Raw genomic sequence first — 68,780 nt, 5'->3', positions numbered from 1 at the left:
TCCATGCATTTATTGTATAGAAGATGGCGGTCCGTTCAGGAATCTACAAGTTTTTACTCTTTAACAACAAGACCTCCACCTAAAGGAAATATTGTCGGAAAGAGATTTAACAAAATGCCGGACAGATTAATTATCAAAATATCTCTAGTAATTTATATATTTTTTTATTTAACATTAAAAACAGTTTCGTAGCGATCTAGTTGGATTCGGCTTTAATCACACCAGCCAATGTGCAATCTTGTTGGTGTGATTCAAGCCAAATGTAACTGGATTACATCTTTTCATGTGTGATTCAAATGGAATTACATTTTTAAAAAAAATGTAATTTCGTGATTGAAATTGTAACTAAGGTAAAATCAATGAGATTCGCTTAAATTTCACTTGTAAAACTGCAACTCTAACCACCACAAATGGAGTGATTTTGGCAAACAAAATCATGTCATGCAAAATTTGATTTGACCAAATCTTATTAGATCGAACGTGATTTAACTTTAATCGCATTTAAAGAAGTATAATCTTGTAGATCATACTTCGCCCTTACTCAGTCCGATCAGACAATCTTAAGACCAACCATTTTTTTTTTTGTTAACTTACTGACAGCTATGAATGGAACTTTCAGATTATGAACTTATGGTTAGCGACAAGCAAACAGAAAAGCCATGGCCATTGGAATTTAATAATGTCGAAGACAATATTTGCGTAATGGACCCAATGTGGCAGTCTCATCATGTTTCACGTGCCTAAATTGGACCCACCCCATCAAATTTGGTTAACAAATAGGCTCAGTTTTGGACCCAAAACTTTGATAGGCTGGATGAGGATCACTCTGGATAAGATAATAAAGATAGAGTAAATTCCATTTTCCCATCCAAGGATTTCGGAAGCCATAATTCTCGTTTCTCACTGCAAATTTTCAGATAAAAACTTGAAGTGTCCTCGTTTACCATATTATTTCTCTAAATAGATTAATCAATGTATGGTTTGATCCGATAACTAAAATTATAGAATCTCTAATAATAGAATTTAAGCATAAATAATTTTAATTTGAGTTCGATTTAATTTGATTATTTAATCTCTAATAATCTCTTTTATTTTTCTCGGACAATCTCATAATCAGTCAAAATAAGTTAAATTATTATAAGGGATAACTACCAATTTGACAAGAGACTCATTCTGGTTTAAAAATGGAACATTCCTGTCCTAGATGTTACAGTCATTGCTCTAAACAATCAACGTCAAAGTGAATCGCCGTACCGAACAAAACGAATCATGTGCAATTCAGGAACTCCAAGTAATCGCCGCCCAATCGTCATCACTTGCTTAGACTTAGCTTGAGCATTAATAAATCGGCAAAGAAAGGGAAAAGTCCTGGCAGCGTTGTGCAGTTGAACATGAAGAGATAGAAGAAAGGTATATTCTGTGGAATATTCTTTGTTCTCAGTTTTATACCTTTATAAGAAATGGGAACTGCCTCCATTTGACTCGCAAGTTCGACTCTGTCACGTAACAAACTCTGAGTTTTTCTCAAGCTCGTTTTTATTATTTACAATAATTTTCACTAATACTTGATTACATAACAGTAAATATTAGAGTTGAAACTGTAGGTCATGTCATTTTAAATTGTTTCTTTTGTTGTTTAGACTTAATCACAGTGTTGATTCTAACCATTTTCTGTCATTACGTAAACTTAATGGTTATGCAAATTTCTTCATCAATAATAATCATTACAATTTCTATGATTATATTTGAAAAAAAAAAATAAGAAAAGTGGGTCATAGAAATTTTTGTGATAGAAACATCTATGAGAAAAATACAAAAAAATGTTTACCATTAAAATCCCAACTCATGGGCAACGGGAGACATTGAACATGGGCACTCATAAACAATTGGTGAGACTGTTTGTGAAGAAGTAACAGACAAACAACCAACTATTGAAAAAGGAATTTGAGAAATTATATTTATATTTATTCTATATTTTAATAATAAAAACTGCAACTTTGGTTATTTTTATTTTTAAAAAAAAGAAAATTCGGTTTTTTATAGGGAAAAAATGATTTAAGCCACTTCAAAGAAAGAAAAAAAAAATTCTTTCAATAAAAAAAAAACAAAATTGATCAATTTGGGGATGATATGCTAATTAAAATCCAAGTTAGATTAGAATACGTGAAACGTTGCAAATAATTAATCTGTTATTAAAAAATAATAAAAAAAGATTATAAGATGAAATGGTGTCCCCATGGAACAAGAAATGAAGGAGGCATCAGCTGACCCTGAGGCCCAGCGGGGACTGGCATATGCTGAACCTCCGTTAATTTGATACCCTTTCAGACTGACGGGGTCCCGCCTTTCAAAGAATATCCCTTCCTTCTGTGCTCTTCAACTTCTTTGGATTCCTTCTAAGCCTTTAACAAGTTACTAGTCATTCAAGAATTTCTGTGTACTATATTATTCCCGCTTATCTATTATCATGACGACTCCTTCTTCTCTCTCTATAAATCCCTCTTTCTCTCCTCCTTACTTGTGCCCTGTCTCTATCTCTTCTTTTTCTTTTGAAGTTTCTTCTTTTACTTCTTCAAGAACAAAACACGTTTCTTTAACTTGTAAAAGATTTGATTTTGTTAGAGCTAGCAGTCTCACGATTTGGAGAAGGAAACAGATTGTTCTCGTTAAAGCTGATAATAATAATAATAGTGATACTAACAACGATATGACTATTACAGAGGTCAGAGAAGAAGAGGATGAGAGTCAACCTCTGATTGAATCAGAGAACAATGCTAGACCTCGTCGTATTGCTCTCTTTGTTGAACCCTCTCCATTTGCGTGAGTTTTTTTTTTTTTCTTTTTTTTCTGGGCTTCGTTTGTTATTTTTCCTTGCAAGTTTTGAGATACCTACCCTTTTGTTTAATTGTTGGAATATAAGTTATGCGTTAGTTTGCTTTCATGATTTCAGTTCTTGTTTCTGCTGTTTTTTATTTTGTTATTAATTATTTTCATTTGTCAATGATACTCGGCAATAACAAGGAGTTACTCTTAGTTGCTGTTGGTCTTGTACCAATTATCTTGGGTGCTATGCCGGCTGCCACTGGTTTCAAGTTTAACTGGTGATCAATCCCATGTTGCTTGATATACTTTTTGGTTGGTTTTTAATGTATTCTAACTCTGAAAATGTTGGTTTACTGGTAGTTGGGTTAGCTTTGACATCTAGGCTGCTTTATCATGTAGGTGTTTTGGTGATCAACTGACTATTTGTTGGTAAATCTGTACAGTAAATGGATAATTATCTAGTATTTTAATATGTATGTTGCTCGGGTGTACTCTTTTTGGGTTTTGTATGAAGGACTTGTAGTATATGTAACTGGTTTTAGATCTCAATCCTTTAGCCAGATGAGTGCTACTGATACTTATTCTAGGGTTCTAGTCATTCTGAAAATCACTGACTGCTGAGTATTAACTCTGCTATGCTGCTTGATTTCAAGACCATTGCTTGCTGCAGATGATAACTGCGCTTCCCAGAAACTTTCCCCTGTGCATCAGAGTGGGAAGTTCCCACATAAATGTTGAGATTCTACATTGATTGCTAGTCTATGAATTAGTGTCATGCCAAGAAAGGGATAGAGATCTTTTAGAAATCTAAAGTATCTGCAGATTGGGAAAAATGCTTTATGTTTGGAGCTGTGTGTTTTTTATGTGTCCTATGGATTATAGATGACATAACACTGTCAATGTAAAAAAATTAGACTAGAAATTAAACCTAAGATGTCTTATGCATACCATATCTTCGAAATTGTCTAGACAAAATGTTAATCATTTCTAAATAACTATGGTTTAGTGAAAAGAGATGTAGCATTTTGTGCATTGCTAAAATTAGGTTATATACTTATTCATTCACGTTATTATTCAAGTTCACATCAACAACTGTTGATCCTGTTATCTATTTCAATTTCTATCTGATGGTAAATTTCTCTCAATTTTCTGTGTATTTTCTTAACTAAACATGAAATGTGACATTTTCTGAAAGTTTTCTGTGTACCTCTTGATTTTGCAGATATGTTTCAGGATATAAGAACCGATTCCAGAATTTTATTAGATATTTACGTGAAATGGGGGATGAGGTACATTTTTTAACAAACTTGCATCTGGTTATCTTTTAACTTTCATGTTTATGAGAGTAGTTTCTAAGGATGCATAACACAAGACTTTCTTGATCCCTATTGGAAGTTTATGCAGATCAAATTATCTGGGGTGTGATCATATTGTTTGTTGACCCTTAATTTTCTCAGCTGTCACCTTAATTAAAATTGCAATAATAACCTTTGGAAAAATAATGATTCAAACTGCAAAAAGCCTAACTGAGCTCTGTGTGGCTCAAACTCCTCATTCCATTGCCATTCCAAGCCAAGTTGGCAGCTGGCTTTTTCAAACCCTGCATCAAATTTTCATATAGCTTGTAGAAATTTCTTCTCATGATAAACTAAAAATCTGCTGATTGCTTGCATGCATAGGTAATGGTTGTGACAACACATGAAGGAGTGCCCCAGGAGTTTTATGGAGCAAAATTGATTGGCTCACGGAGGTAATTTTAAATCAAATGTTATTTTTCCTCATTCAAAACATTTTCTTTTGTGTCCCTTCAGAGGCAAAAGACTTATCCTTAATAAATAAAGTATTGAAAATGCTGACCTAGAGACTCAAACCTTAGATATTTCAAAGTAGGAAGGAGAGATGTTTCTCCTACCTGCTTCATTAACTGCCTGAGAAAGTTAATTTCATAAGCATCATAAGACAGCAGGAACAACTAAACAAAATTAAAGATCATTATTGTTCTCCTAAATTATGAAAAAGACGTGATCTCATTGTTTGGAGAATCGCCTTAATCTATTTGTGATGATTTTATCTTTTATGATCTTTTTTTACCTTCTGTTTCCAGCAGGCTGATAGAATTGCCCATTCTTTTTTATTCTCAATTCTTCTGTCTCCTCTTTGCAGCTTCCCTTGCCCTTGGTACCAGAAAGTGCCTCTTTCGCTAGCACTTAGTCCCAGAATAATTTCAGAGGTTGCACGGTTTAAACCTGACATTATACATGCATCTTCACCGGGGATTATGGTAAGTTTGTAATGGCTGATGGTTTCTCTTAAGTGCTGATTCTTATCATCTCTTCTCAACAAGAATAAATTACAGAACTAGAATATTTGGCACATGGCTGACATTTTCTAACTTTTGCAGGTTTTTGGTGCTCTTATCATTGCAAAACTACTGTGTGTACCAATTGTCATGTCATATCACACTCACGTTCCAGTGTGAGTTTAATTCTCTTCTGATTTTCCTGAAAAATAATTTCCTTACCTGCGCATGCTGTTAGGAATGAATTTAATACAATTAAATGACTAGAGAACTTATTGATTTCTTAAATTAGCGGTGATACTCACCTGATTTTTCTATGTATGAAATTGTTCAGGAGTGGGGTTAAAACTTTTTTTCTTTTATGAAATCTGCAGATATATCCCAAGATACACTTTTAGTTGGCTGGTGACACCTATGTGGTTGGTTATAAGTAAGCTGTTCTTTTTTCCTCTTAGGTTTATGATGACCTTTATTATTATTATTTTTATTTATATGCATTTTCTAACAACTGGGTCTTCATTTTCAGAATTTCTTCATAGAGCAGCTGATCTTACTTTGGTTCCATCAGCTGCCATTGCAAAGGATCTTGAAGCAGCTAGGGTGACAGCAGGTGAATTCAATTGACCTGTTCCTTAGTAAAATACTGCCTTATAGGAACTGTATCTAGAATTCTCCATCAAATACATTTGCTGAATTTCTTTCGGAGTTTTTCCCTGAATGTTTATCATATGTCGACTGGACAGATATAATGCATGTCAATTCAACAGTATTCATAACTAACTTGCTATTTTGCTTTTATTTCAGCTAATAAGATTCGTCTCTGGAATAAGGGTGTAGATTCTGAAAGCTTCCACCCACGTTACCGTTCTCATGAAATGAGATTGAGACTAAGGTATGACCCTCTTAATCTTTAATGTCCCATTCTAAATCTTTCTCAAGGAACTTTTCTTATAGCTATATGTTTTGATCTAAACAGCAATGGTGAACCTGAGAAACCATTAATAGTTCATGTTGGCCGACTTGGTGTGGAGAAGAGTTTGGATTTTCTCAAAAGGTATCCTCAGTCATGCAAACTTGTATTATTGCTAATTTTCTCCTCCAAATTAGTCTCTTTTACCAATTATTTGTTTGAGATAAAGATTAGTTACCAAGTTTTTGCCCCCGATAACATGAACTGGTGTGACTAACTTGGTAAGCAGCAACTCATTTGTTTGCTTTACACCTCATCCACCAAAACTATATCTGACCTTGAAGATTTGATGTCCACTCACATTTGTGTAGCTATTTTATAGTATCCTTTCTTTCGAATGGATCAAGTCTCAGCTGGAAATTTCTTTGGTTAACGACATCAATCATGATAGCTCTTTGTTCTTTGTAAATGTTGTGTGCGAATATTATATTACCACCTCTGATTTGGTGTACATGATTCAACAGGGTCATGGATAGACTTCCAGAAGCCCGGATTGCTTTTATTGGAGATGGTCCATATAGGTAATAAATTCATACATGCTCACTCTCTTTTTTTTTTTGGTTTTTGTGAAGGCCTTCTCTATGACAATATTTGCATACAAGATTATGTGAATATTATGATCCTAAGAACCGAACTGGTGAGTTGACAGCTTTAACTTGACCTTGCCTGTCTCAACATAGCATTTCAGGAACTAGCTTGGGTAACCCAAAGAATGATGAATATAGTTTACATTGTTCTTAAGTGGTACTGATTAAATCATAAGTCTGAAATTAAGAATGTTTGAAATCCTAAGCATGTCCAAGTTACAAATCATGGCTTCTTTTTCCACAGGGAGGAACTGGAAAAAATGTTCACTGGCATGCCTGCAGTGTTTACTGGGATGCTACAAGGTGAAGAGCTATCCCAGGCATATGCCAGTGGGGATGTTTTTGTGATGCCTTCAGAATCTGAGACACTTGGACTAGTTGTTTTGGAGGCCATGTCTTCAGGAATTCCTGTGGTGGGAGCTCGTGCAGGGGGAATCCCTGATATAATTCCTGACGATCAGGAGGGCAAAACGGGCTATCTCTTTAATCCAGGCAATCTTGAAGACTGCTTGAGTAAATTGGAGCCTCTGTTATGCAACAAAGAACTGAGAGAAACTATGGGGAAGGCTGCACGACTGGAAATGGAGAAGTATGACTGGAAGGCAGCCACCAGAAAGATACGCAACGAACAATACAATGCTGCCATATGGTTCTGGCGAAAGAAGAGAGCGCAGCTATTGAGACCTATACAATGGCTGGCAAAACGTATCTTCCCATCGGCAGAGGTTAACTACAGTTGATGCAGAAACATCCCAAAGAATTTTGCAGCAAAAACTCAGAAAGAACAGAAAAGAAGTGCAAAAATCTCAGGAATCAATTGTCATTGTAAACTTTCTTTGGGCCTGAAGGGAAGTCCTTTAGGGGTGTACTTATGATTGATTGGTTGTGATGTTATTGATTGGATATTATTTTTTTAGGCTGTGAAATATGGTCAATTCTGCTATGCCCAATTAACATTTTATGCAGTTGAATGTCAGCTCTGTTTAATAAACATCCTGGTTAATTTCTACGGCATTTCTTACCTTTTAGTCCCTTTATATTAGGGTTGGATTTGAGCCGAATCGAGCTTGAGCTTGAGCTCGGCTTGGTTCACATATAGTTGAGCTCGAGTTTGTGAAAGTTAAGCTATAATTCGGTTTGAATTTGGTTCGGTTCGTTTTTTGTTATTAAGACGACATCGTTTTAATGCATATTGATCAAAACGACGTTATTGTGTATTAAAATTTTTAATTAGAAAATCTGGTGAGTAACTCTAACTCGATCGAGCTCGGTTAGGATTGACTCGTTTCTACTCATTCAAATTGAACTTGAATTCGAGCTCGAATAGGTTTGATTCGAATCTAGCCTTACTTTATATTATGCAGAACAAGAAGTTTGCAAGTAGCAAATTTAAATCTTTACAGATAAGTCAATGTGCCAAACAACTTCTTCTCTGTTTTAGCTACATGGATACCTTCTAGGGTTTTGAATTTTGATAACATTTAAAACCTCGACGACAGTTGGTTTGATTGAAAGCTTGGTGTCAAATCCGGTTTGGGCTGTGCTTAAAAATTTATTTCAATCATTCGATGGAATTGATTTGGGATTGAACTAAATTAATAGGATTGAATCACAGTTCAATTGATTTGATATCATAATGATTCTAAGATCCTTATAAGAAAGACCATTTGAAGTGAAACAGAGTATTTTGAGATGTAAGAAGGGTTGGTTTTAAACCAAACTTGAGTTTAACTTGTTTTGCAGGAGTCGAGCTCAAACCTAGATTGAAGTACGTGCAGTTTCTTTCAAACTAAGCTCGAGTTTAATTATAATATACACTAAGATTGAACTTAACTTGCTTTGGTATTATAGTTGGTTATAACAGAGATGATAATTTCGGTTTGATTTTAGGGGCTTTAACCCTAATAGGGAAAAGATTCTCCGCTAGAAATAGGAAAGAGAACGAGGACAAGGATGGGGATGAAAAAAATCTTCTTAATAAGGGACGGGCCAGGGACAAGGATACATGTGTCCCTTCCCGCCCCGTCTCACCCACGTTTTTATCTCTTTATATTAATATATTTACTTAAAATATTAACATATCTTTATAGTTTTAGAGTATTTATGTTTTTCAAATTTATTTAGACTTTTATTATGCATATTAAAGTGGTTACTATATTATATTTGTGACATTTGAAATAGTAGATTGAATTTAATTTTATTTAATTTTGTTAGTTAATATATTTATATTGTGTTTAGAAAGTATAAGAAAAAATTTTTTCTTTACAAGTATGGAGAGAGATTTTTTCCCATGGAGATGAGAAGGGAATGGGGATAGGGTTTTTCTTTGTGAAGAGAGGATGAGAAATCATTTTTATCTCCGTAACAAAGATAAGTCAGGGACAAAGATTGATATTTCTTATAGAAACGAGAGCGAAAACAAGAATAAAGATTGAGATCCTCTCCCCTCCCTTCCCCTCCGCGTTGTCATTCCTAAATTATAATGATATTGTTTTTGTATGTATTATACAAAATAATATCATTTTTGCAGTTTCAAATCAAACTCTTCAAAACTCAAGAGAGTTTTATTATCTAGACACCTTAGACTTGAGTTCAAGTATAATATCCTTTAGACTTGAAGACGAGTTAATTTAAAGAGAGCTTCTTTTCAACTTGATTGAGTTGAGCCGAATATCAAACTCTAGGTATAGATATAGGTTCTTGGTCAGCCTTTGCTTAAGTCTGACATCACTATGACATTGGAGAGTCCAAATTCAAACTTGGTGCAAAGGGTGAACGACAGAGCCATTGCCAAGTTCAGAATTTAACAATCAAAGTGCCATCACCTCTCAAATTATAAATCATAGAAGATAAGAAAACACACAAAGCAAGACCCAGGCCCCAGGCTTGAAAATTGCTTTCAGAAAACTATAAAATCCCATTATGAAACATACTGCATGAATTCCAAATCTTTCTCAAGCCCTGCCATAGTTTCAGGTGCCAACACAACCTCAAGATCAACACTCCCGTTTCCTTCCCTTCCAGGAAACGCCGAGATTTTCCCGTCAAACTTGTTAGCCCTGCCACTCCTAACCGCCAAAGGTCGGCCCCACCCGAAATCATTATCATACATTGGGAATCTGGGTGAGCTTCCCATCGTGATTGATGCGCCGTCGAAGTTTCCTAGCGGAAACAGCCTCGGCTGCCTCTCCCAATCCACCACCCCTCGCCGCACCGTGGCGTCGTCGTGGGCTATCACGTTCTTGTGTAGAATATCGGCTCCCCACGACAAGTCACGTGACAAGAGCTCCCCGGCTGCAGCGACGGTTGGGATGCTCTGTATCGCGTTGCCGAAGTAGTGCGCGTCCAGTCTCGGCTCCAGTCTGTGTCGACAGTTCACAGCCATGCGAAACGTCGTCGTTTTACTTGGCGCCAGTTTCCTCGCGCGTGTCACGGACCTCCACAGCTGCGCGCATAATGACTGAAACGAGGAAATCTCCGCTGTACGGTTTGAATTGGTTTTCAACAGACTCGCCAGAGCCGACGTTATTTCCCCGTTAACGGTTTTCCAACTGTCGCTGCTTTGCTTCCCTAAAATCTCCGAATTTGTCAGTTGGGTTTTGAGAATTCCGTTATTGGCTCTGAATTTCATTTTCAAAATGGCTTCTCTGCTGAAGCTAAAAACTCTCTCACGCAACGGCTCGTCGCCGGAGAAAGTAGCTTTGGGGCCACCGGCGGGAAATTTAAGCACGGCGAGTGAGTCAAACACGGTGTCACGGGAAAAGTCAGGAGATTTCGAGATTTTCTTCACTCCTTTACAAATTTCAGCAAATGTATTAAAGAAATGCCAGAACGAAGTGCCGTCAGTGACGGCGTGATTAACGCTGCAGCCAATGAAAACACCGTCAGCCAACTCGGTCGCTTGAACAGCCGCTAACGGCTTGTTGTGGCCGGCGTAACTGACTGTTTCGTCAAAAGAAAAAAACTCCTTATAGCAATCGGGAACATCCAGCGGCGACAAAAGACTACGAATATTAACAAAACAAGCTTTTGCTTCAACGAAGTCGATTCCTGCGTCGTTACAGACAATGCTGACATGGCCTTCCGAGTCAGTGACGAGACGGCCAGCCAAAGCGGGGAAGTGGGAAAGAGCGGTGGAGAGAGACTGTTTGAGTAAATTTATAAACTGGGTTACTGAGTAAGGAGGAGTTGAAAGAAGAACACCTTTCTGAATGTATTGACAAGAGAGCATTGGAAGATCAGAAACGGAAAGCCTTAATGTTCTGAGTCTTGATTTTTGATATGGGTAAATGGTGCATTTGGAGACGACGCAAATTGAAGAAGGCATTGTGTTCAGTGTCGTTTCTTCAATGAGTGATTTGAGAAGTATGATGGGCAGGGTTTATATAGGAGAAGAAGGAGAAGTTGTATTCATGAACTTAACAGGTCAGGTGGTAGTTGTTGTCGCCATCGCCATGTCCATTAGTTTATTATGAATACAAAATTCTGAAACAAAAGATGCATGAGAGAGAAAGGCTGTTCTTGACTGAATCTGCATAATGCCAACACGTGAGTTTGGGTTTTTCAAATATTACCATAAAATAATTTATTTTATTTTATTATAATTATATTTTTAATTAATTTTTTAAGATAAAAATAGTTTTATTTTTAATTAATATAATAAATAATATAAAAAATATTTCAAAATAATTATACTTAAAAGATATTAAAATAAATTAATTTATTAATATTATTTTATTATCTCTAACCAAATATAATAATTATTTATATTTATTCATTTTTATCAAATTTTATATATATTTTCTAAATAATCAATTTTTAAGGTGATTTTTAATTTTAATAATAAAACATTATTCAAACTAAACATCTTAATTGTAATAAACAAAACTATGATTTTTAGAGGCTAAATCATGAATTGGCCAATTCATTTGAATTCCATGCTCGTGACTTGTTATCTCCTTGTTCTCAACATCTTCTCTTGTCATGTGCTAACATTTTATAGAGTTCTAATTTGAGTTTGATCTATTATTGATAATAGTATTGGAGTTCATCTTTATCGGTAATTTTTTATCTCTACTCTAAAAACTCTTCTTCATCTTTGTTGTTACTCTTTAATAAATCGAACTGACTTTTATAAAGATACTTGAATTTACTTCTATTATCTTGTATAAGTCTTTCATTGGCAATAGATTTTTTGGAGGGATGTTAACATTATTTAATTTCTTTTTATAAACTAAGGTAAAAATATCTAATTGAATAATTTTGAAATAAAATAAAGAGTAAGTAATCGTATTATCACAAGTTATCATTTTTGTTTGTATAGATAAGTTTGTACATATAATTTTATTTATTAATTATTAAAACAGAGTAGGTAAAGATATTCTATATTAACCCACTTTTTGTTATTCAAATAATAATTTTCATTTAATCAGATTTTTCTCAGTTAAACATACAATAATAATATTGTAAAAACGACCTATTATACGATTAAAACTAAACGTATTATTTATATGTAAGTTGACCCAAAGTACAAATAGAATGATACGTTTATATTATCATCATTTACTTTTATTTTATAAATGCAAAATTATTCTCATAAATGCAAGATTATTTTATAAATACAAGATTATATAGAAATTAAAGAGAGTGTAATTTGTAATCACCTACTATCAACCTACCAAATTGACATTAGAGAAATTAATTAATAATGTAGCATAAGCATTCCAAGAACATATGATACATGTGCTGTAATTTTCATTTCTGCTTCCAGGAAAGACAGTTTATCATATCCAGACTTCTGCACTAGACAAGGCTCACCTAGGGGAACCACTTTCCCTGGCATTTCCCTTGACCAAACTCATATGAAAATCATTTTAAACATGGAAGATTGTAGCTTTCATTCTTCCAATTTGGGCCATGCATACAACTGCTAGCTTTAGCTTTAATATTATTCTTTCTTTCTTTATGGGTTTGGGAGATTATTATAAGCAACAAAAGGCAGGAGGTAGGAAGATGCCTCACACTTGTATGTATCTATGCCTAATTCCAATTCTTATTTTATGGAGGCGACGTATTTAATTATGGGTTAGGCTAGCTCTGACTCTAACTGCAGCCTTGCTTTGGCTCTTTTGGCACTATTAATTCACACTTTGAGTAGAGAGTAGTGCGTAGTAGCTCACTTATTTAAGAGCTTCTAACATGTGCCAATTAAGGGGTATATTCGAGTCAAACTTAAATTAAAAAATGATTAGTTTGTCAAATTGAAATTTAGTTTCATATCAACACAAGTATTAAAGTTTATCTCATCAGTAATTTTTTTTTTCTTTTTCAATAATTTTTTTCGATGATTTTTTATCTTTTTCGTATTATTATTTACCAAATTGAGTAAACCAATTCAATTTCAGATTGGATCAAATGGTGCCATGGGGAGTTTCCGGGTATTAAGTGTTAGAGAATAATATCGTGCATAACTGTAATGATACTTTAATATTTGCTATAGCCCAAGTACAACTAGTACTCTATATCTTCGTGGCACGATCAGTAGTCAAGAATTTGGTAGGGACTGAAGAATAACATAAAAAAAATTTTGTGCCAAACTGACATGGATTTCCACTCTAAACCTTGTTATTCAAAGTCATGCAGGTTCTTCATTTCTTAAAATATATAGAGACGTCCTTTATTTTCAAACATAGATCATTGCCAACCTTCCTTGAACAACTTTATATGATTAAGAGGAGGCCGGCCACCCAATTTTCTAGACTTAACCCTAGATGTTGCAATTCAATAGTAGATGCCACCTAACTTTAGAGTAAATGGGTAGATATAGAGGCCAAAAATCTTACGTAGAACAAAAGTTGAAGGTTTTAGGTTAATATAAACTATCATCTTTCTCGTTTTTAAGATTTTTCTTTTAAAATTATAACTATAAAACTTATAAATATTAAAGACAAATAATACCTCACAGTTTTACATAATTTATTATGTTGATTGAGATAAGAGTGATATTACACTTTTCAATCGAAAATTGTGTTGATATCAAAATTCTTATATCAAACTAAAACCGAGAGTCTTGAGTTAGTAGATCCCCTTGTTGTCTCTCTCTCCCTCACAAGAGGAGGGTCTGCTGTTGAGACCCTCCTCTTGAGATTTTTCTTTTAAAATTACAATCGTGAGACCCATAAATATTAAAGATGAATAATACCTCACAATTTTACATAATTTATTATGCGGATTGAGATAGGAGTGATATCACACCTGTCAACCGAGGGTTGCGTTGATACCAAAATTCTTATATCAAACTAGAACCTCGAGTCTTGAGTCAATATGTCTTCCTGTCTCTCTCTCCCTCACAAGAGGAGGGTCTGTATAACATTCCTCTCTAGAAATACTATCCACCAAAGGAGAATGTTACGAATTAATATCCGGAGCGTCTATTTTTTTTTATCTTTTAAAATACTTTAACATGAACGCATCAGTAAAAGTGTTTAAAAATTATTTTAAGAAAACTGAAAATCTGGAAGTGAACAAAAGATGTATATACTCATATGAAAACTCATCTGAAAACATCTGAAAATATAAAGTAATCATATACAACTATACCATCATCTCAAAAAGTCAAAAATCAACAAGAACATGCGACTATATGCATATAATATAAACCAGAGATAACCTACTCCAGTCGGATCTACCTACGCTGACATGACCTTGTCTCACAGCTATCTCGATCACTTGTACCTACAATCATGAAAGAAAAGGAAGTGAGAGATAAAAACACTCAGTAAGGGGAAAGAATCAAGTAAACTATCTCCTTCCCTGTTCTAACTCACTCTTGAGACTCAATCTCACATCATAACCTTTATAAGAGATTGAGGGGGTAATCTAGTTTATTTTTTATTATTTGGGTCATATTTTGTCTCATCTGGTGTCTATTTGATACTTTTTGAAAGCTAACTATAGAGATTTTACACTTTTCTAAGCTCGAGCTCTCTTTCTTTCTCTCACTACACTATTTTTGAATTTGAATTGAACTATACTACGAGCATGCTTTACTGCGAGCAAACCCTACTAGAGGTCTATGTCCTACTATGGACGTGTCTTACTATAGGCAATATAGTGTAAAGTGCCCTCTCATAGTTCATAGCATGCATGCGGGTCTTATATCTTACTAATTTTACTTCCATCTAAATCTATTCATAACTCACCAAACTATACTCTTGGGACGACCCCTGAATCTTGAGTCCCAAATTCTTTTTCTTGCTTTTCTTTCTTTTCTTCTTCTTTTGTTTTTCTCTCATTTCCTTTCTTTTCTTTTCTTTTCTTTCTTTTCCTTTTCAAAACTGTGAAATATTGTTCATAACCATGTTCATTTGACAGAGCAGCTTTCTTTTTCATACAATTTTATAATCCAAACGGTTTCTAATTCATACAAGCTATATATCGTTGAAAAGAGAATTCAAAGAGCTTTCCAACAAGCTATAATAGCACTCATAAGTCGTTAGATAAGACAGTCAAAATGTGAGATGAATTCAGTGGTAAAAACTACCTCCTCTCTTTATTTGGTAAAGCAGTTCTTGTGGTTCATACAATATTTAATAGTCCAAATGATCCACAATTCATACAATCTATATATAACTGAAAAGAGAATTCAAAGAGCTTTACAAAAAGATAAAATAACACTCATAAATCATTAGATAAGATAGTCAAAAGATGAAATCAGTGGCAAAAACTGTCTCCTCTGTTTATTTGGTAAAATAGTTCTTGTGGTTTATACAATATTTATCAGTCCAAAGGATCTCTAATTCATACAAGCTATATATTATTGGAAAGAGGATTCAAATATCTTTCCAAAAAACTATAATTGCACTCATGATTCATCAAATAAGACAGTCAAAACGTGAGACGAAATCAGTGGTAAAATTGTAAATATCATACAACTTTCTGTCATAAACAAAATCACACACATAGACATCCCAAATGGCAAAACAACATTTCTCAACTTCAAAATCATCATTTATAACATAGATCCAAGGAACCAAAAACCTAAAATATGTAACATATCAAAAATGATACCATTTACCTTGTTTCAAGTCAATCTTTGCAAGTTGGCTCACTCTTCTTTGTTTTATTTCCTTTCTCATCAAAATCATCCTTAAATCAACACCAAAACATACTAACATATTCATATAACATGCATCCAATATATATAAACATAGAAAGAGGGAAAAAGAAAGAGATTTTTTTGTTACCGAGCTTCCGAAGTGTTTCTTTGTTTCCTTTTCTTATTTTGTCTTCCAAAATCCTCTCAAGTTCTTCCTTTATCTTCACAAAACAAAAGCAATTATCATGGAGAATGGTGGTTGCTGGGATGGACAGAAAGATGAGAGAAAAATCTTGAAGTTTATTTGTTTTGTCTTTTCTTTCCTCTTTATATACATATTTATCTCTTTCTCTTTATCTCTTTTTCTTTTTCTTTTTCTTTTTTTGTATTTCTATATGTATAGTTATTTATACATATATATATTTAAAATGAAAAATATCTCAAAACAAGGTCAAAAGACATAAATACCCCTAGAACATACCTGAGGGTATTACAGTCTGTTGTGCGTATCAAGCAATAATAGGAATTGCAATTAGGGTTGTACTCGAACCGAACCAGTTAGAGCTCGGCTCGGTTGAGCCCGAAACGAGCCGGCCCTAGCCGAGCTCGAGCTTGAGTTACTCATCAGATTTTTTAATTAAAAATTTTGATATAAAACGACGTCATTTTGACCAATATGTATTAAAACGATATCGTTTTAATAACGAAAAAATAGTCGAGCCGAGTTTGAGTTTGGCTTTCACGAGCTCGAACTCGAGCTCAACTATATATGAACCGAGCCGAGCTTAAGCTCAAGCGAGCTCGAGTTGGGCTCGGCTCGAATCCAGCCCTAATTGCAATAATAAAAACTTAGTGAACCCTGTAATTAAGAACTCTAAGATGTTGGCAGTGCATTTGCTAAAATAAATGAGTTATTCAAATTTTGCAAAGAGGAATCACTTCACCGTCCATTAAAATTAAGCATAAGAGGAATAAAAGGGACCACTTGTTCTCTACCATATATCAAATGATGAACAACCTGTTTCCCTTTCATAATGTATAATTTTTCCTATATTGTTTTAATGTTTATTTAGTCTGCACTTACTCTAAAATCGTAATACCTTCCTCTGATGAAAGAAAGTTACTTCTTTTCAAAAGCACTTCCACTACATATATTATACAGAAATGTCGAAGCATACCGTGTGGCAAAACTTGGAAAGTGATATAAACCTACTGTTCATGATTCTAATTAGGCTGAGCCGCAGAACCCAAAAGAAACTCTCTAATTCCACGATCAATACCATATCCATCCCCAGATTTTTCCACACTGCCAATTCTAGGGTTCAGCATCAAACAGCAACCTAGTTCAAGTATTGTTGAAATAGTTCATTCTTTGGTGCATTGTCATAGCCTACTGTAAAATCATGGTGACATGAGTAGCAATAGGAGAATAACGTAAAAAATTACTGGTTGCATAATGAGATCAAGGATGAAAAGTCGCCCTAGGAGTGAAGTCATGTGTGACCTTGTAGAAAAGGATTAAGTTATCCTCGTACAAATTAATTAGTCGCCGAAACAATTTCCTTAATAAGCTACGAAACTGGTGACCTAAGTTTATAGTAAGTATACACTAAATTGGCCCTCGAGAAAAGGGTTATTGGAGGTGCCGCACAGGGAGTTCTACTGCCCACCGGCCAACTTTAGATTAGATTCCTTCCACATATTTTTCCTGCATGACTTTTTTTTTTCTCTCCTGCCTGCAGACAGATGAAAAGGGCAGGAGGAGTCGAGCGAAATATTAAGTTTACATTCATGAATCTTCCGACCAATTAATGGTTGACGAGGTTTTTAAAAGCAAACCTGGGCCACCTCCATTAGGTCCACTGCCTTCTGATAAAGACCGCCCACGGTGACAGAAGGAACCTCTTCAATTGAATTTTGTTGAATTATTTCATTGTTTTCTGTAATTAATCATTTACATGCTTAAGATCATGTATTAGAGTTTCTGATGTGTAGGATCATCGTTAAGAGGCAAGCGGCGAGCATGCACCCCGAAAAATAAATAATTACTCAAGATCGATACAATACAAAGTATTGACTGAGATGATCGAATATAAACAAAAATTTTCTGTGGCCAATAAGCCCACGTACAAGTGTGCAGATTAGGACCTGGGGCTCTTAATTATAGCACACTAGGCCATTTTTTATCACTGAGAAGAAGTAGACCTGTACACTGCATGTGGGATTAAAGACAAATAATTATATGATTTTCTTCTCTCTTGAGCATACTATTTGTATAAAGACTTTGCTCATAGTCATGAAACTAGGTATACTATTACAGGTTTTTTTTTTTTAAATAGTTAGTCACTCAGATATATAGTTAATTAAAATGTTGAACTTTTGTGCTGATGTTTTGTGTGTAACATTTCTGTGTAGCAGGAGGTCTTAAAATCTAATCTAGAGTCCAGACTTCCTCAGTTGTGACGTTAACTAGATAATGCATGCAAATAAATCAATCCATGATGACCACTTCTTCTTCTGAGTAACGGTTTTGGACATTGAAATGTTACTTTAATTCTATATATATATACAAGTAGGATGAGTCGTGTTGGCTCAAATGTACCTATAACACTCGGGTGAATCATATATAGTTAAATTATGTGAGAAGTATTAGACATGCATGAATATTCTCTTAAATTGTCAAGATATATTTGGAATTATAAACAACTCAAAAGAAAAATCGTAACGAATTTTATGTTCAAAACATGTTATATATTAATAGTAGATTAGATTATTGTACTAAATATGATATAAAACCCTGCCTGAGTTGAATAAATTAGGATATCCTCCAAAATTAAGTACTGTAACTAAAATTCAAGACTGTTCATTTTCTTCGGAATCTGGAATCAAAGGGGAGAAAAAAAAAAAAAAAAAAGTCGGTTTAGTCGTATGGCTACTTTGGGTGTCAAGGGGCTGATTTTCTATAGAGAATTGGCATGGGCCTCGACTCCTGGGCCTGTTTGCTGAAGATTAATGAATTTGTCTATGAAGCTTCAGACGTAACTAATCTAATCAATGAACAAGTTAATGACTCAGTGGTAATATGTGGCTTCCAACCAGGAGTGGATTCTATCCGAGCTATGTAAATTCAGATCATGGTTCGGCTAGGTTCAAGCCATCTTGCTGTGCAGGCATTGCTGGCTGTTCTTCTTTTTCTCGATAATTCAATTGAGCCAAACTCAGATTAACCCTTGTTTGAGTTTAGATCAGTTCAAATCCAACCCTATTTGTAATCTACTAAGAGTTCAATTCATTAGACTATATCTGTTCTTCATCATCGGCAACAAAATAAATTTTTCATTTTTCAGACTTAATTTTAGCGTCATCTAATAACATTGCCAAGTCCATTGATGTGTAGTTAATCAAGCATGGGAAAATTGAATGAACTAAAAGTATTTCTCAAGAGCTTCAAACGCATTAAATCATGAATTCTAATTTGAATGAATGCAGTAAAATGCTAATTGGGTCGTCAGTTGATCTGGCCAGTTATGGGATTGCTCGTACTGAAGATAAATAAAACAGACATTCCAAGGTATGATCAATATCATATGCTTCAGGATAAAAATGATGCAACACCTCCAGATAAATCCCATTCACAAATCACAAGAGCATTGTCAGTGTGAACAAACATCTCATATCGTTTGGAGATAATATATAAAACTTGTGAGTTTATAAACGGTTAAGACACATTTATATGGCATTGAGTTTTTAAATCTTAATATCTATCTTTTGGAATGTGGTATCATCATATCTTTCAATTGTAATCGTGACAAATTTTGTATCCAATGCATCCAATGTAACGAAAACATATAATTTTTGGCAGTTATGGAGATGTTAACAGGCTCTCCTTAAGTGTTAAGCATGTACTTTTACCGTAAACTATAAAACAACCTAAAAAATTTTCATGCTTAAAATGTCTAAATATCTCTAAATGGCACTGAATTATAGCATTTAATTTATGTCAGCATGATAGTATCAGGTCATTATCGAATTGCAGAAGTTGATTGTGCATCAAGTATATTGCTTTTAGCATAAATGACAAACAGATAAAGACTCGGGAAAAGGCAGTGTTCTGCGCAGCTGCTTAGTCTTTTCACACTTCACCATGAATGATTGATCGATGGGTCAAGGCTGAAGGAACGACTTATTGAATTATCATTGTTGTTGGACTTTTGCTTCCACTGCCTTTTTCACTTGATAGGTTAAACATGAATTTTGCACTCCAGATTTTTCTGCTTCATATCTTTATTAATCTGCACAAAAAGTTTACTCTCAAGCATGGTCATGAAAATCAGACGGACCAGTCAGTCAAACTGATTTAATCAGGATGCAATGACTAGTTCAGTTCAATTGAACAGTATAATAGTTTTGATAGCATCAGTTTATGGTTAAACCACTTATTTTAATGCATGTGGCTCAGGGATATGTTGACAATTCCATATGTCGTACTTTTTCAGATGTTAGGGCTCGATTTGAATGAGAGTTCCAACATTTATTAAAGATGATGCAACATCGTGTGTAAGTTCACTAATCTGACTATTGATCCAACTAGTCAGACCGAGAAAAACTCAAAAAAGTCTGACCTAATTATAATAATACTGTTTTCAACCTTTTATAAATATTCTAAATTTCATGATTGAGTGATAAACTCATTCTTAGTATTGTATTTTAAAAATGAGGAAGATAGATTTTTATTTTGACAGAGAGCAAGTCTGGATGAAAACTTTGAGTTTGTGGCTAGAAAAATGAAGAAAAGAAAGACATGAAAAGACAATGTACCTTGCCATCACCATCTCAACTGAAACATATCACAGCTTATTATCCTGTAAAACTCTTGTTGTGTAATGCAGAATCCCATCAAGAAGCTAGCTTTTCATTGAAAATACCCAAGAGGGAAATGGCTAATTGCTATCAAGCTGATGGAACATTTCAGTGTGTTTAATGCAATCTAATTTTATTTCCTATAGATGAATGATAAGTAAATTTGTTCCACTTGTTTGGAATTGGACACAAAATCTGTTGGAAAATTTTGTGTGTTTGTTGGTTGGGATGAATTATAGGTACATGATTTCAAAATCCTAAGCCTAGAGCACCCATCAGGGATCATTCTTAGATACCCAAGGGCCTACAATATGCACCATGAAAAATAAATGAATAAATAAAGTTCCCATATGAGCTCTCTTCCTTTTTGTAGGTTCTTTTGTTTTTGTTTTCCTTTATAACTATTCAATGTAGTTTCTATCAGGGATTGGTTTCAAGTTGAGCTGGCTTAAGTTTGATTCGTTCTATAGATTAAATGAGCCAAACTTGAATTTGGATAGCTTCAATTTGAGTTCAAATCAAACTAACTTAATTTGATTGAGTTTTCTATTGATTAAATTCTTCAATGATTTTTCATCTTCTGTAACTACTTTTCATATTTTATAACTTTTCTTCTTAGCTCGGGCTAATGATAAGTTGAACCAACTCAATTTAATCAAGTCATCAGAAAGTTATTGACAGGTATAACTTCTTCAACAATTTTTCTTCTTCAATAGTTACTTTTTTTAATCTCCAACAAATTTTTATCTTTTTTTTTTATGACTTCTCTAATAAACTCATCATTGATTCAAGTGAGCCGAACTTGAGTTATTTATTCTAGATTTAAGCTTAATTTAAGTGGTCGTTGTTCAAGTTTAACTCAGTTGATATCCACCTCTAGTTTTTTAAGCCAAACATATGTAATATCATAGAAGAATAATAATATTGGTAAACAAAAGAGAGAAAGAAAACAAAGTGGGAATTGGGGTATGTGGTCTTAAATCAACCAAAGTGTTTGATGGAAATTATGATAGAGTAGCCAAAGTGCTTTCCACTGCAACTTTCAAAAAGTATTCTTTTTCAAGAGAAAGTGGGTAGTTTTGTCAATTATCAAAAAGTATTCATGTTGCCTTAAATAGTTTTGTCTAGTGGGTGGGTCCAAAATTATGTGCAAGCAATACGGTGGGCACCAAGCTTTTTGCTTGAATGTTGCTTGAGCTACAACTGATTTTTAGTGCCAACATCAATTTGAACCAAGAAAAACAAAAGAAAGAGACAACACAGAATTTGATTGGATCAAAAGATTTACCAAAATCACTTGAACTATATACAATAGGGCTGAATTTGAATTGAGTCAAATTCGAATATAAGCTGATTTAAATTCAACTCAAATTCATAATGATTAACTTGAATTTAAATTAATGGAAGATATCATCAAAGAGTCATCAACATAGTAAACAATATTATCAACAAGACAAATAATATCATTAGAGGAAGATTTGAGTCAAACTTAAACCAAACTGAAGCCCAAATTTGAATTCAACTGTCGATCAATCCAAATAGCAAACAAGTCGAGCTGTCAATCATGTGGTGAACACTGATCACAACAGTCCATCTCCACCGCTGACATATTAAAAAAACACATGCTATTGTACTAGAAATCAATCACAAATGATCCTTGTTCAGAATTTTGTTGTTAGAAAGAAACAGGGCAAAATACTAATCATGCGGAGACCTTACATGAATTTTCATCAATTTTTGGAGCAATTAACATTTTAAGTAGGGGTGGGATTCAAATTGGCTTGGACCCTCAATGTCTAATTCAAATTCGAACTCATTTAAACTAATACAAAGTATCATTGGAGTATTATTGATTAGATAAACAGTATTACCAAAAAATAAACAATTTGAAATGAGCTTTCGACATGAAACACTAGCTCTAATCCACCCCTGCTTTCTGGTGGTAGTGGAATTCCTGCAATGCCATTGATTATGCTACCAAACTTCAGCAGCTTAAGGGTTTAAACTACTGTTGTTTGCAGATTTAGGGTCAATTAGAGATCATTAAAGCGCACTGGGAATGTTTGAGATATTAGTTACCAGTCACATCACCTATTCTCTATTTCCACTCCAACTTGACTAGGGAAATATTTCATGCAATCAAAGTGCTTTTGACAGAAAGAACTTCCACGAAAATATTTACTAACCAAATGCAAGAATCCAAGGCCAATTCCCGGATCTTTACAAAAGAAAAAAGAAGATGGAGAAAGGCAGTGTGGCTTTTCTTATTTTGTAAAGAAGAGCAGTGTGTAAAAGCAAGCCACTCATTAAATAAACAGGGCACAAGACTTGAAAGCAGCCATCAAGATTTGTTTAATCACCATGTTAAACTTAGAAGAATCATTAAACCAAGATTCAATTGATGATTAGTAAGTGGATTCTGCAGAATCTGTGCAACTTCACTAGACAAATCCACATTGAAATAGTTTTAAGTTTGTAAACTGTCAAAACGAATTTTAGGTTACAAAATCCATCTCAAACGGACAATATGATGGCTAGGTTGTTACAACACAGGCCTCCATTGTTCAGTTTGATCATTACGTGATGAATCTATGTGATCTCCTATCCATTATCTGATGCATTAGAAGGGTAAAACATAAAATACAGTACGTCATCTTCAAGAAGAGAATCAACATTAAAGACACAATGAAGCATGAGATGCTTCTGTTAGTGGCTGTCAAGTCTTGGCTTTGGTCAAGATTCGAGCGTCCTAATTCAGTCAACTAATTGCCATAAAATGTATAAACTTACACTATAGCAAAAAGGCATCAGAATAAAGCATTTCATTAAACTAATGTCATCAGACAGAATGCAACATGACTCAGCAAAATTGGTCCGAAGCATCGCATGACTTGGCCCAGTGTCCAAATCAACTGCTTCCACTTCATTTCCATAGCCGCATGTACATGAAACTAAACTCTGAATGTTATGAACTGCAAATGTAAGTTTTGAAGCAAGTGATATACATAGCTAGAATTTACACAGGAACTTACGATTTGAACTAAGAAATGGATATGCATTTTTGAGAGATCCTGCTTTAAATGCTTCACGAAATTCATGACCTATGAAGATATTAAAATGGTAAAAAGGGAAAATTCTGCTTGCCCTAAATATCCTAAAGATTATAAATCAACCTAGATGATATTATTCTTACAGATGCCTTTATTATATCAACCATGCAAATTTGGGAGTTGCATAATTTACATGAAGCTACTCAGAATGGTTGGAGACTGTATCATCTAATTTAACCATTTCAGCATCTAGATCATCTAGTACATGGCTCTTACCTAAATGGAAATATTCATAAAATACAAACAAGCTCAATAAGAGAATGCCTTCTGACAACCAACAAATACTGCAAGGATATCACCAGTGCACAAGAACAAAAAATCAAGCTTCTTGTAGATAGGCTACTCTTATGGTTCAATGCTCCAGTATTCCAATGGCAAATCACAGCAGAATCTAATTGATTTCTTCAGGGACTTGTTCCAAGCTTCATTGACATATTCACATAGAGCCAAGATGTTACATGGACAGAGTAATCTGATATCACTGGCACTGAATAAGAATTGGCTATTAAATATCCTTAGAACTCCATTTTATCTATGAATTACTGATGTTGCATTGACTGCATCTGATAAAATGCATTGTAAATGTCAAACTGAGATCCATTAAGAGTTCCACCAAGAAGATTTTGCTCTTGCAATTTAGGTGCATTAGAAGATATCCCACAGAAAGGGGGCATGAACACATTGCTATTTGTCGGGTTAAAAACCATGGCTGCTCCTTCATTTGATGGTTTCCAATTGAATCGCTCATTTCTTATGCTAGTAAATTTTGGTTGCTGCTGCAGCTGAATGACAGCCATAGAAGAATTTGCCAATGAAGGTTTAGCGTTTTCTGGCAAAGGAGATGCCGTGTCTTCCAAACTGACAGTGGTAATATCATGAATGCTAGATCTCCTCTTATCCTTCCCTCCAGTAAGCTGCCTATTGAAGTACTTTTGAGCATGACTTGCAACCTGAGTTGGTGTTCGAGTAGTCACAAAATTGCGGGAGATATTTCTCCAGTCCCCTTTTCCAAACTTCTTAAGACCCATTAGAAATTGCCTGCAGTTAAATTATTAAACACCACGTGATGAGCTGCTGGAGTTTTACCAAACCCCTGAGAACTAGACAATTACACAAGCGAAAAAGATATCTTTGTAAAAGATTCAATAAACTGCATTCATCCGATTAACCCTGTATCATACTTAGAATCTTATCACTCACAAGATCAATCAGATATCTTAAATAATCAAAAAGTTGATTATTTCAACAAATCCAAGCTTTATATCATAATTTCTAAAGTTCAGCTGGAATGAAGTAACCATATTTTTCTGATTACCAATGATCATCAATCAAAAATGAAACAAACTCAATAAAACTAAACAGTGAGAGACAAGCCAAGTTTAAAGCTATCTAACTAACTCTAATTAACTTCTTTCACCATTGTTATACAAAAGATTTTCAAGGCAAAGTAACATACTAAAAAGAAATATAATACCTGTGTTCTTCTTCTGTCCATGGAACCCCTTTCTTTCTTTCTTGATCAGAAGACCGAGTTGCGGTGCCTCTCTTCCCACCAGGACTATAAAATTGCCTCAATCCATCAAATTCCTGATTGCCAGTAACCCACTCCAAAGTGAAAGAATCGTTACCATAACCAGGAATTGGAATTAAACCTGCTTCAATGTCACTAACATCTTCTTCCAATTCCTTGTATTGTTTGATTACATCACCGACTGTCTTGCCTGGAATCATTGCTGCCACCTTAATCCATCGATCAGGAGTATCTTTATCATAAAAAGCCAAAGCATTCTCAAACAGCTTGTTCTCTTGTCGAGTCCATCCTGTTCCCTTGCTTTCTTGAAACAACCAGTTTGAGTTTTGGAGATACGAGGCTGGAGACAGAACTTCTACTGCTCGATTCATTTGTTTCTGGTTCATTGAACCGTACGAGTGGAGTGAATCCCAACTCAGTTTCTCTCTCTTTGTATTCAATGTTCAAAGAGAGAGAAAACTCAGATAAAAAATGCAGAGAAAATGGAGGTTTTGATGACCAAAGAAGTATCGAATCAACAAGGCATTTGAATGGAATCTGAGCAAAACTTTTTTCACACAAGCACCAATTTAGGAATCTAAAAAGGTAAACTTTCCGAAATCCAAGGAAAATTAGAGAAAGAATAGAGAAAAATTATTTTACAAACACCTCAGTTTTGTTTTTTTTTTTTTTTAAATTAACCCTAGCCATTACCACAGCCCAAAAACAGACAAAATCACGAGCAGAGCAAGAGACAAAGCACAACCCAGATGAAACTTCCCCACACTAAAAAGAAAACTTGAAGTGAGATTGAAGACCAACTCAACAGAAAACAGAGAGGAAGTTGAGAAAAAACAGAAAAGGTCCTTGATGATTGAAACGGGTCTGTTAAACAAACAGTGCTTCTGTAGCTTTTTTCCCAGAGTTGGTGGCCAAAGCAAAAACAAAAGAAAAAACAGAGAGAAGAAGAGAAAGAGTCAAGAAAGAAGTGATTGGAAATTTTTGGAAGCTGTGGGTTTGAACTTTTAACTTAGTACGCAAAGAAAAAGAAGAGAAGAGAGAATGAGCAGAAAAAAGAGTAAGCGGCGTTGAGTTGTGATTGGTTAATATGGTTTTTTGTGGGCGCTTGAGCCGAAGAAAAAGTTCTATAATTATACATGAGAAAGTGCAGAGAACCAATGAGATTAAAGTTGCAGAAAGGACAATCCGTAACTGGCTGCCTCGTTGCCAACCATGGAGAGGCTTCGTTGGCGAGACTATGAATTTAAACCAAGCAAAATTTAGATTTAAATGATTTATTAAAATCTAACTAATATATTATTAATAAAATATTAATTCAAATTAAATATTATAAAATTGAATCAAATTTAAAACAATATTCCTTGGTTAATACTTAAAAGCCAAGGAAAGGTCTGGATGAATTGGTCATTTCACAAACCTCGCCTTGACAAAGGTGTTGACGTTTAGCTGTAGCACGTGAGATGTTTGTCCCTTGTTGCCAACTTTCTGTCCAAAACAAGACCTCCATTCTATTTCCTTTCGCCTGTTGGATTAAGCGGTTTGTACTTAATGGGACTCTAAATTGACCTAATTTATGCCTCTTTTCTGACCACCCTTTTACTTTTTTTATTATTCATACAAAATTTTCAATGGAAAATCAACACGAAACCAACTTCCTCCATCCATGTATATATTTTGTATCATCTTTAACCTTCTTTGAATAAAGTTGAGATCTGTTTCATATTCAATTGATTTTCTTTATCTTTTATGTAAATATAATATATGAATTTTGAAATTAAAAATATAACCTTTTAAACCCAATTATTTGAGATAAATAAAAGACAAATTTAAACACTTTTTAAATAAGATAGGACAATAAATAATACTTATCTTAGATTGTTAAGTTACTCTCTCAAAATATTATCAGTTTGATATCAGACTTAACTTTAAAAAGAGTAATAATCAAACTTTATCAAATGAATTCTTTTATACAAATAGATTTCTCAACCTAAAAAAGAGTGATGATTAGACTCGATTAAATGAAATCGTCTTCTTTTTCTGTATGCGTAAATTTTTCGATACAATATACATTTTCACAAATCATTAGCTTTATACCTTAGAGTCAGCTGCAAATTTGCTATGGGGTTGCTTTCGTTAATATAGTCAACTAATATTTAATAGCTTGATAATTTGTGGTAAGATTCCATAATAATTCAAAATTTATGAGATGTCAAACAAACACTAGCTCAAGTTCAACAATCTCATCAATGACCAAACTTTTTAAGTTATTCAATTATAGTTTTTATAAATATTATAAGCGAAAATTGGTTGAATTCAGACTACTTGCCCCCACTAACACACACGAGTCATTACATTTCATTTTATTATCAAAGTTTTTATTGAGTTTGGCTTCAATGGAGGGTGGGGTCTAACAAGTGGTCGTTTTTTAAATTTAATACGCTTCACTGATTCTTTGGGCCTACTACAGAACACAATCTGGCCCAACAAGAAAAGAAAATTTTCTTTTAATTATCAATTTTCTTATAATAGCAATGCTCTTTATATATATATATATATATATATATATATATATATATATATATATATATATATATGTTTTTCTTTTAATATTAAATTAAGCTAAAAACAATTAAATAAAAATTAGAGTAATATATATAAACATAATTGTGGTATGTTAATATTGTGTATATTTCTTCTAATCATTTAAAAACAATACGATGGTTTAAGTAAATTGATATGTGGCTGAATTAGACAAGTCATGACTTATACCTGTCAGGCTAAGGACTTATTCCCACTCAAGATTTAATCCATTCCCAAATTTTCACACGAAGAATTTTAAAAACTCAAATATTTATCTGTTTTTAAATTTTTATTAGAATTTTTAATCAAATATAAGAATAAAATTATTATTTTAATAATATTATTAAAAAACTATTTTTTTTTCAAATTTGAAAAACTGACAATTTTCTTTTTAGACTCATATTTTTCAGGTTTGAAAAATGATGTTTTCCCCTAGCTCTAAGTTTCATGCATTTCAAAATCACATTCTCCACCCCCCTAGATTTTGCAAAATTTCATCTAACCCCCCATATATTTTCAGTGTCTTATCCCTTTGTCTCTAGCCACCTCTTTCCCCAAGATCTAAATTGTTGTCAACCTCTACCTCTCCGTGGTTTTCTAGCATAGAAACCATGCCAAAATTGATTGAAATCAAGTGAGAGATTTAGCTCAATTTCAACCAATTTTGCACTGTCATCAACCTCTCATTCAGTTTTTGATTACAGTACAACCATCTCCTCGTTCTGAATCGTTGAATGGAAGCGAGAGGGAGCATTGATTTGTCCAATCGAAGATGAATCGTGCAAACCAGAACCCTAATCATGTGCCACCCATCTCTCGATCAAAAGCCTTCATTGACGTTAGCTCGATCTCAGGTAGACATTTGGCCAAAGACAAAGGAAAAGGTTAGTCTAGGCTCTACAAAATGTGAAGGATAGGGGGTAAAACTATACAATTCAAAACTTTGGGGGGGGGGGTTGCAAGGATAAAAATATGCAGAAAATGCAAACCCTAGGATGGGGGTGAAATTATTATTTTTCAAAACATGAAAAATATGAGTCTAGGGGGGAAATGCAATTTTTAAAACTTTAGAGAAATAAGGTAAAATTATATTTTTTAAATATTATTGATAAAAATAATGGTTTTAGTCTTATATTAAACTAAGAATTTTGTTAGAAATGTAGGGACAGGTGGCTATTTAGGTTTCTAAAATTCCGCAGATAAAAATTTGAAAATAAATTAAATCTCAGGACGGAATAAGTCTTCTGACCTATTTGGTATCAAAACCCAAACAAGTAAAACTTGAATTGAGATAGTCTCAACTCAAGATTGAGTTAAACAGATTCAAACTTAATGAGTCATCCAAAAGTCGTAGACAAATTCATCTTTTTCAATAATTTTTTTTTTATTTGTGACTACTCTTTCTCCTCTTTTCCAATTTTTTGTGTCAATTTCTTTGACAACATGATCATCAATTCACACTAGATTTTTGGAATTCCAACTAAACTCAAATAAATTCTTATTCAATCTCAACTTGAATTCATCCATACTTTTAATTGTGTCTTCCGATGCATAAAATAACAGGAATATGGTGTAATGGTTAGTTGGTACATCTTTCAGTTTAAGAATGTGCACAGAAAGCTGAACAAAAAAATTTATCTTTTGTTTAATGAAATATAATACAATCCAATACAATACATTACAATACAATGATGATGAAGGAGAAGAAGAAGACAGTAGCCCTTATCTTCAATATTGAGCTCTGTATTATTTTTATAATGTACGTGTCAGTGGCACCATGTATTAGTTCCATAATTACACCAACTCACGTATTTTCATTTTAGTTCATATAAAATTAGTTTTACAGTAAAAAAAATTATTTTATCTTTAATTTAGAATTATTAATTTTAATTAATGATCTCATAACTATTATATTAGATAAATTAATAATTTAATCTTAATATATTATCAAAAAATTTCAAATTTATATTAAACTATCCCTTTAACATATAGTCAAAAACTAATTTTTTCACTTAATTAGGTATAAATCAATTACATTAAATAAGATAAAATTTGGTCTATAATATTATATTAGATAATTTTAAATTTTAAAGCTAATATATCTTCAATAAATTTTAAATTTGTACTCTCTTTATTGTTTGAGTGTTCTACCTTTATTATTCAAATTATCCAGGTCAATATCCAAGGTTCTACACATAAAAGTCTTACAGTAATATTTAATTTTAATGCAACTAATTGCCCCCCACTTGAGACTTTGAAAAGGGTTTAAAATATAGTGCGGTTGGGAATGAAAGTCTCTTTCAACAAAGTGGGGTTTCTACTTTCCATAAATGGAAATATTCTCTCCATTATTTTAAGCATAATATGATATTTGTTTAATATATGCAAGGTTATTATGCTAATCGAGGAAATGGTGGAGCTTTCTCTATCTCTGTATTTATTTATTTTCCTGATGCAGATGCACTGGCTCATGTGGGGTTTGTACAACTAGCAAAAGCATATACCTCACACTTTCCGAGAAAAAAAAAGCACTGTAACCGAGGCCACAACTGTTGAATCGAGCCCCCTTCTGCCCTGTGGGGACTCTGATAATTAAACAAAAATGTAAACTTTGTTTGACCAGAACTGACACACACTGATATACAGAGTTATTTCACCAGTAAAACCTGGTGTAAAATTTGCCGGTTTTCGGGTAAAAAATTGTCCAGGATTCCAGTCCAAGGACATTGAACTCTGATTTTTGTCCAGTGCTGGAAGTATAGGTTGGTCCCCTTTTCCTACCACTCGGTGGATTCAAGGAGGGGAGGACTCTGTTTGTCTCACTTTCTATTGTTCTTTAATACCGACTGTTATATAATTATATTTGTCCTAGGCAAAACAATGCAGTTAAATAAGAAGTATTCAAACAATGGTTTAGGTCTTCAAATTTGTTAATGATATGTTAACATCAAACTTTTGATAAGACAAAATTATTTATCTTTGATTTTAATTCTTTAATGCAAACTCTGATATAATTATATTTGTTCGACACAAAACTATGTAAGATGCCTCTTAAGATAGTTTGACTAGTACAGGTAGGAGCAGGACCGAAACCAAACTCATGTAGAAAAATTAACCATGTCAATGCCTGCCCGGATTTGCAGTTAAAGCTTTTATAATACAAATTAAAGCTAAAATACTTTAAGGTTTTTTTTTTTTCTACAAAGCAGCTGCATAATTGAGCTGCTGATATGTCAACATCCCAAAGTCCTGTCCCACTCCTTTCAAAGGTCAAGAACGAGCTAGCAAATTAAGCTTTGGAAGTGCATGGGGAGAGACTTGTTAATATATTTTTGCTGTACAGTGCAGGCTCCAGAACTGGAATAAACCCACCAGTTTTAGCCAAAAGCAGATAGAAAATATGATAGCCGGTTACCAAGAATTGGTTCAAGATACCAAATAGGGACTGGACAATCAGAAAGCTCCAATAATTTGTGTCATAGGATAGGACTAATATCTCTCATACAGTACACAAACATTAAAGTATGTACAATTTGCATCGATGTAACTCAGACATGGCAAAGATAGAGAAGATGTGTCTCCTCAATTATTTATCCCATTTGGGGATGTCAAGGTTTCAAAATATTAAGATGAATGATTGAAAGTCTACTGAAAAGGGAATTCTGCAATAAATGAATTATATGTAGAAATCTTGTGAGGCCAAAGGGTGGAACTGAGTTGAGTCTAACCCAAATAAAGGTTGGTTCGAATATAAAATACTTAATTTTAATTTGAGTTTATTTGAATTATTAAACAATGTCATCGGAGAGATAAATATTAATATAGAAGAGGTGAATTATTGGTGAATCCTCAAACTCGAGACGAACTGTTAAGTTAGAGCTTTAATATGAGTTTAACTTGTTTGAGTTAAATAATTATTAGAAACTTAGTTGGTTCAATTTGAATCCACCCCTACACACAGGACATTATTTTTGCCCTAACAATATGTATATTTTATAAACTTTAATCAATCATTTTCAGCCTTAAGATTACAAAACATTTCTTACAAACTTGTATGTATTCCTTATGATCAAGGGTCAAAAGAACTGTCCTGAATTATTATATAAATACGTAATTATATTGCTTGCATTTTATAACCCTAAAATCAATAAAAAACCTAATGTGATCGTAGACGTATGCATTATTAGCCTAATCACATAAATCATTTTTAGTATGTGTGATTGATTTTGTTTACCAGTTTCTTTTTGCTTAATTCATTTTTAAACACTTTTTACAACCAAATTTCTTTACGCTAAGTGGCCCAAGCTTTGTTTGTTAATAGAGACATACTGTTTTTCAGGATAAGGCCTCAGAAAGATATTAACAGAACCAAACCCAATGCCCTCAAAGATACCATTCACACGCTTGCACACTGATTATCTTGAATAGGCTATGATTTTTTAAGGTTTACTTCAGATGAAGGAATTGTGTTTTGGGTAGACAGGGAACATTTTTTTTTTTTATCTATTAAGAAACTTATCATTTTCACCTTTTTATTTCAATAATGTAGCAATTGTGGTAATTATTAGAAATTGCAACCAATTCCTTCTATATTGACACATAAGGGGTTACTGTTAGAGGCTATCCGTGGTTTGTGTTTATCTTTGAAACTCGAACAACCCAGATGGAATTCTATTCGGACGGATTGAATAAGGTTTAAATATATTCCAACTCATCTATTTGAGTCCAACCCATGCTTTACTCGTGCCCAATGAGAGTTTGTGTGTACTGTTGAGCTCCCAAAACTTATAAAATGAGAGGCACGCAGACACAAAATCAGTCCCTCGGTGGTAACTAGCAATAACTCTCCATTTCTAGACTTCCAGTGTTCGGTTCCTACGAAAGTGTGCCAAAACCCACAAGTTGGAGAAGAGAGAATCATCCGAACGTTGCTTCCATAATTCATCCAGCTAGCGATAATGACAGTACTCAACAATACATCAAGGATTAGATAGTGTTGCGTGCCCATTATTCTTTAAAATGAAACTCTTGTCAGCTTGCTGAGACTTGAGAGCATAACTTCACACTGTCATGGCTGAAATAGTTTGTTGCACGATGCTCATGTAGCTGGATTTCTTCGGACACGCACCTGTACGAAGTTCAAGTCTTGTGTTTACACAAAAAATAATGGCAGAAGAAAACATCTACGCTAAAGATGGAACGACTGATTTCTGCAACAAGCCCGCAATCAAGAAGGAAACAGGAACTTTGAAAGCTTTGTCCTTATATCCAGGGTAATGCTATAGTTCTCTGCTCATTTGCTCTTTTGATATCATTATTTAGAAAGATTTGTGTATCATTTGGTTCAAGATATCATTAGTTTTAGATACACAATTTGTTACAGTTTTAATGTTATAGTTCTCTGCTCATTTGCTCTTTTGATATCATCATTTAGAAAGATTTGTGTATAATTTGGTTCAACAGATTATTAGTTTTAGATACACAATTTGTTACAGTTTTAATGTTATAGTTCTCTGCTCATTTGCTTTTTTGATATAATCATTTAGAAAGATTTGTATATCATTTAGCTCAAGATATCATTAGTTTTAAATACATAATTTGTTATAGTTTTGTTGTTAAGATTTTCATTCCAAAACAACTCACACACTATTTAATCGAATTTATATAATCATTCTTAAGTGATGTGATATGTCTATGCATATTTAACATATTTCATGTTTTGTCAATGTGAAATTTTTTGTATGCCTGTCTTCAAACATTAAATCCTGTAAAGAGATAATTTTATGTCTCTTGACAATAGAAGATATATTAAGTATATATGGATATTTTGTATTATTTATAAATAATAAGTTAAATAGCTCATAAACTTTTAAGTTATTAAAACGTGTTTTTAGTTGCTAAGCGTAAAAAATAAAAACTATGACAAGCTATGTCCTAAAAATGGGTCACACCATTGGACCTAAGAATCTAATAGTTTGTTATCAACATATCTTGGCTCTACCACAGGAAATGAATGTTGTGAAAGATTGGCTTACTATGGCATCAACACCAACCTGGTTAATTATCTCAAATTCAAGCTAAACCAGCCACATGTTGTAGCTGTTAATAATGTCACAAATTGGTCTGGAACGTGCTATGTCATGCCCACTCATTGGAGCCCTTCTAGCCGATGCCTACTTGGTAAGATATTAGACAATTGCCATATTCTCTATCCTTTTATGTATTTGTAAGTCAATATTTGAATACTATTAGACATAATCTGTAAAAATTTAAAGGCATCCGAATTTTTTTCTTTCAGGGAATGACAATATTAACAATGTCTGCATCTCTTCCTGGACTGAAGCCAGTATGTGATGAAAACATGTTTGCCATCCACAGGGCCACGGATTGCAGTATTTTTTGCAGGACTTTATCTGATAGCATTAGGGACTGGAGGGATTAAGCCTTGTGTTTTATCATTTGGTGCGGATCAATTCGATAACTCAGATGAAGCTGAGAAGAAAAACAGGAGCTCTTTCTTCAATTGGTTCTGTTTTTCAATTAACACTGGTGCTCTTGTTGCTGCTTCTTGTCTTGTTTGGATGCAAACAAGCGTTGGTTGGGGTTGGGGCTTTGGCATCGCAGCAGTGGCTACGGCCATCGCCGTTGTAAGTTTCTTCTCGGGTACTCAGTTGTGTCGAAACCAAACCTTGACCTGAATCTGCCAGGTGCTGGTGGCTTCTTACCGGAAAATTCGGACACTAGTGCCTGCTGATAAATCTCTTCTATATGGGGCTGCTGATGAGGAATCTTACGTCATAGGAAGCGGCAAGCTTGATCATACAGAGCATTTAAGGTATAGTTAACATTACAAAGTGCAAATTTACTTACTGCTATGCATAATATGTGTACTAATGGATTTATATTGTCAGTTTATTCGACAAAGCAGCTGTGGAGACCCCTACAGATCGCATAAAAGGCTCCATAAATGGTTGGAGACTTTGCACGGTGACCCAGGTTGAGGAGCTGAAGTCCATTATAAGATTGCTTCCAATATGGGCAACTGGCATTATATTTTGTGCTGTACACAGTCAAACGGGCTCATTGTTTGTACTGCAAGGCAACACAATGGACCTTCACATGGGCAGCAGCTCATTTGAAATTCCCTCAGCTTCACTTTCCCTCTTTGACACAATCAGTGTCATTTTCTGAATACCAGTCTACGACCGGCTTATCATGCCCATTGCAAGAAAGTTTACAGGCCATAAAACCGGATTCACTCAGCTTGAACGCATTGCAATCGGCCTAGTCATCTCAGTCTTGCTATGCCGGCTGCAGGAACTCTGGAGCTCGTATCCAGAACATTCCAATGTCAATCTTCTGGCAGTTGCCGCAATACTTCATCATCGGGTGTCCTGAAGTGTTCACCTTTATTGGGCAATTGGAGTTCTTTTATGAGCAAGCTCCCGATGCCATGAGAAGCCTGTGCTCAGCTGTGTCACTAACAACTGTGGCATTGGGGAACTATTTGAGCACAATGCTGGTTAATATTGTTACAGATGTGAGCACCAGGCATGGTGAATCTGGCTGGATACCAGACAACTTGAACCACGGTACTTTTGGCTTTTGGCCTCATCGTCCTTAATTTGGGAGCATTTGTTCTAGTTGCTAGGTGGTGTACATATGAGCAATGGATTCGTACCCAGAACAAGCATTGACCTAGTGGAGGATCGATCCGAGATTGATATACTAATTAAAATAATTTTGTTTTTTAATCATTAAATATTAAATAACATATTTATTTTGCTTTGTCATATATTAGATTTAGATTGAACATAAATAAAGTTCAATTTAAATTTCATTATAAAATATTTTACTTGAGTTATATTCGAACGAATTTAAATTCAAATACGAGAATTGATTTAAACTCGATTTATTTTATAAAAACAAATCTAATGTTTAATTCAAACTAAATATATTCAATATTTAAGTAATTAAAATCGAATCCAACCTTATTTGTGGACAATTATGGACCTATAATTTCTTTAACCAATGAAAGTGATGAAAATTGGGCACAACAGCAATCAAAATAACTCTTGGAAGCAACTTAAGAATCGAAAGTTTGAAAATGATGGGCACAATTGTGGGGTGAGCCCTCACAATCAGTCAACAACTGCATCGCATGGCATTATTCTATGAGAAGTGAGTACCCAAAAGGCAACTCAATGTAAACAGAAGTATTATAGCTTCAATCTTGTGACGAGAATGCCATTTGAGTACATAATGCAATTTTGACGAGATAATTATGCGCAAGCAATATCCCATGTTTTTCAACTTTGATCAAATCGATCAGTTAAATTGATTCAATCAAAACTTATCAATTAATCTAGTATGTGTTAATGTTTTAATGTTTATTTGATATGTCATAAAATTAAACTAATTCGATCAAGATTTGACGATTAATAAAATCCAACTAGATATTCTAATGTTTATTTAATCTCCCATAAAATTTACATAGTAAAAAATATGTAATACATATTATTAAATTATAATTTTATTTAATTGAATATTGTTATAATGTTTATTTACTTTTAAACTAGTTTTATTATTAGTCAAATTGGTTAGCCAGGTTAAAACTTAGATTGACTATTCAATCCTTTAAATACCTATACCAAATCTAAAAAATTTGGCAATAAACCCAATCCAAACCCACCAACCCGTAGCATGTTTTATGCTTTGACATAGCATAGTGATCGACTTTTCTAAAATTGTGGGAATTGGATCGTGCTCTCAATCTTGTTTTTTATTCATACTGACTTTAGTTTGATTCAAATTAATATTTTAAAATTGAAAACTAAAAATTTGATAGATTAGATTGATAAAGATCTAAACCAGCCCCTTAATCAAGATAAATAACCCGGTCCAAACCCGGTACATGGAAGCAAGGGTTGCCGGTTGTGCTTTGATGTAATGATCGTCTTTGACTCTTTTATAATTGTGAGAATCGGGAAGCGCTTTCGGGCTTGTCCCGGGTTCATACGACTTTAGTATATTTCACACTGTACTCTTCTTGTTGGTAAACTTTTGCGGTTGGCAACCAGAGTCGTACAATACAATCCTACCCACCCACTTGAGCAAAAAGCAGATGTGGAAGTGTTCCATTTAAAGCTGTATTCCAGTCCAATTGTGCTACTCTTCCTTGGGATCTTTATCTCTTGAGAAAAATTCAAGCCTAAGGATGTTATTTATATAACCATATATAGATATCACATGAATATGGTTATTTTTTTATCTATCTTTATCTCTATTTATAATTCAAATATAAATATTTTCCTTCTTAGAACAAAGAAATATTTAAAAAGAAGATTACATTTGAAAAATAGTAATTACCCATAAACTAATTTTATAACCCAAATATTTAGGTCGGATTTAAATTAGACTCATTGTATGAGTATAGTTATTAGTAAAAAATAGAAATTACTAATATAAATTAATATATTTTTTGAAAAAATTGATGATGTGATAAGAATGTATTGAAAAAAAATTAAAATTTTATGAGTATTTATGATATTTTTTTAATATGATAACATAATATTTATAATATTTTATTGTTATTTAAAAAATATATTATATTATATTATATATAAAAAATTATATTTTCAATATATATGGTTTAATTACTTATCTTTGACAATACATCATTGATTTGAGCTTGTGTATCTAATCTAAATTTGAATACTCAGAATCAAATTTAATTCAAATTTTGATGACACATTTGACTTCTTTTATAATTCGATGTTAAAACCAACTTTAAACCTATCCGAATCGCCACCACAAGGGCTCCATTACATTTAATATATTGTAATAATTTGGAAATTTCAAATATTCATGTATTTAGACTGGATTAGATGACATATTATATGTATTTATAATTGATTATAAATTATATATCAATAATTATGTGTTAATTTAATTATAATTTAAACTCAACCAACCAGTTCTTACTCAAATTGGTATAAATATATCATTAATTATTTTAAATATAAAATTTAGAATATTTATGCATTATTATTTATTATATTAAATGTAAAATGGTTCAAATATGGAAATTAGGATAAGCATGTAATAAAACAAAATCTCACTATTTACGGTTTAAAAAAATAATTCATATTTATCCATCCTTGACAATCCCTTTGTTTAAAAAATTTATAATAATTTTATATTAAAATATAATAAATAAGATTAAAATGTTATTAGGAGGAAGATTATTGAAAATTTTTAGTAATTGACAAATTAAATAAGATAATGAGATGAATTAGCTGGATCTTCTTCCATGGTTAAACTGTCCACCAGAGGCGAAAAATATGGTAAAAGGCTTAAAAATGGTGAATATGTAAATAATTCTAAATAAAGATTTTGTATACGTTACAAGAAAATAATAATATTTAATCTCAATTCAGAACTCCAATTCAATTCTGTCATGAACAAAGTGTGTGTGATTGTGAAGGAGTAGGAAGCGGAATTCGACTCGTTCACTTCCTAATTTACCACTCTTTCCCATTTATCACTGGCCAAACCATAGTTCCCACCTAAATTATGCTGAATACACAAAATTCCCTCTATTAATTATAGAAATGTCATTTACCCACCCATCAACAGTTAAAATTAACAGTAATGAGGATAAAATCGTTATTTAATATTTAATATTAAAAATAAATTTAAATATGATTTTATTTCCCCTCCTAAATTTAAAAAACTAACTTTTCTCTCCTAAGTCAAGTTTAAAAAGATCACATTTCCCCCCTTAGGGTTTAGTTTCCAAACCCCTTTACTTTCTCTGATACCATCGTCGGTTGTCTCTCTCTCCTGACCGTTTCTCTTCTACCGACGACCCTCCTCAACTCCACCCTAACTCATCCGGCGTCAAGAGAAGTCGTCTGAAAAGAGAAATCATCTTCCCAGATAAAGACGAAACGACTCGTTGTCCTCTGGGAAGACGAGTAGTCTTCATTTGGGAAGACGATCGACTTCCCAAACGACTTTTCTCAATATTGGATGGGCTGGGGTGGAGTTGAAGAGGATCGTCAGTGGAAGAGAAACGGTCGGGAGGGAGAGACGACCCGTGATGGCGCCAGAGAAAATGAAGGGGTTTGGAAACTAAACCCTAAGAGGAAAAATATGATCTTTTCAAACTTGACTTAGGGGAGAAAAGTTAGTTTTTAAACTTTTTATGGGAGAAAATGAGATTAAATTTTCAAGGGTTAAGGTTTCGTTAAATTTAACCGTCTATAGGTAGGTAAACGGCATTTTCATAGTTAATAGAGAAAATTTTGAGAGTTAAGCATAATTTGGGTGGGAAATAGTCATTTGGCCTTTATCATTCATATTCATATTAATGCCCACCACCATTTCCGCTCATTTCTCTCCCTTCTCCACTTCAACCTTCACTCAGGTACCCACCTCACTACCCTTCACTCTATTTTCTTCTTCATTGTTTTCACGCATGCAATTTTAAATCTTTTCGTTTCTTGCTTATTTTTCAGATCTGTCTATGAAATATTTTCTCTAACTGCCCATCTGTATGTCTTCATTTTGTTTGATACTTACCATTTTTTGAAATATAACAGTTACAGACTCTTCGTGTTTATGAGTATTTTTATGAGCCACTGTCAGGATGAGTTGCCCTTTGACTTCACTGATAATTTTTTCTTTTTTGTATATCATCACAATCTTTTGTGTAGTTTTATAATAATAAAATGGAATCTTATTCTTTGCTGATGATGAAAAAATCTCTTTGTGGACCATCTGGGTTCTTATCATTTTATTTCCTTAAAGTTTTGAGTCTGGGTGGAGTTCATAATTTCCTACCCTTATTTTTAAAATCATCTTGATAGAAAAGGTGTTTTTTTAGTGGCGTGCCTGGGTTGTGCTATCTCGCATGCTTAAGCTATATGATGAGATTGTAACTCTAAGATTGTAGCGTGATAACTGTTGGCGGTATTATCTCATAGCATCTTTTACTAATAATTTATTTAATAACATTTATTGAATTTCCTTATAATCTTGAATATATATTGGTATATGTGTGTGTGAATATCATTATATAAGGTAGGTGAATTGATTAAATTGGTATGTAATCTATGATTATAGTATGATGATAACTGTTGGTGAGAGCATCTTATACTATCTTTCTACTAATGACAATTTATTTAACAACATTTATTGAATTTCCTTATAATCTTGCATATATGTAGGTATATGTGTGTGAATATGATTCAATTGATATGATGAGACTGTGAATCTGTAATTATAGTATGATCAGTGTTGGTGGGACTGTCTCATAGTGTCTTACCACTAAGGACATAACTTAGTTAAAAGCATTTATTGAATTTCTTTATAATCTTGAATGCATATATATAGGTACGTGTATGTGTGAATCTGATTTCATGATGCTATGTACACATATAATGAATATCAATTCAGTACCAACGATGATATGTCACCGCTATGTATTAAGTATTACTTTATCTTTAATTCAAAATCTTCAGTCATCCAAATTAGTGCTTAGTATAAGTACATGTAGTTTTATTGATATGATTATATAAGGTAGGTGAATTGATTCAATTGATATGTATCATTGTGCTCTGTTGAGTGGCCAGGAAATGTATGCCTGGTGATTTTTTGTGTTTACCTAGTATAAAGATGACACCGTTATTCTGGATGTTTTTTATTCATATGATGTGAATTCGTCCAATCTGAGAATTACTGAATTTTGCAGCTGATTTTGTAGGTGATTGTTAAGAAAAAAGTTCAAGTACATCAAACAAATTTGAAAGGATAACATGGTGGAAGAAGATATCTATACAAAAGATGGGACGGTGGATATAAAAAAAAATCCAGCTAATAAGGAGAAAACTGGAAATTGGAAGGCGTGCCGCTTTATTCTTGGTAAGGTTTGACAATTACTTTATTATTGTTTAGAAATTTCATAGTAACTGTGTTTCATTCTTTGTGATATTTGATTATCCTGAGATGTAACACTAGCAATTTCTACCATTTCTTGCAGGAAATGAATGCTGTGAGAGGTTGGCATATTATGGGATGAGTACCAATCTGGTGAATTATCTCCAGAAGCAGCTCAACCAGGGAAATGTTACTGCATCAAACAATGTTACAAATTGGTCAGGAACCTGCTATGTCACACCATTAATTGGAGCATTCGTTGCTGATTCTTACTTTGGGAGATACTGGACCATTGCCATTTTCTCAATCATCTATGTTTTTGTAAGTTTTTGATTAAAAAGTAACATACTTATCTTTTATAAAGGACATAAGCATGGAATAGGGTGAGTTTTCAGCCTCTCAAGTTTATGGATGTTGATGAATCAATTTTATTGTAAAATTTGTTGCCCTTCTTGCCACTCGTTTTTTATAGCTTATGCGCTTTATTTTCAGTCATTGTGAATTTTTTTCGCTGAAATTTCCCAATTTACAGCTTATTCCATCCTTTTTGCGGGCATTACTTGTTAATTATCAACTTCTATCTCTTTCACATAATTATGAAGTGGAGAAATCCAAAAATTTAGTTTCATTTCTTATGAGGTCTCTGATTGATATAGACTGGGAATTAGAAACCTTGAGCCAAGACATCATTTTTGCTTAAGGCGTGCTGTCAAACAGGTTTCTTTTTTCTGGAAGTGATGAATTCTTATTTTACTAACAGGGGATGACACTGTTAACATTGACTACTTCGGTCCCTGGATTGAAACCACGGTGCAATGAGGATTCCTGCCATGCTACAATGACACAAACTGCAGTCACCTTTACTGCTCTGTACTTGATCGCTCTTGGGACTGGTGGAATTAAGCCATGTGTCTCATCGTTTGGTGCAGATCAATTTGATGAAACTGATGACATTGAGAGAAAGAAGAAGAGCTCTTTTTTTAATTGGTTTTACCTCTCTATCAATGTTGGTGCGCTTATTGCTTCATCTGTTCTGGTCTGGATACAAATGAATGTAGGCTGGGGTTGGGGGTTTGGAATCCCAGCAGTTGCGATGGCCATTGCAGTAGTGTTTTTCTTCACTGGTAGTCGGTTGTATCGGTTACAAAAACCTGGAGGCAGTCCAATTACAAGGATTTTCCAGGTTATAGTTGCATCCTTTAGAAAAGTAAACATAAAAGTTCCTGCTGATAAGACTCTTCTTTATGAGACTACAGATGAGGAATGCAGTATCCAAGGAAGCCGAAAACTTGAGCCAACCGATAAATTTAAGTAAGTTTATCAACTGCTAGGTCATAACCTGGACTTATCTAAGGTTTTTTAATTCATCAATCAGATAGAAGTATCTAAATTATTCTTTACTAATTCACTTGCATATAATTTTTTGAGTGTATGGTAGTCAAACAAATCCCTTGATCAGTAGTCTAATATAACGTTCACAAGATGTATTGTTGCTTTGACTTCTCAAGTGTTTGTGTGTTGTGTTGGTTAGTTAAAAGCTGCAGAGTAGAATTAGTCTCTGAAAAATTGCATCCTGATGAGACCATGTATGTTTGCATTTTATGAACTTATATTTGTCTCGATAAATACTGTTAACACGATCACCAATTTGGTTAAAAAGACTGGAGTAGCCAGATCCCCCGGAACCATTTCCTGGAGCTTTAATATTTAACCATGTTTGAAATAGTTTAAGCCCTTCAGTTTCTCAATTTGTATCGCATATTAATCATCTAAATGAAATTGTTATATTGCAGGTTCTTGGACAAGGCAGCAGTCGAGACTCCAACCGATCGTGCCAAGGGCTTTGCAAACCCATGGAGACTTTGTACTGTAACTCAAGTTGAGGAACTTAAGGCTGTAATCAGATTGCTACCAGTATGGGCATCTGGAATCGTCTTTGCAACTGTGTATAGTCAAATGAGTACCATGTTTGTTTTACAAGGCAACACTATGGACCAACACATGGGACCTCAGTTTCAGATTCCATCCGCATCTCTCTCCCTCTTCGACACTCTCAGTGTTATATTCTGGACTCCTGTATATGATCTAGTCATTGTCCCATTTGCAAGTAAATTCACAGGTCATGAGCGAGGCTTCACTCAGCTTCAAAGAATGGGAATTGGACTTGTCATTTCCATACTTGCCATGATCATTGCTGGAGTTTTAGAGGTTGCTCGACTCAACTTTGTCAGGAGTCACAATTACTATGATCTTAAGTACATTCCAATGTCAATTTTCTGGCAAGTTCCGCAGTATTTTCTAGTTGGCTGTGCAGAAGTGTTTACTTTCATTGGGCAGATAGAATTCTTCTATGATCAAGCACCTGATGACATGAGAAGTTTGTGCTCAGCTCTATCACTCACAACTGTTGCATTAGGTAACTACTTGAGCACTCTGCTGGTGACCATAGTGACTAAAGTGACCACAAGCCATGGAAAGCTTGGTTGGATTCCAGATAATTTAAACAGGGGCCATCTTGACTATTTCTACTGGCTCTTGGCCATCCTCAGTTTAATAAACTTCCTTGTGTATCTATGGATTGCCAAGTGGTATACCTACAAGGCGACAACAGGGCGTGCACATTGACACAGAAATGAATTATAGAAGTATGAGTAGGAGTTCCAGTTTTACTTGTGTTTCTGGTAATCATAAATTATGGTTTTATTTAGATTGACAGACCAAATGCTTGTAAAGTACAGCTTCATGTATCCAGTTTATTTGTGTTTGTAATACTGTTTGCTATATTCATGTTTGAAACTTTGGTTCATAGTAGGCTAAATTCAAGCCAAGCTCAAGTGTGGGACTTTAGTTCGGCTACATATTGATCATCTTGGTTGTCTCAAATCAAGTTCGCCCGACACTAGAGTTGGATCGAGCCAAGCCGAGCTCAAGTTCGGCTCGGTTCACATAGAGTTGGTTCAAGTTCAAGCTCGAGCTTGACTCGTTTTTCATGATCGAAACAACGTCATTTTGTATCAAAAATTTTAATTAGGAAATCTAACGAGTAGCTCGAGCTCGATCGAGCTCAGTTAAGGCCGGCTGGTTTTGGGCTCGATCAAGCCGAGCTCGAGCACAAACTCGACTCGGTTTAAATCTAACCCTACCTGACACACGAGTTGGTAATGAAGCCCTTGTTTGGAGAAGATACAAATTAATATTAAGGAGACTGAGATTAACATTAAAAGGCCAGGCCCGAGGGTCTTGCACTTGGACCACGCTAATGTGGAAAAAGACAGGCCGAAATTGGAAAAGACAAAGCAATATAATTGACACGTGGCAGGCTCATGTTTTCAATGAGTCCTTACATAAAAGAAAAAGTTTATGTTATACCTGAAAACAGGATAATGTAAAACTGAATTTGGGGTTCAAAAGCTCCCACCGTCTATACAGTATCATTTCTCTTTTCAGGAAAGAAGGAAAAGATGATAGCTCTAAAAACTATTCAAACCTCCTTGCCTCCAACTAAGCATGATATTTTCTACACAAGAAGAATCACAAACACCACAAAACATTCTTTTGTGTCTTTCTGCAACTGCAAGTCCAAAGATTCTGACTCTGAAGATTCCACAGCTGAAGGAGATGCTCGTAAACAAGAGTTGCTTGCAAGAATTGCAATGCTTCAAGCGCAAAAAGTCCGTCTGACTGATTATTTGGATGAGAGATCAGGTTATCTAACACAATTTGCAGAAGAAGCCAATACGGAGTTTGACAAAGTTGGAGAGGATGCCCTCAAAGAACTGGATGAAGCTAGTGCCAGGGTCAGTACATAATTTATTGAATTCCCATGCACTAGCCATAGAAAAAGCGTCTTTGCTTGATATAGTATGAAGTAATGTACATAACCCATTTCGTATTCTTTTCCTGGTCGGCAGATAATGGAGAATATAGAGAGCCAAATGCAAGCTTTTGAAGAATCTGCAGAAATGAACAGACAGGAGATTATGGAGAATGATAACAAATTAGCAGAATTCGAAGTTAAAATGGAGGAAGATCGGAATGAGGGGCTATTCTTCAAGAGCCTGAAACAGAAAAAACCTGTGGATAAAGCAAAAGCTAAAGAGGAAATGACGAAGATAAAAGAGGTTACCACACAAAATGCTCGTTCAAAAACCAGGAGGAACATTTACCTTGCTTTAATTGGTCTGCTAGTCCTAGGAATTGCTGACTCTTTCATCAATGCACCCGATTGGCGAAAAGTTGCTGTTCTCGGAGCAATTTTAGTGCCTTTGCTTCTTCAGTTCCTCTACGAACAGGGAATACTATCAGATACAGAAACAACAGGAAATGGAAAGAGTGACAAAGAAAAGAAATGAAATTAATCCTGCCATTTTAGTTTATTGAATATACTATGTAAAGCTTATAGCCTTGGTTTCAATCATATAGCACTGATAAATAGCCCCAAGTGATACTTAAAACTAGGGGTTGATAACTCAGGCTACTTTGCTTTTGCATCATCTTGGTCTGATGTTGGTGATTACACTGCATACACCAAAACCCGGATATTGATTTACCATGAGTGATGCTTTGTGAAAAATATTGAATTCCTTCTATGATAATATAGTTTCTGGCCACATATATAAGCATTCTTTTATCAGTTATCCAGTGCAATATATTTGAACTCAAGGTTAGTCTATAAATGCGGCATTTGCTTTCGTGAAATCAGATATAGTACACAGCATGTTGAGTTATAATCAAATCAATGCAACTAATTGGCCCATAAAATTTGCTGGTTATTTTGTTAACATGCCTGGGAGTAGGTTATTGTGCCAAAAATTTCTTTTCTCTGAAACTGTAATATAGATGAGGCTCTACAAATACCTGAACACAATGACATCGAAAGATCTCTGAGCCAAGAATTCAACTTGTAATAACCAATGGGATTATGCATGTCAGATGGCAAGCAGGATTCAGAAAGATTTACCATTATTACATCTACAAGAAGCACACATTTCATCTGCAGGAAAGAAAAACAAAACATATTCATACTTCATTAACTTTTGAAGATACTCATACCTCAATTACAATCCCCAGTGCTCCATTTGCTTATCGATTATTCCTACTTTCCTGGGGACATTGGACTCAAACTGAACCCAGGAATTTTAATCGGACATCTCATAAGCTAATTTCAGCCTTTCATCTTTTTGGTTATGTCAAACCCAAATACCTAAAACAGGAATAAGAGCAATAAAATGATCATTAATTCTCTTCACTCATCCTAGATTCTAACTTATAAACAGCTAGAGTAGGAAATAGAAAAACCCAACAAATATAAGCAATTAGGAGTTGATACTAACATCTAAGACTTTTAAACAAGCATCACGAAGAAGGCCCATAACCTATCACTGCTCTGACAAGAATGTACCATGTAATGGCAGTTGGAAGAATTCTGCGGTCCAATGCATCATGCAAGAACCTAATAGCATCTGATATTCTACCGCATGAACAAAGCCCCTTGAAAGTGATATTATAAGTTATGATATCTGGGTGTAGCCCATTTTCTAGAATATGAGCCCAAATCCCCAATGCCTTTTCAGAATCTCTAACTTCATAGAGCCCCTCCATGAGAGTGTTATAGGTCACAAGATTTGGAATACAGCTCCACCTCTTCATATTTGAATAAAGCTGCAAAGCATCTTCAATTTTTCCTGCAGAGCAAAGCCCGTGAATTAAAATGTTGTACATAGTTACATCAGGTCTAAAACCTTTTTCAAGAACTTGGCCCCACAAGTTGAGAGCCATGTCAATCTTCTTGCCTTGGCAAAGACCATTTATCAAGCAGCTATAAGTGACCATGTCTGGTTTACACCCTTTCTCTAACATTTCTTTCACAAAAGTGTATGCTTCACCAAATCTTTCCACCTTGCATAAACCATTGATGAGAGTGTTATATGAGACAATAGTCGGAGAAAATCCCTTATGTTCCATTTCCCTAAAAATACGAATTGCTTCCTCAAACCTTGAAGCTTGAATAAATCCATTCATCAGTGTGTTGCAAGTATGAACATTCAATTTACAGCCACGCTTATCCATTTGATTTACTAAATGGGCTGCTTCATCTAATCTCCCTTCTTTGCAGAACCCATCAATCATGGAGGTATATGCAAATGTATCCAAATCACCTCCTCCATCTTCTGCCGCTGTTAGTATCCGTAAAGCCTTATTCAAGTAACCGCTCTTACACAATCCACGAATCAAAACCCCATAAGTTGTGGAATCAGCTTTGCAATCCTTCTCTGGCAAGAGCTCCCAGATCAAAATTGCTTCATCTACCTGACCATTTTCTAATAGCCCTCTAATAAATATATTATAACTCACAACATTACGACAACCGTTCTTCCCCATCAGCTCCCACAATTCAAAACACTCTTTAATCTTCCCTACAGTACAAAATCCATTGAGCATTGCATTATAAGTGACAGCATCTGCTAAAACCCCATTCTCAACCATCTCTCTGTAAACCCTTTCAGCTCCATCAACATTCCCAGCCTTACACAATCCATTAATAAAACTACTGTAAGTAAACAAATCCTTCTGTCTATCATTTTTCTGCATCCTATCCCATATCTCCAAACACTCATCAAATCTTCCACATTTACACAAACCATTAATCATTATATTATAAGTAACAACATTCGGACAAGCCAAAGAGTCCATTGACAACCTCTCCCACATCTCCTTTGCCTTCACATAATCCCCTTTTCTAAGAAAACCATCAATCAAAACATTATAACAGACCACATCAGGCTCCACCCCTCTGAACAACATTTCATCAAACACCAGCAACGCACCCATTAAATCCCCACTTCTTCCTAACTCGTTAATCACAGTACTGTAACTAAACACATCAGGCTTAAAACCCTTTTTCCACAACCAATCCAACAAGGCTTTTGCCTTCTCAAACTGCTTTCTTTTACACGAAATTTTGATCAGAATATTATAAGTTTGTAAATTTGGCAAAATTCCTGCAGTCTCAAAATACCCAACTAAAGACTCAGCCCGGTCCCACTGTCTTGACACAACATATGCATTTAACAGAGTATTGTACGACCTTATACCAGGCTCACATCCAAAAATTTCACCCATGTTCTGGAATACATCCAGTGCATTATCAGGCATCAAGTTCTTAGCATAAGCTTGCATAACCGTCAAGGCCACATCTTCAGGGCATTTGCACTTCCGGATTTTGATGAGATCAACGATTCGGCCAATGTGGGCAACGAGTTTCGCGTGCACAAGTCGGCGAAGGATATGGTGGAACACGTCCGACGAGGGATAGAAAGAAGGGTGGCGAACCTGCGAGTCGAACAGGGCCAGCGCGGAGTCAGGGTCTTTTTGTGCTTTGAGGAGTTTGAGGAATCGTCTCGAGGAGAGGCCCATGGCAATGGTAAAAATTTTGTGGGTTATGAAAAGTCACTGTTGTAGAATGTTTCGGTAGGAAAACGGCCCCGGATTAGCGTCACCGAAGAATTTCTAGTCGGCGGCGAGGAAGAGGAAAACTACTCCGCAACCCATGGGAGATATCGGGTGGGTACTCGTTTCAGGGATTGACCCGTTTCATTTGAGGGGTAGGATTTTGAAAATAGGTTTTACCTATACAGCCCCTTAAACTAAAAGAACTACCTCGGGCCCAACAATTTATCCTTATATGTAAAACCTAGAATTTCTTTATGCAGAGGGATCAAAAATATAATTTTATCATGACTATAATTGTTCGATCCCCTATGATGGAAAGCTCGTTTCGAACTTTTAGTTTGTTCTTTCTTCATGGAACGAGCTTGTTTCCCTTCTGATTTTGTTTTTTTTAACAAATCTACGAACATGAAACATCTACATTTTTTATAAAACACTCAATTATTTTTTTTTTGATAGTTTAAACACTTTTAAAACTAATTATTACAAATTATTGAAATAATCATTTGAAACAGTCATTCAATTATGATGGAATGTCAATTCTATTAATTTTAAAACTTTAAATGATTTGTTTACGAATACAAGTCATATTTATAATATTTCATGGAATGTACTCCATATGAAAATGCTTGTTACTTGTCTGTTCAGAGGAATAATATTCCAAGTTGATGGACTCAAATCTGTTTTCAGGAGTGACTTTTAAGAGATTAAAGATATAAATCATTGCTAAGATGGAAGTCTTGTGAATGCGTTGTAATGGTGAAGTTCAGAAGAGGGATAAGAATCAGAAAGCTTCATTGTCTAAGGCAGAGCAGGAAATGGATTCTTAACCCATCTGCTTGGTCAAATATTATGCTGCTGCTGCGTTGTTTTGAAAGGACTTGCCTTAGTAGAAAATCCAATAACGTTTACATTTAGGCTTCTTGGAGAGTAAATGGGCCGAAGTGTCTATGTTCAATTACAATTAACAGAAACACTTGGAAGGCAACTATGATGATAAGCCATTTACTAGTTTAGACTTGCTCTCTATCTATCCACATATCAAGTTACAGTACAGGTAAAAAGGTTCATCACTCATTAAATAATTAAGAAGAACTCTACTTAATTGTTCATGACTTCATATCCTCATCAAAGAAAAGTAATTGTCAAGATTAGACAATCCGGATAATTATCTTATTTTTTTATAATCTAAATATAAATAAATTTCTATATTCACAATTATATTAAGAATACTATAATATTATATCTATATGTAATTGTATCAATTTGTCTTATAAATATCTATATGTAATTGTATCAAGGATCCTATCACTTTAATCTAGATAAACCAGCTTGCATGTTTGACAAAGGATTGGATAGAATAATTTTAAGTACATTTCTCATTGGAAGAGATGAATGGTAACATGGAGAAGTGCAGAGGGAGGGACAAAATGCCAGGAAAAGAGAGAAAAAACAGGTTGCAAATTGTCAAATGTTACTGAAAGAAAGAAAGAAACAATCAAAGTGCAACAAGCAGTTCACAAGTGGAAGACTGAGTGTACATGGTTGACAAATAAGGTGCTAACTGCCTTGAATAGAATTATTATTATCACCGACTTGCCCATTTGCAAGGCTAACTGGACTGGACAAGCCATTGGGTTATGAGCCTCTTTTCTCTTCTTTTTCTATCCTTTTTTTTTTTTTTTTTTCAATTTCTTTTTATCTTCTTCATGAAAGAGCATGTTGGGATGTTTTTCCCTGATCACTTTTTGACTTTGAAGGCAAATTGTTGTGGATCATGAAGCTTTTTTTTTTTTTTTTCACATATTTAGAGAAAAGGAGAAAACCATAATCTCTAACTCATTGACTGGAACTGGAAATGGAATTGCCCATTTCTTATATGCCTTTAATTTTTTGCCAAACAATATCAATGATCAAATTTGATTGTGTCTCGATAATGGGATTTGAGCATTTTGATTTTTTAATTTGGCATAATTGGGATTCATTATGGCTAAGCTTTGATACTTCCCACTATATTTATGGTCTTAAAAGCGTCTTTCTCATTGTTCAAATTGAGAACCACTATCTCTAATTTAAGGGCAAGACATTAAAATAACGTTGACTCTCATGCATACAACCCTGTTATGGGTGAATCATTCCATGTTAATGTGAATGTTTATTTTATTGATTCAGCACACTCTCTAGCTCAAACACTCATAATCTTCAAAATAAATCGCACTGCGCTTGGCAATGTGTTTCAAGAAGTGGAGTAAAACCATTAACAAGTCAAAACCCATATCGACCATCTTTGTATTTCGACAAACCTTGGAATGTTTCATTTCTTGATAATCAAATGCAAATCAATACAGACCCACATACACAAAATTGGAAAAGATTTAGGAAAGAAGCTGGTTTTTAGTACTAGTATATGCAAACAGGGTAATTCTTTTCAATTACTGCATCATTAACTGCAACTAATCCAACTCTGTCCAACTACAGCAGGCTCCAGAGTTGGGTCTGCCTTTGTAACTTCTTCCAATTTATGAAATTTGGTCATCTCATTGACACAACTGGTCTTGAGCAGCCATGTTATCTGGGCTCTGAATACAGTTGAATTGCCTTAAAATGTCACTGCATATCCTTCACTTCTAGGACATCTAATTGAACTGGAATTATAAGGTGCTTCAAATGATCTTCTTTACAAACATGAAGGGCCAGGGCCAGCCTATATGCTCTGAAACACCTATCATTGAAGCTCCAATCCAAGAGTGACAAGAATAAATCTCACAGAATTCCCAACATGTCACATATTCTTATTACAGACAGTGGGTCATGTACAGACATGTCAGTGGGTCATGTACAGACATGTCATGGAATATTAAATGGTAAAGAAGGATGAGGAGGAGTCAGCAGAGCATTATATGCCTTGTAACAAATAATTTTGGGAAAGAACCTTGAGACCGGTACACTATCAAATCGGCTAATTCTGCAAAGGACAATGCAAAAGAGAACCTTGTTGAACCCTAGGGCAATCACATTTATGCACACAGTGGTATAACAATCTATATGCTCTTGCTTTTTCTGGAAACAAGAAGAGAAAATAACACAGCACATGAAGGAAAATTCAAGAGTATGATAGAGACAAATAAACACTGAAAATTCTTGTTATTTGAATAATTGAAGAAGCATGCCAGCCACTCAATGAAAAGGCAACAAATATAGGGGGCTTTTTTATCCAACCAACCATTAAGAACAGATAGGCACGTGTGATTACACAACAAATGCAGCAAAATTGACAACATGAAACCAAATAAACAACCTTACGGAGCTCCAAATTTAGTACAATCGCATTATGCTCCTTGCAATTGAATGTGCATGATTTGTCCTACTTTTGCCTGATCCTCTCTGACTGTTCCCCATCGGAGCCAAGTAGAACCTTAACAGTCCATTGTCAAGGTTGTTTGGTGAATACCTTGCACTCCTGTTCCTCTCCAACACAAACTCCTCTTTTTTCTTTCTACCATGTCCATTAACCTCAACCCCGTTCTTCTTCAAACCACCAAATGAACCACCAAAATTACTCAAATTCCTCCAACTAACACTGCTGTTGCTCCTCAATAATTTTGGATTGAATGCCCCTTTAACTTCTCCATTCCTTTCACCTCGCAAATCTCGCCAAGACTCTGAATACGACCTCTCAACCCCATTTGCTCTACTATACCTATCTTCATCCTCATCTTTGTTAACACTTCTCCTATGTATAAAACCCAAACCCCATAAATTCCATGTCCATCTCTTCGACTTCTTATTCCCCTTCCTTTCACCATTTCCCACTACGGACGCATTGTCTCTAGAGTTCATTTCAAAAGTCTCACTACAATCATCCCTCAAAGAATTTGAGTTTGAATCCCTCAAATCCTTATCTCCCAAAACCAACTTCGGCCCCTGAAAATAATCCACGGTTGCAGGAGACACTTTTGCATTAGAAACTGACTTCATTTCATCAATCTCAGCAACCACTGCTGCTGCCGTCTTCCTGATCGAATTAGACCTATCAAGACTCTTCCTTCGCTTAGAGGATGAATCCAAATAATAGTCCCTAGTCTGAGCAGACCCACCAGGAACAACCTCTTCCTCATTAATAGCATTCATGGTTGGTTCTTCAACTGGGATTTGAGTATCAGACCTTGCAACATGAACAACAGGAGCATCCTCCACAACAGAAAGCATAGTGGGCATTCTTGGAAAAGTCCTTCCAACCAAATAACCATCCCAAGAAGCCCGTGGCTCATCAAAAGAGTACCGTGGATCGTCAAAAGATATCCGACCCGCATCCAGCGAGAACCTGGGATCCGTGTCACAAGATCTTCTCCCAAACCCATAATCAGCAATCTCCGACTGAGTCTCTCTATATTGTCGGGAAATCGGCTTCTCCACAGGCAATCTGGCTGAACCACTTCCATTGCTACGTTTCTTCAGCTTCTGCTTTTGCCTCCACTTTTGTAATTTCTTACTAAACACTGAAGCAGCTGACCAGAAACTCCCCGCAAAGTCTTTAAAGTCTCTCCCTGAACCCTTCTTCGTTTGCGAATCAACATCTATGTGGTCCTTCATCGGCTTTAAGTTCAAGTTTAACTCCTCTTCTAGAACTTCCTCTATTTTTTCTTCTTCTTCGATAATTTCTTCAATTTTCTCTTCAATTACAACATTTGAAGATGACGTTCCAACATCAGGCTCATCTAAAACCTTAATGTAGTCGTCGTCGTCATCATCATCATCATCATCATTGTCCTCTTCACTTTCACTTTTTTCTTCTTCTTTGGACTCAAACACCGGTCCTTGAAAGCTGGGCCTAGCCGAAGACCCTAAATTCCTGCTCTCACTTGTAGTGTCGCTGAGTTGTTGCTGCTGCTGTTCTCTCTTGTAAGGATTTCTCTCGTCGTCTTGCGTAAACAACGACCAGAGCGTATTTCTAACCCTAACGTCACAAGACTTCCTCTGCGGCTCAAACACACCACTAAAACCCTCGTTTTTTGAAGCGGAAAACGACTTTGTCCGACGTAGTTCTGGAAAAAACGTCGGTTTCCCACCACCACCGCTGCCACCGCCGGGCTTGAAAATGGACTTAAGAGCGGCAGCGGTTGAAGAAGCTAGAGGCGGTTTTCGAGATGAAGAGGATGCAGAAGAAGAGTGATCTAAAACGGCAAGACGCTCGCACAAACATGAAGGACAAAAGCCAGTAAAATGCTCGTCTGGATGACGGTCGCAAGAGGTGGAAGGACGGTGGTGGAGCTGCGCTGGCTGTGCTGGCTCGGCTGCTGGATTCATAACCGGCGTCGTTTTGTAATGCTCACTCTTGCTCTTCTTCTCATAATGTTAGTGAGTGAGAGCGAGCGTGTAAGCAACTGTTTGGCTCCAACTGACTGAGGAAGGAAGGAGAGAAAAGGATGAAAAATTCGGGAAAATTAAAAAGAAAAAGAAAAAAAATTAAATATAAAATAAAATCTACGCGTAGAATTTTTGGACTGTCCCCACGCTGAACTCGACCCCACTGAAAGCTTTCTAGGAACACTCGCTTGTGAAATTACTGCTTTGTCCCTGTCTATGAGGATCTGTTTTACAGGGATAACATATAATATCAAGCTTTTAAACTTATTTTTTACAGGGATAGTGTGGTCTTAATATTGGTGTTAGTGATCATTATTATTTTTTATTATTTTTTTATTACTGTTTATCTATTCGAATAAATTAAATTCGAATTTAAATTAAAAACCCCTGTATTTATTTAAACTAATTCTTGTTTAAATTTAATTCAGCATGAATTCAACTGCAGTTAAAAGCATTCCATTCCATGGGTTTGGATTGGATTTAAAAAGATTCCTGTCGAGAGAAAAGCAAAAGCAAGCAAACACCACGCCATAACTGGACACAGAAGTGGGTTGGGTTTTTGTTTGTTTTTCTCACATTTCGCTTTCTTTCTTGCTTTTCTTTTTCATTTTGGCACTTTTTCTTTTTCCTGTTTTCGATTTTCTTTTTGTTTTTCTTTCATTCATCTCTTCTTTCTTCCTCCCTAAACAAACAAGTTCAATTTCTTCTTCTTCATTTTTCTTGGATTTTTGTTGTATTTACGGGTTAGCAAGTACAGGTGGTGGTGCACCTCCACCCCCACATCCGGGTCATTGTCAAGAGACCAATTTCGTCCTTATGAAAAACGGTGTCGTTACTTTCAGATTGCGAGTCCGAGCTTTGATGGTCCATATAACACTACGGTCTAGTTGCAGTTTTTCCTGTTTTGTTTGGTGTGTTTGTTTTATGGTAAAAGGTAAAACTATTCTTTGGTTAAACTCACGGAAATAACATCTAAAAATAACACCTGTATAATAATAATAAGTCATTCGATTAATGATTAGTTATATCATTTATTTGTATATTAGTTTAAGATACAGGTGAAAATAATAAAAACTATATGTATAAATAATTAATACTAATTTATATATGTAATAAACTTTTAAATTAAAAATAATATAATATTTAATTATATAATTACATATTAAATATATTAATACATAAATTAGTACTCATTAGTGTATATAATTTTACTTGGGTAGGAATCCTATCACTTAAAAGACGATAGAAAATATTATACTTATTTTAGCATCAACAACAACAATATTTTCTCGTTTCATCTCTTTTCTTTATGGGAAAGTTAATATTTATTATCAAATCAAGATAATGCAATTTATTTAATTATTATATGTACATAAAATTATAATCGGATAAAATTATAAATTCATATTTGTATTAAAAATACCTCTTAGTATTATAATTACTTGTAACCCTTTCTACTCTTTTATAGAGATCAAAAAGAGAAAATTATAAGAGAACTATATATTTCCCAAAAATCCTTGTATTATAAAGTAATACTCTCCCTAAAAATTATTATTTTCAAAGACATATATAATATAATCATAGACAAAGACTCCCAAATTGTGGGCCGAATCAAATTAAATATATTTTATTTTATAATTTCTTTATACATTCTTGTTCATTAATTATTACTTTCATTTATCATCATACATAATGAATATAGAATTATCCTATTAATTTTAATCATTATTATTATTATTATTATTTATTATGTTTGGTCTAACCTTTCACACTTCTTGTTGGAATGCATAAATTCACATCAATAGAGGCCAAAACATTACTAAAAGAAATTATATGGGACTACAGACCGTTTAACCCAAACCTTTGGAATGAAAAAGTTTCTAAAACACCATGGCTTGACAATAACAATTTGCATGACACGTTTAGAAAATGACAAGTCACATCTAAATCAATCATATTAAGTAGGATAAGATCAAACAACTATATTTTTACCATTCAAACTACCATTAAAAAAAAATAAGTTGTAATTTTGGTTTTTTTTTTTTTCCAGTTCTGTTGGCACAAAAATGGAAGGCTGAGAGGTTCACTTAAAAAAATAGGGTGCCTTCACATTTTTAGCAAAAGGGTAACATTTATAGTTGATGTGTATGGCTACAAAAACTTCATTTTCTTCCCTTACTTGTGTTGAATCACTTCTTTTAACCCTCTTCATAAAAGCCATTTTCCTCTTCATCTTGCTCTTCTTCTTAAAAAGGGAAACTTTGCTTCGCCATTTCTATTTCCATTTTTATCATCTTTCCTTTTAAGCCCTCTAACATTTCCAATTTTATATTACTGGCTACAAAATTTATTATTATAATTATTATCGATATTATTATTATTTTATTGAAAGAATAAATAATATTTGAAAGTATCGAACTATAATTTCTAATTTGTTGAAGGGATCAAATTATTTTTATCAATCATGACTTAACTTTCATATTTTTCTATTGAATTAATTAAACTCGCTTATTTTCATATTAACTTAATTGAATTTTTGGATTTTTTTAATTAAAAATACAAAATTTCAGTTTTTTTCTTATTAAAGTTATCAAACAAGCACAATTAAGATTATTTATATTATTTCCTTTTGGAAACAAGATGATTTTTTAGTACATTAAATATGAATATTTGAAAATTTAATTCCTTTAATAAAGAAATTAAAAAGCTTGGTCTGCTTGAGGGAAATTTACAAGTTCAAACTTTGTTATACCCATAATTCTATCCGCGTGTGTGTGAGAATAAATAAATTAGTGAGAGAGAGAAAAGGATTTGAGACAAAAATTCTGCCTGTGTAGTAGGATTCTGGCCCCATATATGTGCATGCATATTTTTTGCACCCACCAACCAATTCCAAATCTTTGCTTGTTCCCACTAAGTTGCTATGTTCTGATATGAAAGAAACATTCAGGCTTCAGCTATTGTTTTCAATTCACTTTTTTTCTTTTTAAAATCAAATAGTATGAATGTTTTCTTGTTTGTAATCAATTTCATACTGTGACAGTCCAACTTTGTTCCCCACTTAGATATAAAAATATTTGGACTCCTTGACAACAACCCACTATCATATTTTCAATGTCTCATCTCTCCAATCAATCACTAACCATACAGTATATAGGAATATATTACAGGCTTCTTGCAGTTTTGGCTTGACACATAAAAGAAGCACTTTAGACATTCTAACAGGGTTTTTCTTAACAATGAAGACTTTTGGTTGGGTTTTTTTTAGGAATAAGACTCGTCCGGAGTGATATTAGAATTTATTATCAGAAACATTATTGTAATAGGCCAAAGTAGTGAAGAGAGATCAAAACATCTTATTTTGGATGAATCAAAATAAGTTATGTATACTTTTCTTTATTTATAATTGTTTGTTTTATTGATCTCATACGCTTTCTAGTTTGATAAACCCTTTTGCACTATTGATTTTGATATAATATTTTTTAACATGTTTTGAACAATCTGGTTTGTCTTCTTAACAACTTAATGTAAATTCCTCAAACTTTTTACTAATTACTTGAAGAACAGTAAAGTTTCATTTTGGAAGCGCATATATGTGTATGTGATACATAGAAGACAAATATGAAGTTGAATATATATGAAACAAATTATACACTGCAGAATTTAGCAGATATGCATACATGCATGGCTCAGAATTGCCGCCAGCTCTCGTGTGAAGTCATTATAATATGAATAGTCCTACAAAGAAGCCATTGGAGGGTTCTTAGATTTGAAAATGAAGCTGTTTCTGTTAGAGCAGGTTTAAAGTCAAGCCAAGTATACATATGGGCTGATTTGAGCTTCGTTTAAATCCATAATAATCATTTTATACTTAAGCTTATTTGAACGAAATAAATAATATTATTCAAAAGATAAAAACTATTATTGATTGGGAAAATCATCGGGGGAAATTCTAACCCTACAAAAGAACTGCTTCATTTTCATCTAACCGAACAGCCAAGCCATGTTTCTGACAGTTGAAGCATGCAAAGAAAGATCAGGAAGAAGACAACAGTTTTGGATCTGAAGGAGCAAATTGTTTATGTTTGTTATGCGTTGCTTAGTGAACAACTGAAGATTCGGTAGTCAGACTAGTAGTTTTGTCTCTCATAAGCTTTTTGCAGTACCGAGAATGAGATGAGCTTTCTTTCCTTTCTTTATTATTTTGTCATTTTCTTTATTAATATATGATTACGTATTGAATGTTAATACATTCATACCCGTAAGTTATCTTTATTACGTATATGGTATTTCTTGCAATGATGATTTTAAAAGAATCCCACGTTACAATGATACTGTAATGGTCCCTGATAACATTGACAAGAAATATGATAATTATTAATTATTATGGTTCATATTGGATAATCATGTTTAGCACCTACACCTTTTAACTGTAAACTCACTGTTCATAGACTTCAACAGTATTTCCCAACAAGATGATCGTGATAATCATTAATTATAAGGATATAATAATAATAATTATTATTATATAATTAAATAATTTAAATTTTAAAATATAATAAATACATAATTTATATACTTAAATTTGTGATTAGATTTGAGTTAAATCAAATTTAAATTCAATTCAATTTGTATATAAACAAACTCGAGTTCACTGAGCTATTACAGCTAAACTCAAACTTAATTCGGCTCATTTCGAGTTTAAAATCACATTTTAAACTAACTTGTTATTAAAATCGCATCATTTTAATATATATTGATCAAAATAATGTTGTTTTATATCAAAATTTTTAATTCGTAAGTTTGATGAACAAATTCAAGCTTGAAAATGTTAGGTCAAGCTCACTCGAGCTTGTTTAAAGTTTACTCATTTCAAACACATTTAAACTAGAGTTAAATTTAATTCAAACGAATTCAATTTAAATTTAACCTTACTGAAATTATATATAATACGTATTATTTATATCAAACTACTTATTTATATCAAATAATGGTGTCTAAGTAGACAACAAAATGATAATAATTGTCTGTTATTACATAAACTCTGTTATATATATAAAAATATATTATATATAGACAGTAAAAATTTATAAATACAAATAATATATTATTATATTATTAATTAATTTAATTATTTATTTTATATTTAATTCAAAATCAATTACTGTTGTTATATACCGACACTTCAACTTATCTATACCCATTTTCTATTGTGTGCACAACAGTTGGGTTTCGTTTTAGGAAAAAGAGAAAGGAAAGAAAATTGGATTGGGCAAACATGCCAAACTGTAAACAAAAGTGAAAAAGCAAAGAAGCCCCCATCATTACACAAAAGTTAAAAGGGACATCCAATTGAGTCATTTGTCCCCACATTCAAACACCAGAACAGAGGATTTTTATTTTCCCATTTAATTTATTTCAATTACATCATATCCCACTTTAAACAAAGCCTTCAATTTGGACCCAACATCAGCATTCACAAAGTTCATTCACATTTTGCCCTATTACCATAAAGCCTTTTTTAAAAAACAAAAATAGTCCACATAAGGTCCATTTTAATTCAAATTTGTAACTAAAAAAGCAAAGATGTTCCTATATAGTAAAATATTGGGATTCATCAATTTTTTCATTTAGGGTTTTTCTTTTTTTTTTTTTCAGCATAAGCTTGGTTTTAGGCTTGTTCTTGTTTCTCTTTTTCATATTCTTAAAAGCTAAGATGGGAATGGGTACTCTAATTTTGAGAATTAGGGGAAATAGGATGATCTAGTGGGTAAAGCTTCACATGGTTGATAGGTTCAAAAGAAAATGTAAAATAAGACACTTCATAGATTGAAGGAATCCCAAGAAAGAATTTAGAGTTTGGCATGTTACTAAAGCAAGACAAAAGCATACAAGAATACAAGAGGATAATTAATTACTAGCATACTTTCCTAGGGATTTACATATATATTCCAACCATATCTTTGTTGTGTAGATATTTTAAATGCTAGAAGAGGTGAAGTTGCATTACTCGTTGACAGATCAAGATATATTCAAAGAGTCAAATGAATTAAACTGTGGGGCACTGCCATCATGGTTTTGACTCTTACCCAAAAATCAAAATCAACTTAAACATGATTGTGGTTCTAAATTTTATACAAATTCAATACTATGTAGGTAGGTTTCAATTCCACCATTTCAAGGAACTGAAATCAATCCCAAGACAAGATCTAAAACCAAATTTAGGGTATCGAATTAATAATCTCTCTCATTGACATACTCATCTAGAGCTAAGTCAAAACATTACTAGTATCTTAGTCCCTTTCTCCAACAAGGATAACACTAATTACATCATTATGAGTTATAGTTTGACATATTCAACCAACACTTAGAAAGGGTGTTGTACGATATTGCAAATTTCTCATTGGGTTTTTTAACTATTAAATTGAATTGTTAAATAGTAAAAAAAAAAAACATTGATTGTTTGGTATTAAGTTGAGAGACGAAGCCTATGTCGATTCAAATCTCAAAGATGTAGGGTTTGAAGACAAGCGATGTGGTCAAAGAGGCTTAAGTCATGACAATGAAGAACAATACTGAAGTCATGAGTATAAACCTATCTTTATAAGTACTAATTTCGACTCCTAAATCTTAGGAACCAATATTATACAATTCTAGTTCCAATTGTAGTTTTTGCTTTTAGAGTAGGATACCCAAACTCATTCAACCTTAGACATACCAGGAAATTTACAAACAAAAAAAAGAGAGGAAGGTTACCCTATTGTTTTATATTAGAATTTGCATGAGAATCTCCAATAGAACTAGTTTTTCAAAGGTGAAGTGATAGAAAAAAAGGAAAAAGATAGGTCTTTGCTTTTTCCACCCTTTCTTTTTAATGCTAAAGTAGAAAGACCCATGAATTATGCTTTGGAAAAGGATGTTCATGAAAGAAAAGAGCGTTCATACAGGAAAGATCCAAAAAAAAAAAAAAAAATACCCTTTCTTTCTGTGAGGTTTCTTTTGAAGGCTGAAGCCCAACCATGTTGATTCCAGTGCTACAGTTCAATGCTTCTGATTTCTTCACTTAAATCAGGACCAAGGACTAGCCTTGTGCTCAATTTGGGAAATGTTTGGTTGCTTTAAGCCCGTATGTTATCTCAAAACGGGCTTAAATGGTCCACCATCTAGAACCATACCATAGGCCCTTCTGATTTCTTTCTGATGTTGATGTCAAGTCGAAATCAAGCTTGATAAAGCTCGAGTTTAAAAGAGCCGAATAGCAAACGTGGCCCAAACCGACTCGATTGCAATCCAACCCAACCTGGGAGTCTCCTGATTTTCCGAGGCTTCTGTAAATTCCCACTTTCGCTTATAGCACGACAAAATTGACCTGCGGTTCTCTCAGAAACAGAAGAGGAAGCAGGATATCTACATATCTCATTATTTACAAATTTCAAGCATGGTAGTCAGGGCATTGTTCAAATCTTTTGGGGTAAACTCGGACCAAATTTTCCCATCAGAGGTTCAAATTTTGAAACTTCCGTTCAACTTCTCCCGGATAAATCTTCGTTTCTACATTGAATTGCTTTTGCTACTTCGCTGATTTTCTCTGCAATTGATGAAAGCAGCTGAGCTGCTTCATCCCATAACTGAGCTCCAGGTCCACTTGACAGCTCTTCTCTGGAAGCCATGGTTCCTAATTTTGAAAATAACTCTGCTACACTCTCAGCTGAACGGTCCAGATTCTGTAAAGCTTTCTTGCATTCTGTTATTCCTGCCACCAATTCGTTTCTTTGAGGAATAATTTTCTTTTGGTCTGCTGCGTAGACTAATTCATTAGTGTCCGACGAACTCTCCTCAACTGGGAATTTAGTTGATTCCTGGAGAGAAGGATTCGGGATAAGTAAGCTTTTGGGAAAAAGGAGTAATTCTACTTACACTGAAAATGGTAAAAACACAGTTAGATTCAAATTAAACCGTTTTAACCGTTTTGAATCAAGCTCTCCCAAACTCGCCAGGCCAACACCCAAACTTGAGTTCAAACTTGCCTAAGAACAGTTTGTTTTGAGTTTGATCAAACCGGATTGACAATTGAGTCCGAGTTAGTTATAACTCAAAATTCATTTTTAACAAACACCAGTACAAATTCATCCTAGACCATCTGCTTGTGATGTATCAATAATGCAGTGCAAAAGTGTAGAATTAATCAAGATAAACCTGTTTATTAGGGGAATGCTGATCTATCACGGAGAATGCTGGACTCTCTATTGTACAGCTGGGGGCAGACTTTTCTCCAGAGGTCAAAGTATTAGCTCCTGAATTCCAGAGACGTGTGTCAAAAAGTCCTTTGCAGCCCCCATCATAGTCCCGCCGCACAACGTACCGTGCAGAGATTCTTCGTCTCATAGTTGATTTCCTTTTCTCTCTCTGTGAGAATACAAAGTTAGTGCAAACTCAACTTGGTCTCGTGTTCAAAATATTCAGGCCAAGAGACAAACCAACATTAGCTTTGTTTCTCATGCATGTATGCATGCAATACCACATTGGCAGAAATAGTGGATTCATGAATGCTAAAAGCGCAGAAAAGCTAACCAACCTTACTTGACGTTGATAAACTGCCGAAATGCTGCTGGAATAGATCACTATGTTCAGAGTTTATGTGGCATGCATTGCCATCGATGTTTGATTGCACCTCAGGTTTATTTGATGCCAACTGCTCTGCCACGTCGGCTATTATCTCATCGCATAGAAAGCCAATATAATTGGGACACGGATCTTTGTTTGTGTTGACACCTGGTACAAGAGAATCATGCAGATAAGGGCGCTAACCATCACTCAAAACCCCAACTAACAACAAATTTCATTTTTATTTTCAAATTTTATTAAGAGAAGAACTAATGTATACAGAACAATTTGGCCTTACACAAATTTTGGGTTGACAATGGCATCTTCGCGTCCTTTAAACTCGGCACCTCTGGGGATTTTGGAAAATCCAAGCAAACGGTATAAACAGATTGCCAACGTGTGTCCCTAGCAAAATTGCTGAAAGTACAAGTGAGAAACCATGAGTGTGGAAAGTAACAGAAATAAAAATTCATTGTCACATCTAGTGACAACTAACCTGGCATTTCCTTGCGCCAAAGATGAACCTTGGCTGTCACTACCATCACAAGAACTTCTGGACAAGCTACTGAGGCATGAATTGCTATCTCCGCAACCATGATTAACTGGAGTTTGATTTTCAGGGTGCACAGAAGAAGCATAATCACTAACCAATGGGGAGAAATTTTTTGGTTCTACTTTCTGCTTGTGCTGGCAACAGATTGAAGAATCAAGCAAAAGAAAGATTGTCAAAATCACATACACTCATAACATTTAATCAATATATACGTTGCTGGGAATCCAAAAACTGATACTGTTATTAGACAAACTCTCGGAATTTATGTAATTTGATTCAGAGGAATCAACAATAGGCCCATTACGGAGAGCATGGCACCCTAACTTCAAGTACATCACACAGAATTAATTTGATGAAGAACTATGCCGGTTCACAAGTACAAGCCACACTTCATAGAGTGCCAGGAGCAAGACAATGTGTTCATATGTAATGGTTTTTGTCAGTGCCGAGATGTTTTAATAAAAGTACCTTCAGTTTTTCCAAGAAACCAAAATACAGAAGTCACATTTAACGAGTGGACAATACAAAATACCTGAGATGAAGGGAATTCAAGATTGCAGGGGACAATTTCAGGGCTAGTTACTTTGGTTTGTGCCCACTTTGGAAGTCTGGAAATGCTAAATCTAAATGCTGGAGTAGCTCGGGGTTCACAATCGTGATAGCGCACCCTTTGTCCACCTCCTTCGGAATTCTCTATCAAGTGCATGTGTTTGCTATTTATTCCGCCTTTCTGGTCTTCCTCTTTGCAAAACATGATTTGACTTAAAGCAACTGGCTGAGGGAAGTTTCTTGGTGACAATACGCCACAATTTTCCTTCACTCTCTGCAGCATCTTACAAACTAAACGAGCAGGCACTCTCCATGCAAAAATACAACCATCACCACCTACCTGCATACATTAGTTAAAATTACAGGTGAAACCACAATATGAACAAATATGGTTTGTTTGTTATTGGTCAAATTAGAAATGTTTTATCATACGGCAGGGTAAATGATGTTTCCTAGACATCATGCTAACTATAAAATTCATCATAACAGGAACTCACAGAAACTATGTGCTTGCAATCAGGTAAGAAAATAACACCAGTTACGACTTCGCCATGCCCCATGGCTTGTGTGACCATCTCTCCACTAATGAAGTCATACAAGCAGATAGATTTGTTAGAGTAGGAGCAAATCAGGTAACTGCCACTTGGGTCCAATGCAACCTGTAAACAAAATTATCAGTTTGCTATACAACATGAGTCATCATTAATGCGAATTGTTAATGTAGCTCACCTTTATTGGCTCTCCAAAGTCTCTATCTTGCTTAAACGATCTAATAAGCTTACCAGAAGCAACATTGAACGAATTTATCTTCTTGTCCTATGAGTAAATAAATGCATAGCAGCATTACTAAATCAACTTCATAGTACCCTCATTCTGAGAATCTGAAGTTCTGCTAACATAGTATATAACTAGCCAGCCAATTATTTTTTGCTTCTCATGCAGGGGATCAATCTAACAAGTAGCACTCCATTATGGTAATTTTTTGACACCTGAATAACTTTAACATGCTACTTACCTGCCCAACTGTAACAGCAATTTCCATTGTTGGATCTATAACCATGTCATATACGGTTCCATGAGATGCCAATTGATGATGGCAACGTGAGACCTTATAAGCACTATCTATTGCAGCAATGTCACGAAACACCAGGGACCTATAAAAAAAAAACATAATAACGTTTAACTACAGAGAGGCTGGATGTTACAAAGAAGTTACATATTTTATTTATATGGCTAACTGAAGCACCAAACCCAAAACAGATGGTGGCATCATTATCTTTATAGCTTAGGATCATTCTCACCAAACATAACAACAATAAAAAGAAATCCATTTGTCATTTGACTTAAAAAAGAAAAAAAAAGCAATCAGACGTATGCAACAACTCAAAGCCATTTTGAATGCTATGGAAACAATATAATATTGTTTAAATTACAGTCTTAGAAAATATGACTTGTTTTGAATTCATGGGACATGAATTTTAGGTCCTTAATGCAATTAAAATCAAACTCAGCCAGCAGCATACCTATCAGCACTACAACTCAGAATCTTACAGCCATTGCAGGTAAATTTCACAGAAGTCACAGCAGCAGAATGGTCATCAATAGTTTCAATGAGGTCAAAATTCCTGATAAGAAGTGAAGAAATAAGATACACATAATATGAGCTAAAAGAAGATGCAAAAGTTGAGAAGTAAACCTTTTAACATCATAAAGATGAATTGTTCGATCCCTTCCACCAGATGCAAGAAAGTAATGGCCGTCCATACCATCTTCAGAGCTAAAATCATTTTTGCTTAACAAGCTGAAGCTCAAAGTGAGGATCTCTCCATCATGAACATCCTGCACAGTAGCCCATATTACAGATAAACATGATTTAAACTCTGGCCATATGTAGACTTAATTTTAATTCTTATAATTGCTCGTTTTCTCAAGCATTGACTTTAAATAAAATGAAGATATCTGGATTGACCTTCAAACACGTATAATCAGAAGATGTTAGATCATAGATATGGAGGTTTCCCTCAGAATCACCAGCAGCCAGGTACTTTCCATCTGAACTAACTGCCATTGATCGGAATCCTTGGGTCCTAACACCTGTCTCCATTGTATCCCGTTCGAAAATCCCTGCACTTACTGCAGTGAAAGCAGAAAATGAATATTAACAGTTTTGAAATGAAAGTTTGGTTATGATCTGAAACTGACCAGTAGTGTAGAACATTTGACAGATATTTAGAATATATTGGATTGGTATATTTGCTAATTTATGTGTTAGAGCCTCAAAAAGTGATGGTTACCAAAATGTGCAGTGCCCATTGGTTCAATATTTGAAGAACCGTGACCAATCATGTCTTCCAAGGAGTCAGGTTGCAAGACAAGATCCCATAACCTAGTAGTACCGTCAGCTGAGCATGTTGAAAAAGAAACTCCACCAGGACATCCCCTAGCTACACATGCTAGAGATGGATCGTGCATGTTTTCACAACAGAGATTCTTGATATCCCATATTGATGCAGAATGTGAAACTAGAACAAAGCATCTGGTAGCCTGGAAAATTTTAATATTTTCTTGCATCAAGTGATATCCATATATAAGCTCTAAAAAATTAAGAAGGGGAATAGAGATTAAGTAGTAATTAATACGCATATTATTTAAAAAAGAAATAAACACAGCACTTATCCAAGAAGAACGAAAAGTGGAACAAATATTAGAATTATATAGAGCACTTACCTCATTCACATCATTAATGTCCCATATATATAAACTATGATCACCATAGACAACCACTGCAAAGCAGAAAGATTGAGACAGTTTTAAAGTTTTGATAACAGAAAAACCCTATTATCAAGAAAATTCAGTCAATTACATGCTCACCAAGCTTTTCTGAGGTTGAGAACTGACAGGCAATTGCATCAGGAAGAGTAGGGACAAGTTGAAAATCAAATCCAGCAGTGTTTTCCCCATTGCACCTTTTGGGCATTGAATAGTGTAGCGTTCCAGAATAATTGAGAGACTCAATAGTGAGAAGTTGCACGGCTCCATTACTGCAGGCACAAGCAATTAACTTGTTGGATGCAGATAGTCCAAAAGCTTTTTCAACCTGTAAGTAAATTTATGGGTATCGTGAAACAATGAAGAAATGGAATATCAAAAAATTATCCATACCAAGTATCTAGTGAAAAACAGTGCAGAAGTACAGAACAGACATGATCATTATCATGACTTGACACAAACTTCTTCAAAAATCAAATAACAATCATATGCTTGCAATATTTGCCTCATTGGAAGCTCTTACTGTGCACAGTGCTTTTCTTTATCACGTTACAGTTTTTCAGTAATTGCCATATTAAAAAATTGATGGCATTTAGCACCAAACTAAGTATACAATGACAAATTACATGTATCCCAACTAAACAAGTTAAAGATTTTGACATACTGATCAAACCTTCAATATAGTTAGTTGGTTTTGTCGAAATATTTAATGTATCAGGATAAAAAAGTCAAACATACCTTCAAATCAGCTGATTTTGTTACTGATAACCCAGATCGTATAAGATGTAAAACACCTGTAATCATAAGGAGCAGAATGGAACACATTAATCACGGATACTTCAGAAACTTGAATGCACTCATGACTTGAATATCTTAAAAGTAAACTTTAACCTTCATCAGTCAGTGCATATATAGTAATCATTTCAGTAGCCTGTTTATGATTAGCAACATTGTCCTTAGTCCTGCTGGGCGATGTGACAGATACAAATGAACTTCCCTTAGAAAGACAAAGATTAACAGGCTTCGCATGAATTGTTAGCAATTCTATCCCTTTGTTTAAACGAGTCCTTGAAGATGATCCAATTGTCCAGAACTTCAAATGTTTCTTTCCAGCAGTAACAATGAATTTTGCATCTGATGAGAAAGTCACAGATGTAATGGCAGAACAAGATGAATTTGCTTTAAGCTTGGTAACCAACACCGCATTCCTCCAATTCCAAAGGTAAATGTACCCTCCAACGGACACCAGATGTTCCCCTTCAAAATTTTAGATTAGTTAATGAAACAAATTAAATAAAATGATGAATAGATGTATATAGGCAGTAAAATCAGGGAAGAGAAGCCAAGTGTATTTCTTATTGAATGATGACTAACCATCTGGCGAAAAAGCAATGCACTCAACACCATATAGATGACCTTTCAGTTCAGATATAAAAGTCAGATTGGCACATTCCCACACTAACACTGAAGGTTGAGGCCCTGACTGCAAAACCATATTAGACCATATACATAGGCACTGATAAGCACAAAAATAAGTACAATATTTTCCCAGCTTTTTAGCCAATACAATCGTAAAATCTTGAAAAGTGATATCGACCAATTTCTCTTCCAAAAATGCTGTGATCCTAATGTACAGCAAATCTTCTCAAACTTTCAAATTTACAGTTTAATATTTAAAAATAAAAATCCTCTACACTTCACATATAGAACTCAAAAAACTCACAACTCTATCCTTGTAACATAAAATTTGACAAATCATATGCAAATAAATGCAGTAAATTGGATGAGTACCTCTGCAGCAGCTATGAAACGACCGTCACATGACATGGCAACACAGCTGAGAGGTTTTGGCATGCGATGAGACACCATGAGATGCGACTGAGTGCCAGCATCCACATCGTAAACCACCACAACACATCCTGCCACATAAGCGCACTTGGTAGTTGAAGTATTCGAAGCCAAACCATTGCAATTTTTCGCAGTCAATCCGATAATCTCTTCCAAAATCAACTAATAATTTTATAAATATAAAAAATCAGCACTAAACAACGTTGAGATGAAAACAAAAAAAGAAAAACAAAACAGTGAGAAATTGAAGTTAGGGTTTAAAATTAGACGTTGAACGGTTGAAGTACCTTGGACGATGCGTCTGGTTTCTTGACTTTGCGGTTAGGTTTCATTTTTGAAGGAAATGATGATAAAATAAATAAATATTGAGAAAAGCAAAAATAAAGATGAAGCAAGCAACGATTCTCTGAGAGCGATTTTGGGGGGTTCAGTGAAGTTGGCTACCGTCGGGTCAGAGAGAGCGGGAAATCTGTGCAAATGAAAGGTTTGAAATGTGCGTTTGGTAATTTTCACTTTGAGGCCACTTACTTATCATAACAAACAAATTTGTCACTGAGACTTGTCTTATATATATTTTAGTCTTACAAACAAATGTTTAGGGGTGGATTCTGATCGAATCCAAACAAAGACTTGTACAAGATTGGTTCAAATTTACAACAATATATTCGAGATACGATCAATTTGCTCAATTGGTGATAATTTGTAAGAGAAGTTTGTTGAGAAAAAATAATAATAAGGGTTATTGAAGAATCATTAAAAAAAAACTGTCCAAGATAAAAAATCATATAAAAAAATGCATCTAACGACTCAATCTTGATTTTAGACTACCTTTATTCGAATAT

General features: G+C 34.4%; 8 protein-coding genes and 1 pseudogene across 20 annotated transcripts; 4 read left to right on the top strand and 5 right to left on the bottom strand.

Annotated features, from left to right (window-relative positions):
* The first annotated feature begins 2,259 nt into the window (after positions 1–2,259).
* Positions 2,260–7,693, top strand: LOC123221548 (sulfoquinovosyl transferase SQD2). Its single transcript, XM_044644379.1, has 11 exons — positions 2,260–2,820; positions 4,046–4,112; positions 4,503–4,573; positions 4,987–5,104; positions 5,225–5,298; positions 5,497–5,552; positions 5,649–5,732; positions 5,927–6,014; positions 6,099–6,176; positions 6,557–6,613; positions 6,924–7,693. The coding sequence occupies exons 1-11, from the start codon at positions 2,468–2,470 to the stop codon at positions 7,417–7,419; spliced, it is 1,542 nt and encodes a 513-aa protein (XP_044500314.1). The 5' UTR covers positions 2,260–2,467; the 3' UTR covers positions 7,420–7,693.
* Positions 7,694–9,054: 1,361 nt separating this feature from the next.
* Positions 9,055–11,140, bottom strand: LOC123221559 (BAHD acyltransferase DCR-like). The gene has a single exon (XM_044644389.1). The coding sequence runs from the start codon at positions 11,004–11,006 to the stop codon at positions 9,600–9,602; it is 1,407 nt and encodes a 468-aa protein (XP_044500324.1). The 5' UTR covers positions 11,007–11,140; the 3' UTR covers positions 9,055–9,599.
* Positions 11,141–23,819: 12,679 nt separating this feature from the next.
* On the bottom strand, positions 23,820–26,508 carry LOC123229538 (transcription factor DIVARICATA-like). The gene is made up of 2 exons (XM_044655420.1): positions 25,221–26,508; positions 23,820–24,784 (listed from the first exon to the last, which is right to left on the bottom strand). Exons 1-2 carry the CDS (start codon positions 25,661–25,663, stop codon positions 24,286–24,288), a joined length of 942 nt encoding a protein of 313 aa, XP_044511355.1. The 5' UTR covers positions 25,664–26,508; the 3' UTR covers positions 23,820–24,285.
* Positions 26,509–33,023: 6,515 nt separating this feature from the next.
* Positions 33,024–35,563, top strand: LOC123229692 (annotated as a pseudogene).
* Positions 35,564–39,192: 3,629 nt separating this feature from the next.
* LOC123229668 (protein NRT1/ PTR FAMILY 8.1-like) lies at positions 39,193–43,605 on the top strand. 3 transcript variants are annotated; one of them, XM_044655589.1, is made up of 5 exons: positions 39,193–39,288; positions 40,627–40,784; positions 40,903–41,120; positions 41,560–42,110; positions 42,593–43,605. In XM_044655589.1, exons 2-5 carry the CDS (start codon positions 40,679–40,681, stop codon positions 43,422–43,424), a joined length of 1,707 nt encoding a protein of 568 aa, XP_044511524.1. In that variant the 5' UTR covers positions 39,193–39,288; positions 40,627–40,678; the 3' UTR covers positions 43,425–43,605. The 3 variants fall into 3 exon arrangements, with proteins under 3 accessions (XP_044511524.1, XP_044511536.1, XP_044511532.1); XM_044655601.1 differs by having other exon boundaries at positions 39,267–39,288; positions 40,640–40,784; XM_044655597.1 differs by lacking the exon at positions 39,193–39,288 and adding an exon at positions 39,686–39,833.
* Positions 43,606–44,104: 499 nt separating this feature from the next.
* Positions 44,105–48,585, bottom strand: LOC123224463 (pentatricopeptide repeat-containing protein At3g09060). Of its 7 annotated transcripts, none has more exons than XM_044648146.1 (5): positions 46,133–48,584; positions 45,852–46,002; positions 45,657–45,770; positions 44,966–45,081; positions 44,105–44,857 (listed from the first exon to the last, which is right to left on the bottom strand). In XM_044648146.1, the coding sequence occupies exon 1, from the start codon at positions 48,213–48,215 to the stop codon at positions 46,155–46,157; it is 2,061 nt and encodes a 686-aa protein (XP_044504081.1). In that variant the 5' UTR covers positions 48,216–48,584; the 3' UTR covers positions 44,105–44,857; positions 44,966–45,081; positions 45,657–45,770; positions 45,852–46,002; positions 46,133–46,154. The 7 variants fall into 7 exon arrangements, with proteins under 7 accessions (XP_044504081.1, XP_044504088.1, XP_044504120.1 ...); XM_044648153.1 differs by having other exon boundaries at positions 44,105–44,753; XM_044648185.1 differs by lacking the exon at positions 45,657–45,770 and having other exon boundaries at positions 44,105–44,753; positions 46,133–46,483; positions 46,592–48,584.
* Positions 44,261–45,409, top strand: LOC123224505. The gene is made up of 2 exons (XM_044648196.1): positions 44,261–44,596; positions 44,711–45,409. Exons 1-2 carry the CDS (start codon positions 44,261–44,263, stop codon positions 45,149–45,151), a joined length of 777 nt encoding a protein of 258 aa, XP_044504131.1. The 3' UTR covers positions 45,152–45,409.
* A 2,788-nt stretch (positions 48,586–51,373) lies between the features above and the next one.
* Positions 51,374–53,667, bottom strand: LOC123209513 (protein OCTOPUS-like). The gene has a single exon (XM_044627597.1). It carries the CDS (start codon positions 53,553–53,555, stop codon positions 51,564–51,566), a length of 1,992 nt encoding a protein of 663 aa, XP_044483532.1. The 5' UTR covers positions 53,556–53,667; the 3' UTR covers positions 51,374–51,563.
* Positions 53,668–60,516: 6,849 nt separating this feature from the next.
* Positions 60,517–68,465, bottom strand: LOC123229149 (mitogen-activated protein kinase-binding protein 1). Of its 5 annotated transcripts, none has more exons than XM_044654763.1 (20): positions 68,226–68,458; positions 67,882–68,100; positions 67,465–67,573; positions 66,982–67,347; positions 66,829–66,884; positions 66,193–66,418; positions 66,049–66,104; positions 65,616–65,865; positions 65,291–65,454; positions 65,018–65,160; positions 64,845–64,946; positions 64,337–64,475; positions 64,051–64,137; positions 63,819–63,980; positions 63,305–63,661; positions 62,716–62,906; positions 62,518–62,636; positions 62,191–62,387; positions 61,812–62,021; positions 60,517–61,474 (listed from the first exon to the last, which is right to left on the bottom strand). In XM_044654763.1, the coding sequence occupies exons 1-20, from the start codon at positions 68,268–68,270 to the stop codon at positions 61,139–61,141; spliced, it is 3,534 nt and encodes a 1,177-aa protein (XP_044510698.1). In that variant the 5' UTR covers positions 68,271–68,458; the 3' UTR covers positions 60,517–61,138. The 5 variants fall into 5 exon arrangements, with proteins under 5 accessions (XP_044510698.1, XP_044510715.1, XP_044510706.1 ...); XM_044654780.1 differs by having other exon boundaries at positions 67,882–68,009; XM_044654771.1 differs by lacking the exon at positions 64,051–64,137.
* Positions 68,466–68,780: the final 315 nt, after the last annotated feature.

Source organism: Mangifera indica, chromosome 1 (assembly GCF_011075055.1).
Source record: "Mangifera indica cultivar Alphonso chromosome 1, CATAS_Mindica_2.1, whole genome shotgun sequence".
Lineage (NCBI taxonomy): Eukaryota > Viridiplantae > Streptophyta > Magnoliopsida > Sapindales > Anacardiaceae > Mangifera > Mangifera indica.
This window is presented reverse-complemented; position numbering and strand designations above follow the sequence as displayed.

Coding starts and splice junctions, on each gene's coding strand:
- LOC123224505 (XM_044648196.1), top strand. CDS start 44,261: ATGATAGCTCTAAAAACTATTCAAACCTCCTTGCCTCCAACTAAGCAT. Junction 44,597..44,710: donor TGGATGAAGCTAGTGCCAGG/GTCAGTACATAA, acceptor CCTGGTCGGCAG/ATAATGGAGAATATAGAGAG.
- LOC123221548 (XM_044644379.1), top strand. CDS start 2,468: ATGACGACTCCTTCTTCTCTCTCTATAAATCCCTCTTTCTCTCCTCCT. Junction 4,113..4,502: donor TACGTGAAATGGGGGATGAG/GTACATTTTTTA, acceptor TTGCATGCATAG/GTAATGGTTGTGACAACACA. Junction 5,105..5,224: donor CATCTTCACCGGGGATTATG/GTAAGTTTGTAA, acceptor TAACTTTTGCAG/GTTTTTGGTGCTCTTATCAT.
- LOC123229668 (XM_044655589.1), top strand. CDS start 40,679: ATGGTGGAAGAAGATATCTATACAAAAGATGGGACGGTGGATATAAAA. Junction 41,121..41,559: donor TCTCAATCATCTATGTTTTT/GTAAGTTTTTGA, acceptor TTTTACTAACAG/GGGATGACACTGTTAACATT. Junction 42,111..42,592: donor GAGCCAACCGATAAATTTAA/GTAAGTTTATCA, acceptor GTTATATTGCAG/GTTCTTGGACAAGGCAGCAG.
- LOC123229538 (XM_044655420.1), bottom strand. CDS start 25,663: ATGAACCAGAAACAAATGAATCGAGCAGTAGAAGTTCTGTCTCCAGCC. Junction 24,785..25,220: donor TGGACAGAAGAAGAACACAG/GTATTATATTTC, acceptor ATTTAACTGCAG/GCAATTTCTAATGGGTCTTA.
- LOC123209513 (XM_044627597.1), bottom strand. CDS start 53,555: ATGAATCCAGCAGCCGAGCCAGCACAGCCAGCGCAGCTCCACCACCGT.
- LOC123224463 (XM_044648146.1), bottom strand. CDS start 48,215: ATGGGCCTCTCCTCGAGACGATTCCTCAAACTCCTCAAAGCACAAAAA.
- LOC123221559 (XM_044644389.1), bottom strand. CDS start 11,006: ATGCCTTCTTCAATTTGCGTCGTCTCCAAATGCACCATTTACCCATAT.
- LOC123229149 (XM_044654763.1), bottom strand. CDS start 68,270: ATGAAACCTAACCGCAAAGTCAAGAAACCAGACGCATCGTCCAAG. Junction 63,981..64,050: donor ACTTTGGAGAGCCAATAAAG/GTGAGCTACATT, acceptor TTTTGTTTACAG/GTTGCATTGGACCCAAGTGG. Junction 62,022..62,190: donor GTTTATCAACGTCAAGTAAG/GTTGGTTAGCTT, acceptor GTATTCTCACAG/AGAGAGAAAAGGAAATCAAC.